This window comes from Arachis ipaensis, chromosome B4 (genome assembly GCF_059453495.1).
Source record: "Arachis ipaensis isolate K30076 ecotype BB chromosome B4, ASM5945349v1, whole genome shotgun sequence".
In the NCBI taxonomy this organism is placed as follows: domain Eukaryota; kingdom Viridiplantae; phylum Streptophyta; class Magnoliopsida; order Fabales; family Fabaceae; genus Arachis; species Arachis ipaensis.
In genome coordinates, this window is record NC_142439.1 from 143,832,402 (window position 1) to 143,904,490 (window position 72,089).

The following is a 72,089-nucleotide window of genomic DNA, read 5'->3' on the forward strand; positions in this document are numbered from 1 at the left end:
ATGTTTTTGAAACTCTTAAGAATATATAAGGTCTATTTTGTTTGTATTTTTATTTTTATTTTTATTTTTAATATTTTTCATTTTTAAAAATTTATGAAAAAAGATAAAAATAAAATTATATTTTATTATTATTTTTATTATTTTTTATAAAATCTTAAAAATACAAAAACACTAAAAATAAAAACGTAAAGGGAAGGCACGTATAGTTTGCAACAAAAAAGATTAGCTTCAATAATCTAATTTTGAAATTAATTAAGACAAACACACTAATAATCCACTATTAAATGCTTACCTTAAGTAGAATTGCATCAGCCTTAGGAATGGATTCAAACATGTCTCCACCGACAAAGCTCAAATTGTTGCATCCCTTCAGATTTTTCACAACCTGTGGAAGATCAAATACTATGTATTTGAGTTCCGGAAATTTCTCACTGAAAATTTGAGCAGTGGTTCCAGTTCCACCACCAACATCCACGATTGTTTCCACCCCCTCAAAGGCAATGTTATGATCCTTTAGTGCCAGCTTTATCATCTGAGAATCACTGGCCATAGCATCATTGAACAAACCCAAGAGTCTTGGATTCTTATCAAGAAACTCCCACCAAGGTGTCCCCGAGATGATTTCGTATAGACGGCGATTTTCGTCGGAAAACCACTTGCTCAGATAATTGAAGGAATCTGAAATAAGTGGATCCATAACGAACTCAACCAATGGAGCTATACAAGGGTTTTCAGTGCCTTTGATCAAGAGTTCTGATGCTGCTGTGAGAGCAAATGCTTCCTTTTCTTCTTCTTGATTACTGCCATCATTGTCGCCATGGATTCTAACCTTTGTCTTACAGATGTAGACATATTAATATTAATAATATAACTACATATAGGTTGATATATGGTGCACTGGTGCTTATGCTATATGGTAACTCTGTTGTTTTAAAAAATTTTAAAATTAAAGTAATATTTTATTATTATTATTTAATAACTATATTTTACTTTAAAAATTAAAAGAAAAATAATATCAAAATGTAAAAGAAGTATGACCTTAATGTTTAAGGTATTTATATAAGAGTTTAATTTTGATACATTAATAATGTAAAACGTTTTACACAGTCGTGTAATTATATCCATTTTTTTGGATAATTATACACATAGCCAATGTAAAAGGTAGTTATTTTTACTGATGTAACGTTATATAATTAAATGCATATGTAAAACTACTTTAGTCTGAAAATGTATTAAAATTAAATTCTTTGTATAAATGTATAATTACTATAGCGATCATAATCATAGACATTATAAACCTTACCGGACTATAATATGCAAATAATTAGTTTATAAGAAATAAGACTGATATTACAAATATGCATATAAATGAAAAAAAAATTGAATTGCTTGACTGTAAGAATTAACATGCCTTTACACAAGAATTTTTTTTTGTATTATTGTTTTTTTTTTAAACGTAAATTATTCATATATTTATTTTTGTTTTATAATTGATATTTTTTGTCACTAAAAAGAATGAAGGAACAAAGATAAAATTTCAAGATTTTCGGTCATACATATTTTTTTATTATGTTATGAAATTATTTATTACACTATATATATATATATATATATATATATATATATATATATATATATATATATATATTAACATTTAGACCGGAGTTTCGATTATTATTCTCTCTACAAAGACATACCAATTATGTCTAAGATATACTTTTTCATTTTTAGGAACAAATTATATATATAATAAAATCTAAAATTTTTTAAGAAAGATAAATTTTGAAGTATACAAGTTTAATACCTTGTTCCATGAACGGGATTCGGTAAAATTGAAATTTATAACTTTTAATTTATTATTAAATTTAAAATTATTGTGTTAATTATTTAAATTATGATTTCTTAAATATGAAAATAAATATATAAATGTAGATATAATTATTTGAATAATAGAAAATAAAAACATGACATATATATATATATATATATATATATATATATATATGTTAAAATATGAATGAGAGAATTACACTAATATATAATCCTAAATAATTTAAGATAAAACTTCTTTTTAATATATTAAAGAGAAGAGAGGTAAAGTGATCTAAATTATAGAATCTTACTATATCAAAGTATCCAATATACGCCATGTAGCACATGAAAACATGAATGCGTTCAACTTTAGTTGATGGAATTTTGAGAACGGAGACCAATTCTAAAAGAGTAATAGGTTTTCCATGGTCGTGGATTATGTTTGGTATGCGAGAGTCAATGATCCACTTGAGACACATAGAGTCTAGGATGCTAAACATGTGCCTATAAACAAGTGCTTGAGCTTTGAAGCTCTCACTTGCGCTGCGCCCATTGTTTGAAGTCATAACTCTTTTGTGAACACTTTTGATTCTGCTGGTCTTTTTTATCTTTGTGCTGGATGCTCATCTTGAACTCATATTGGTTTAATTTATAGTATAAGGTTTCATCTTGCATGCAAGAGGTGATTAATTTAATAATTTTTTCATGTGTACCACGTTATTGATGTTGAGGTTGATATAGTTATTTTAAAATCGCTAATTTATATATAAAGGAATATTTGAAGAACATCAAACTTATTGTTTTTAGTCATTTATCAGTTATCATATTTAAAAGTATGGAATAAAATATACTATTAAATTATTAGATTAAAAAAATTAAATTAATAATTAAATGATGACAAAAAATAATAAATTTTAATAGTTTTTTAATATTTCTATTTATATTATTTTTAATGTTTAGGTAAATATTTACAGCTCCATTATGACGCGCTTGTTGATCTAAAAGGTAATAAGTAAATTCTTTTTTTTTTCCTATAGATAAAGTATAATTCACTACAAGAAAAATGGCCTATGGCTACGCTTTTTTTGCCACGTTTTAAAAGCGTGGCCAATTGGTCAATGGCCAAGATTTTGTGAGGGTGGCGATTGAATAGAGATTTGGCCACGTTTTTTCTTGTCACGCTTAAAAAACGTGGCGAAAAGGGTCAACGGCCACGCTTTTGGAAGGGTGGCAATTTATTAGAGAAACGGCCACGTTTTTTTTGCCACGCTTGAAAAGCGTGGTCATAGAGTGAAAGAGGGATGTTTTAAAAGCGTGGCGACAGGGTTTCATTATGGCCACGCTTCCTAGTATTCTTTTGGCACGCTTTAAAAACGTGGCCAAAAGGTTTTTTCTGCCACGCTTCAAAAGCGTGGCCATAGAGAGAAACAGGGACGTTTTAAAAGCATGGCGAGAGGGTTTCATTACGGCCATGCTTACAAAACGTGGCCAAAAGGTTTTAAAAAAAAAAAAAACTAATGACCCGGCCCCCAACCCGGTCCCCAACCCATTGACGACGCTCTTTCACCCTAGCTACCCTAATCGAGCTCTCACCCTGGCTACCCCTGGAAGAGCTCCTCCCATTCCCTTCGCCCTTCGCCTTCCAAACCACTTCCATACCCTAATCGTGTCACAATCTTCTTCATCTTCTTAATCTTCATCTTCGTCTTCATACTCTTCCTCTCTTTCTCGTTCTTCGTCCGTTCTTTCTGGATCTCTCTGTTCACTTTCGAATTCCACAAATTAAATTTCGAGCTCCACCAAACATGGGCGACGGCAAGGTCAATCTCCCCGACGATCTCTTCTCCTCCAAGCCCTCTGATTCCAAAGGTCTGATCTCTTCTTCCAACGCTTCTATTTTTTTTATTTTCTCGATTTTTTCCATTGTTTTTACTTTTAAGGCTTTCCCTTTCGATTTTCATTTTCCTCTAAATAGCTTTCAAATGCTCGTTTCTCGTTTCGTTTTTGCAATAATTGTTCGCTTTCTCTCTGTCTTGATCCATTGAATCTCAATCCCTGATTCGTTCTCTCTGTCAATCGCATGCTCAACACGCATGTTCCTTCTTGGTTAATTGATAATGGATACCTAATTTTGAATGTTGTTTTGTGTGATCTTAGCTTTTGAATTTTGATATTTTAGCTGTTATATTTTTTTACAATCCCTAAACTAGTTACCTCTCTCTGTTAGCAAAATTTCTATCTTGATGGCTAACTAGATATCATGTTTTAGGAACTATCCTCTGTTAATGGCTACATGGAAGGTTGCCCCTGTTCTGGCAGCTGGTTGTGCTGCGATATTGAAGCCTTCCGAATTGGCATCTGTGTATGTTTCTCAGCAGCTCTTGCAAAATCTTTGCTTCTTTTCGAGTCTTGGTTATTTTTGCTGAACTATAGGCTATGCTTTGCTTTATTTTAGGACATGTTTGGAGTTGGCTGACATATGCAAAGAAGTGGGCCTTCCTCCGGGTGTACTAAATATTCTCTTTATGTATAATAGATTAGAAATAAATCTAGTAACTGAAGAACAATGAATATACGAGAATCTCGTACACCATACGGTATTGGCCGTTCTTAAACCTGAACTCCAGAGTTCAAAATTAAAGCTTTTTCTTCGGTCATTACCTTTTTTTTTCTTTCAAATTTTTAAATAAAGCTTGTCTTTTCTGCTCCTACTATATACACTATAATATGTTGACTTTAAAATAAAGGATTTTTGCAACATCGGTTTCCATAACATTAATATTGGAAGGCTAAAAACAAAAAAACAAGTGATATTGGGATGTGCTAATTGTTTTTCTTAATTTGTCCTTATGCTAATATCTTGGGGCCTCAAACAGTAAATCAGTAAGTGTTCCATTTTATGGTGTTTTAATTGCCGTACATTTTTACTTCCTTGCAGTCTAAGATGTAGCGCATTGGAATTGATACTGAAGCACTCAAAGAGCACTTTGGGAAGAAAATTATGGAGCTTGAGGAGGAAAAAGAAAAGTGCAGGTTTGGACATAGTTAGGTTTAAATACTTTTTAGATAGCACACAAACGAAAAGTTTTTTCTGGTTTGGTTTATTTTTTGTCTACATTTTTTGTGTAACTTGTTTTCAAAATTTTGTAAAAAGGAAGTCGTGAAAATAAGAAATGAAGACAGTAAACAGTATTTTCTTATGTTTATGTCTTTCTTTTCACAATTATGAAAACAGAAAACATAAGAATGAAAACAAGGAATCAAAATACTGTTTACAGAAATCTCAAGATGTTCATGGCCAAAAATTGAAAGCACTGGAAGCACAGCACAGGTAATATCTCGATATTATTTTCATGGTAATTGTCCTTTTCCAATGTCAAATAGTGTCTGAGTTATTTATATATTAAAATCTTGAACATCAGATTTTAGACCTCAAGAAGAAACAAGAAAACCAGGTGCAACTACTAAAGCAAAAGGAGAAGAGCGAAGAAACTGCAAAAAAACTGTATAAAGAAATTAAGGGAAATTTAGAAAATAAATATATTATGTTATTATTAGGGAAAAAAACTTAGTTGTTCTATACTAATCAGTTTTATTATCTACTTTTGCTTTACAGAGGAGGTAGAATATATTCGCAAGCTCATAAAACTTTTCGAGGTTGCCTATCGTCTTCGAGGTATTTAACCATCAACTTATATGGCACATTAGTAGTCCTGCTAGTTATAAATAAAATTGGCTTTGCGAGAGTAATATTTTTACAAGAGTCGCCTCCCTTTTGCATCTTTATTTTGTTTCATTCCTATAGCTATTTAACATTCCAGAGTATAATTATCATCATCATAACAGAGTCTTAGGGAAATAAAACACGAAAGAGAAAGATGAAGCTGATCTATATAATCAATAGAACTGTCATAATGTAAGCTTACCCAATTTCAAATATCCACTAGATAGCATAAAAAATTCTGTATCCTGCTCCGCCAAATTTAAATTTATATTGATAACATAGAACTGTATATTGTTGTTTATGATGGCTTCTAAAACTTGGGTCATTTTCTTATGAAGAACTCAAACCTGGGGAGGCTGTTTTGGATTGGCCTACGAGAAAAAAAGTGGCTCTAGGAACAGCCCGAGGCCTAGAATATCTTCATGAGCAATGCAATCCTAAGATTATTCATCGGGATGTGAAGGCAGCTAATGTATTACTGGATGTGAAGGCAGCTAATGTCACTTTTGTAGCTATATGTCACTAGTTATTGTTTGATTTATCTTGTAATAAAAATTGCATACTTTATTTATAGGTTTGGTAATAAAAAAGGATTGAAAATTTATATTTTGCAGCGATTAAGGTAAAAATCAAAAAAGGATTTTTTTTTTCCAACTTGATAAGGCTATCGCCACGCTTTTAAAGCGTGATTTTTTTTACAACTTGATAAGGCTATTGCCACGCTTTTAAAGCGTGGTCTTATCTTTTGCTATCGCCACGCTTTAAAAGCGTGGCAATATCTCGTCTATTGTTACGCTTGTAAAAGCGTGTCCATATCTGCTCTATTGCCACGCTTGTAAAGCGTGGCCCTACCTTCCACATATGATCACGCTTTAAAAGTGTGGCCATATTTCCACCTACAGCCACGCTTTTACAAGTGGCAGTTTGTAAAAAAGCGTGGCAAATAAAAAGCGTGGCAATAGGCTGAAAAAAGCGTGGCGATAGAGCAACCGCCACCCTTTCATAGGTCACCCTTTCAAAAGCGTGGCGGTAGCTCAAAAAGCATGCGAAAAGCTATCGCCACGCTTTTTTCAGCTTTTCGCCACGCTTTAAAAGCGTGGTAATAGACGTGTTTTCTTGTAGTGATTTTATTTTGTTTGATTTTATATCAATTTTTTTTTTCTAAAAATAGCATTTCTAATTTCTAATTTTTGTATTGAAATATTAGCTGTTCTATTATTTTTGCAAACTAAAAGTATATAAATGAACTACTAATAAGAGCAAGGTTCAAAAGTCAAAACTAATGCAAATTCCTATATATGATCAGCTTTCTTAGACTCAGCTCAATCTGAAACATTTTTTTTATAACTTCCAATTTGTATCTTACAATTATAGGGGAATTGCAATATGTGTTGACCATTAGAGTTGACATTGCTTTTTCTATGAATAAATTAAGCCAACTTGTTACTCCTCAATATTGGATAACAATTAAGAGAGTACTTAGATATATTTTACTACATTTCAAAGTTGAATTTTTCATAAATCATCTAAAGTAAAATTTATTGTCTTTTCAGATTCTGAAGAGATAAGTAATTTAGAAAATTGAAAATAAAAAATATATTATTATAATTACTATGAAGCCAATTTTATAGCCTAAAACACAATAAATAAATTATAGTCAATAGAAACTCTGTTGTCCTGCTGACACAACATTTTTTACTATTTTTTGTAACAATATATCAACAACAGTTTATTAGCGTATAATCCAATTCAAACATTTTGAATTTGACTTGTACTTTGTAAATGATAGAGTTACCAAAAATTTATTAGCTGTTGTGATTCATGTATCTTCCTAGTAGCCGTTAGGTTCTTGTTTTCTTTATTGAATTGGTAAATGAAGCTTAACTAATTTTGGTAGTTAGACCCATTTAGATAGGTTTTGTAAGTAACTTTTTTTATTTGTAACTTATGAAAATATATAGTATTAATGTTTAGTACAATTTTTAAAATTGAATGATAGCATTTTAAGAAGTTATTTAAATGCTTATAGAAAAATAAAAAAATAACTTCTCTCATAATAAAAAATTTTTTATTATATTTTTTTTTTAAAATAAATATTTTTAAAACTAAAAAATCAAATATAAAATATTATTTATAAATTATTTTTAATATAAATATTTATTATTTAAATTATTTTTTTTAAAAATTTAATTAAACTATTTATTCAAACTAGGCATTAATTTAGTGTTATACATAGTTAGTTCTCTTGTATTACTTGATTAACAAGTTAATGAGAAAATCTGCAGATACAATTTTCATTCTTTCATTTTAGTTTTCGTTCTCTCTCAATACTCTTACACATACGGGTTGGTCTACATGGTCAGAACCGTTTAGAATATAATATAAAATATGTCGCAACATAAGATCATAAAAAACTTAATCTCATAGGCGATAACTATGATTTTTCACCACATAAATAGAATACAAACACAGTTCAACAACGAACATAAAAGATCAACTATATATTAAACATATTACAGTTTAGAAAAAGTTAAAAATAAACACTTTATTGTCTCTAAGTCTATTATGACGGCTCCGCATATAATAATACATAATTGCAACTCCCACTAACAATATTTCAAGCATTATCCAACATCATCACTTACAAGAAATTGAATGGTCTGTTAGATCAGACTGCGTTTATTTCTGAAAAGAAAATAAGATAAGATATTAAAAATAAGGTATAAAAAATAAAAATATAAAATTTTGTATTTTTATATTTTATTTGATAATAAATTAAAATAAATTATAAAAATTTAATTATTTTTTATTTTTTATTTAAAAAATTTGAGAAAAAAATATAATACTAAAAAATATAATTATAAAAAATTAATAAGAATAATGAAAGAAAAAATAAAAAATAAGTTATATTTCTTGTTAGTGTTCTTGTGTCTTTCCTGTCAGAATGGACATAAAATCAAGGTTCTGAAAATCGGACCGGTTATCAAACCGCTCTAGTTATTGGTTTACTGGTTTATTGGTCCAACCGGTTCAACTGGTGGTTTAACCAGAAAATTGTTTTAGAATAAAATAATATATAAATTATAAATAAACATCCTAAAATATCTTTCAAATTTAAAACACTACACAAAAAATCATCAACCAAAAAAGATTTCAGATTAACCAGATTAACTTTGTGATAAAGTATCAGAAATTTAATGGATTTCATACTAATAACATTTATTTTTTTATCTTTACAGATGATATTAAATTTCGTATATATATGCTATACATGGGTTTATTTTTTATTTTTTGGACCGAGTATTAGAAGCATTAATTATCACACACTGCACTCTTTCCCGCTACTGTTTATTGAGCTTAGCCAATAGCACTTCAAGTTTCAATTCGTCTACCAATTAGCAGTGATTTTTTAATAACAAAGTCAAAAATCAATTAGTTATTTTTGGTCTTTCATCATGTATGTAAGTATGTTAATTAACAGGGACAAAGCAAAGTTCTGATAACAAAATTGTTAGCACAAAAATTAATAAAGATTAATAAAGATAAACATAAGATTGATTATAATGAACAAGTAATAGTTTCACAATTTTAACATGGCTTGAAGTGATCTTAGCGGATGATCATGAACAAACGCTACTAAAAAACAGGATGAAAAACCAAAAAGAAAGGAAAACTTGAAATGCTAGAACACTGTAATTGCTATTTAGAAAATCAATATAGTAATAATGTTATTGAGTTTGCACATATATGTTCAAGACTTATCCCAAAACTCCTTTTTAACAAAACTAATCTCAATTGATATACCATATATATATATATATATAACTAACAGAACTTAATTTTACTAAGTGATTTCACTATCTTTTGTACCCTTTGTCAAGTATAAATTAACTAATTTAGTTAATACACAGCTCCAAACACAGCAAGTAATCTGCTTCATACACTCCTCAATAACAGTGAACTATGCTTCATAAACAACTCAAATCGTCAAAATCAGATTTCAAGAAATGCATAATTTATCAAGCATGGCAAAGCTAAGTTCTCAAACAAAATTTTAATTGAACACAGAATCACAACATAACAGAGTACAAAATACAGCAGAGTATATGATGAGCGGATATTTTATATACTTTTTGGGGTTAATTTCATATAGTTTCTAGTGTGTTTTAGTTAGTTTTTAGTTTATTTTCAGTAGTTTCTAGGCAAAATTCACATTTCTGGACTTTACTATGAGTTTGTGTGTTTTTCTGTAATTTCAGGTATTTTCTGGCTGAAATTGAGGGAGCTGAGCAAAAATCTGATTCAGGGCTGAAAAAGGACTGCAGATGCTGTTGGATTCTGACCTCCCTGCACTCAGAATGGATTTTCTGGAGCTACAGAACTCCAAATGGCGCGCTTCTAATTGCGTTGGAAAGTAGACATCCAGGGCTTTCCAGCAATATATAATAGTCCATACTTTGCTCAAGGATAGATGACGTAAACTGGCATTCAACGCCAGTTCCATGTTGCAGTCTGGCGTCCAGCGCCAGAAACAAGTTACAAGTTGGAGTTCAACGCCAGAAAAGGATCCAAAGCTGGCGTTGAACGCCCAAAACAGCCCTATGCACGTGATTAGCTTAAGTCTCAGCCCCAGCACACATCAAGTGGGCCCCAGAAGTAGATTTCTGCACCATCTATCATAGTTTACTCATTTTCTGTAAACCTAGTTTACTAGTCTAGTATTTAAACAACTTTTAGAGATTTATTTTGTATCTCATGACATTTTAGATCTGAACTTTGTACCTTTTGACGGCATGAGTCTCTAAACTCCATTGTTGGGGGTGAGGAGCTCTGCTGTGTCTCGATGAATTAATGCAAGTATTTCTGTTTTCCATTCAAACATGCGTGTTCCTATCTAAGATATCCATTCGCACTTCAATATGAATGTGATGAACGTGACAATCATCATCATTCCTCCATGAACGCATGCCTGACAACCACTTACGTTCCACCGTAGAATGAATGAATATCTCTTAGATCTCTTAATCAGAATCTTCGTGGTATAAGCTAGATTGATGGTAGCATTCAAGAGAATCCGGAAAGTCTAAACCTTGTCTGTGGTATTTCGAGTAGGATTCAGGGATTGAATGACTGTGACGAGCTTCAAACTCGTGAGTGCTGGGTGTAGTGACAGACGCAAAAGGATAGTAAATCCTATTCCGGTACGATTGAGAACCTGCAGATGATTAGCCGTGCGGTGACAGCGCATCTGGACCCTTTTCACTGGAAGGATGGATGGTAGCCATTTACAACGGTGATCCACCAACACACAGCTTGCCATAGGAGGACGTGCGTGCGTGAATCAGAAAACAGAGGAAAGCAGAATTTCAGAAGACAAAGCATCTCCAAAACTCCAACATATTCTCCATCATTTTTTCGAGAATCTTCACCTATTTTTATTTATTTTATTTTAATTTATTTTATTTTCGAAATAATTAAATAAATAAAAATAAATTTTTTATTTTACATCATCTCCCTTTCTCCATCATGGATCTAAGTGGAAATGAACAGTCCAGGAGGACTCTGGGGTCATATGCTAACCCCTCTACTGCTTCATATGGGAGTAGTATCTGCATACCCTCCATTGGAGTCAGTAGCTTTGATTTGAATCCTCAGCTCATTATCATGGTGCAGCAAAGCTGCCAGTATTCCGGTCTTCCACAGGAAGAACCTACAGAGTTTCTGGCACAGTTTTTACAAATTGCTGACACAGTACATGATAAGGAAGTAGATCATGATGTCTACAGATTATTACTATTTTCATTTGCTGTAAAAGACCAAGCCAAGAGGTGGTTAAATAACCAACCTAAGGCTAGCATAAGGACATGGAAACAGCTGACAGAAAAATTTCTGAATCAATACTTTCCTCTAAAATGGATGACACAGCTAAGGCTGGACATCCAAGGCTTTAAACAAGGAGATAATGAATCTCTTTATGATGCCTGGGAGAGATACAGAGAGATGCTACGAAAATGCCCCTCTGAAATGTTTTCAGAGTGGGTTCAGTTAGACATCTTCTATTATGGGCTTACAGAAAGAGCTCATATCTCTCTAGATTACTCAGCTGGTGGATCTATCCACATGAGAAAGACAATTGAAGAAGCTCAAGAGCTCATTGATACAGTTGCTAGAAATCAGCATCTGTACCTAAGCAGTGACCCTTCCATGAGAGAAGAGGCTAAAACAGTAACTGCTGAACTCAGTCCTGCAGAGCGAGCTGCTGAATTCAATCAGTAATTGGATTTTCTAACAAAGCAGTTAGCTGAATTCAAGGATAAACTACAAGAGACAAGGATGGCTAATATAAACATGGAAGTACAATTAAAGCAAACAAAGCAGCAGTTGTCAAAACAAATAACAGAAGAATGCCAAGCAGTTCAATTAAGAAGTGGGAAAGCACTAAATACCCCACTTCAAGGCAGCAGGAAACCAAGAAATGAGCAAACCACCCAAAATCCATCTGAGGACAGTAAGAGTCCAGGAAAAAATAATTCTGGTGCTAAAACGCCAGAAGTTGGGTGGAAGGCTGGCGCTGAACGCCCAGGCCATGCTCAGGACTGGCGTTCAACGCCAGAAACAAGCAAGGATCTGGCGTTGAACGCCCAAAAGAAGCTCAGTTCTGGCGTTCAAACGCCAGGAACAGATGAGGAGCTGGCGTCTAACGTCACTCCAGCTTCTAACTCTGGCACTCAATTGCCAGTGAGGGATCAGACACACATAAGTGCTGATAACAACCCATCTAAAAAGGCCTCTTCAACCACTTCTGTAGGAAATAAACTTACAGCAACTAAGGTTGAGGAATATAAAGCCAAGATACCTTATCCTCAAAAACTCCGCCAAGAGGAGCAGGATAAGCAATTTGCTCGCTTTGCAGATTATCTCAGGACTCTTGAAATAAAGATTCCATTTGCAGAGGCACTTGACCAAATACCTTCTTATGCCAAGTTCATGAAAGAGATCTTGAGTCATAAGAAGGATTGGAGAGAAACTGAAAGAGTTCTCCTCACTGAAGAATGCAGTGTAGTCATTCTAAAAAGCTTTCCTGAAAAGCTTAAAGACCCTGGGAGTTTTCTGATACCATACACATTAGAAGGTAATTGCACCAAGACAGCTTTATGTGATCTTGGGGCAAGCATCAACCTAATACCTGCATCCACTATCAGAAAGCTTGGTTTAACTGAAGAAGTTAAACCAACCCGGATATGTCTCCAACTTGTTGATGGCTCCATTAAATACCCATCAGGCGTGATTGAAGACATGATTGTTAGAGTTGGGCCATTCGCCTTTCCCACTGACGTTGTAGTGCTGGAAATGGAGGAGCACAAGAGTACCACTCTCATTCTAGGAAGACCCTTCCTAGCAACTGGACAAACTCTCATTGATGTCCAACAGGGGGAAATAACCCTGAGAGTCAATGATGATGAGTTTAAGTTGAATGCTGTCAAAGCCATGCAGCATCCAGACACATCAAAAGACTGCATGAAAGTTGATCTTATTGACTCTTTAGTAGAAGAGATCAACATGGCAGTGAGTCTCGAATCAGAGTTGGAAGACATCTTTAAAGATGTTCAACCTGATTTGGAGGATTCAGAGGAAATAAAAGAGCCTCTGAAATTTCCTCTGGAAGAGGAAAAACCTCCTAAACCCGAGCTCAAACCATTACTACCATCCCTGAAATATGCATTTCTGGGAGAAGGTGACACTTTTCCAGTGATCATAAGCTCTGCTTTAAATCCACAGGAAGAGGAAGCACTTATTCAAGTGCTAAGGACACACAAGACAACTCTTGGGTGGTCCATAGGTGACCTTAAGGGCATAAGCCTAGCTAGATGCATGCACAAAATCTTATTGGAGGATAATGCTAAACCAGTGGTTCAACCACAGAGGCGGCTAAATCCAGCCATGAAGGAAGTGGTGCAGAAAGAGGTCACCAAATTACTGGAGGCTGGGATTATTTATCCTATTTCTGATAGCCCCTGGGTGAGCCCTGTTCAAGTTGTCCCCAAAAAGGGAGGCATGACAGTGGTTCATAATGAAAAGAATGAACTGGTTCCTACAAGAACAGTTACAGGGTGGCGCATGTGTATTGACTACAGAAGGCTCAATACAGCCACCAGAAAGGATCATTTTCCTTTACCATTCATAGACCAGATGCTAGAAAGATTGGCAGGTCATGATTATTACTGCTTTTTGGATGGCTACTCAGGCTATAACCAGATTGCAGTAGATCTCCAGGATCAAGAAAAAACAGCATTCACATGTCCATTTGGAGTGTTTGCTTATAGAAGGATGCCATTTGGGCTGTGTAATGCGCCTGCAACCTTCTAGAGATGCATGCTCTCTATTTTCTCTGATATGGTGGAAAAATTTCTGGAAGTCTTCATGGATGACTTCTCAGTATATGGAGACTCATTCAGCTCCTGTCCTGATCACCTGAAACTAGTTCTGAAAAGATGCCAAGAGATCAACCTAGTTTTAAACTGGGAAAAATGTCAATTTATGGTGACTGAAGGGATTGTCCTTGGGCATAAAATTTCAAACAAGGGAATAGAGGTGGATCAAGCAAAAATAGAGGTAATTGAAAAATTACCACCACCTGCCAATGTTAAGGCAATCAGAAGCTTTTTGGGGCATGCAGGATTCTATAGGAGGTTTATAAAGGATTTTTCAAAAATCGCAAAACCTCTGAGCAATCTGCTAGCTGCTGACACGCCATTTGTGTTTGACACAGAGTGTCTGCAGGCGTTTGAAATGCTGAAAGCCAAGCTGTTCACAGCACCAGTTATTTCTGTACAAGACTGGACATTACCATTTGAGCTAATGTGTGATGCTAGTGATCATGCCATTGGTGCAGTACTGGGGCAGAGGCATGACAAGCTTCTGCATGTCATTTATTATGCTAGCCGCGTTTTAAATGATGTCCAGAAAAATTACACAACTACAGAAAAAGAATTGCTTACAGTGGTTTATGCCATTGACAAGTTTAGATCATACTTGGTAGGATCAAAGGTGATTGTGTACACAGATCATGCTGCTCTTAAATATCTACTCACAAAGCAGGATTCAAAACCCAGACTCATAAGATGGGTGTTGCTTCTGCAAGAGTTTGATATAGAAATAAGAGACAGAAAAGGGACAGAGAACCAAGTGGCTGACCATCTGTCCCGGATAGAGCCAATAGAAGGGACGTCATTCCCCTCTCTTGAAATCTCTGAGACCTTTCCTGATGAGCATTTGTTTGCCATTCAGGAAACACCATGGTTTGCAGACATTGCAAACTACAAAGCTGCAAGGTTCATTCCCAAGGAGTACAGTAGGCAACAAAAGAAAAAATTAATTACTGATACAAAGTACTACTTGTGGGATGAACCCTATCTCTTTAAGAGATGTGCAGATGGCATAATCTGTAGGTGTGTGCCTAAAGAAGAAGCACAAAGGATCTTATGGCATTGCCATGGGTCACAATATGGAGGTCATTTCGGAGGTGAGCGAACAGCCACCAAGGTCCTCCAATGTGGCTTCTACTGGCCTACACTCTACATAGATTCTCGAGAGTTTGTACGTAACTGTGACAGTTGCCAAAGAGCTGGTAATTTGCCTCACAGTTACGCCATGCCTCAACAAGGAATCTTGGAGATTGAGTTGTTTGATGTATGGGGTATTGATTTCATGGGGCCTTTCCCACCATCATACTCAAACACTTATATTCTGGTGGCAGTTGACTATGTATCAAAATGGGTTGAGGCCATTGCCACACCCACCAATGATACTAAAACAGTGCTGAAATTCCTCCAGAAACATATATTCAACAGGTTTGGTGTCCCCAGGGTACTAATCAGTGATGGGGGCACTCACTTCTGCAACAAACAGCTTTACTCTGCCATGGTCCGGTATGGGATTTGCCACAAGGTGGCGACTCCATATCATCCACCAACAAATGGGCAAGCTGAAGTCTCTAACAGAGAACTAAAAAGAATCCTGGAACGGACTGTAAGTACCCGTAGAAAGGATTGGGCACGAAGCTTGGATGATGCTCTGTGGGCTTACAGAACAGCATTCAAGACTCCTATAGGGACCTCTCCATACTAACTGGTGTATGGTAAGGCATGCCACCTACCCGTGGAACTGGAACATAAAGCCTACTGGGCAACCAGATTCCTAAACTTTGATGCCAAATTAGCTGGAGAAAAAAGATTGCTCCAGCTAAATGAGCTAGAGGAATTCAGATTCACTGCTTTCGAAAATGCCAAGCTTTATAAAGAAAAATAAAAAAAAGTGGCATGACAGAAAGCTGTCATCTAGAATCTTTGAACCAGGACAAAAGGTTCTGTTGTTTAACTTTAGGCTCAGGCTATTCCCCGGGAAACTGAAGTCCCGGTGGAGGGGACCATATGTAATTACAAGTGTATCACCATATGGTTATGTGGAGCTTCAAGATATTGATTCTGACAAGAAGTTCATTGTTAATGGACAGAGAATCAAGCACTATCTTGAAGGCAATGTTGAGCAAGAGTGCTCAAGGCTGAAGCTAGATTAAAAGCTCAGCAAGGTCCAGCTAAAGACAATAAAGAAGCGCTTGCTGGGAGGCAACCCAGCCATGGGGCATCACTTCCTCTAAGCATTTTGCCCTATTCTTGATTTTATTTGTTTATATAAAGTTCACTGATACTAAGGTAAAGAGTTAATTGTATAAGTTCACAGGGTTAAAGAAGGATTCTGCACACAAAACAGAGAAAAAGAGCTCGCTGGCAAGAAAACGCCAGTAATAGTCTGTTTTGGGCGTTCAACGCCCAAAAGAAGCATCCACACCAGTAAGGATAGCCATCTGGGCGTTAAACGCCAGAAAGAAGCTCCTTCTGGGCGTTTAACGCCAGATTTACAGCATCCTGGGTGTTCAAAAAAACGCCCAGTGACAAAGGAGTTCCTGGCGTTCAACGCCAGAAAGAAGCAACAGCTGGGCGTTGAACGCCCAGGAGAAGCAGCAGTTGGGCGTTGAACGCCCAAAACATGCAGCGTTTGGGCGTTCAAACGCCAGGATGGTGGGGAGGAGGTAAATTCGTTTTTTCTTCATATTTTTCATTTTAATCTTAATTTTCATGTTTCAATTCATGATTTCTTGCATAAACATGTTACAAACCCTGATTTCTAAAATCTCTAATTTCTAAAAACCCTTCTTTAAAAATATTAAATGTATCTTAATCCATAAGCACAAATCCTTTTTTTCAATCCAATTCAATTCTTTTTCAAAATTTTCAAAACAAATTTATCTCTTTTCATTCAAAAATCTTTTCAACTAATTAATATCTTTTTCAAATCTCCATATTATCTTTTTCAAAAATCCAATTTTATCTTTTTCAAATATCTTCCATATCTTTTCAATTTTAAATTATATCTTTTCTTATCATACTTATTTTTTATCTTATCTTTCTCCCTATTTTCGAAAACCCCCCTCCCTTTTTAAAAACCCATTCGGCCTCCTTCCTCTCATCCACCATCCTACACTAGCTCTCCTTCTATCCCTCTCCTTTCTTTTCTTTTGCTTGAGGACAAGCAAACCTCTAAGTTTGGTGTGTTTATCCGTGATCACTAAACCATACCCACTAAGATCATGGCTCCTAAAGGAAAACAACCCACTCCAAGAGGCAAGAAAGAGAGTGTTCCAAAACCACTTTGGAATCAAGGGAAGTTCTTAACTAAAGAACATTCAGACCATTATTACAAAATAATGGGTCTAAGATCAGTGATCTCGGAAGTTAGATTCGATCTGAAAGAAGACGAATATCCGGAGATCCAGGAGCAAATTCGAATCAGGAACTGGGAGATCCTAGCTAATCCTGAAACGAAAGTGGGAAGGAATATGGTCCAGGAATTCTATGCTAATATGTGGCAAACAGACAAGCAAAGACTATCTGGATCTGCTCTATATGACTATCGGACCTTGGTCAGAGGAAAGATTATTCATACCCACCCTGACAATATCAGGGAGATCTTAAAGTGACCTCAGCTGAAAGATGATCCAGACTCCTTCAATAGGAGAATGATGAGAACAGACAAGGGCCTGGATAAGATTCTAGAGGATATATGTATCCCTGGAGCCAGGTGGACCACCAGCACGAAGGGTGTCCCAAATCAACTCAAAAGAGAAGATCTCAAACCAATCGCCAGAGGATGGCTGGACTTCATTGGGCATTCTCTGCTGCCCACTAGCAACCGTTCTGAAGTCACTATTAGAAGAGCAGTGATGATTCATTGCATAATGATGGGAAAAGAAGTGGAAGTTCATCAACTGATTTCAACTGAATTTTACAAAATTGCAAACAAAAATTCCAAAGATGCCAGGTTGGCTTATCCAAGCTTGATTTCTATGCTCTGCAAGGACGCTGGAGTAAGGATGGGAATAACTGAGTATATCTCAGTTGAGCGACCAATCACCAAAGCATCAATGGAAAAACAACAAGCACAAGATGACCCCATCAAGAAGAGAACACAGGAATTTCTCCCAGAAATCCCTCAATCTGAATACTGGGAGTATCTTGAAACATCTATTACCAAGATGCAAGAAGCTATGGAACAAATAAAGAAATAACAGAAGGAACAAAGTAGCATTCTTTGTTATTTGCTTAAAGAACAAGAGGAGCAAGGGCGTGATTTAAGGGAATTGAAGCGCCAGAAATTATCTCTTGAAGGACCAAGCACCCCGCAGATTAGAGGAACATCCACTTCCCAGAACAAAGGTTGTTAAATTCCAATCTTAGCCTTAACTCTGTGATAACTGTTTTTATTATTTTAGTTTTACCTTAGGAGTCATATAGTAGTAATTAGTATCTATATTTTTGATTTTATCCCCCAATTAAGCTATAATTTAATTTTATCATCATCATTAAACATGAATAAAATAGAAGAACTTCTTTAGAATAAGAGGCAATATTTTTTGAGTTTTTAATAAGATAAATTCTAATTATTTACATGTGGTGGCAATGCTTTCTGTCTTTTGAATGAATGCTTGAACAGTGCATATGTCTTTTGAATTTGATGTTTAAGACAGTTAAATATGTTGGCTCTTGAAAGAATGATGAACATGAGACATGTTATTGATAATCTGAAAAATCATAAAAATGATTCTTGAAGCAAGAAATAGCAGTGAATACAAAAGCTTGCAGAAAAAAAATATAGAGAAAGAAAAAGAAAAAGCAAGTAGAAAAAGCCAAAGCTCTTAAAACCAAAAGGCAAGAGCAAAAAGCCAATAGCCCTTAAAACCAAAAGGCAAGGGTAATAAAAAGGACCCCAAGGCTTTGAGCATCAGTGGATAGGAGGGCCTAAAGGAATAAAATCCTGGCCTAAGCGGCTAAACCAAGCTGTCCCTAACCATGTGCTTGTGGCGTGAAGGTGTCAAGTGAAAACTTGAGACTGAGCGGTTAAAGTCAAGGTCCAAAGCAAAAAGAAGAGTGTGCTTAAGAACCCTGGACACCTCTAATTGGGGACTTTAGCAAAGCTGAGTCACAATCTGAAAAGGTTCACCTAATTATGTGTCTGTGGCATTTATGTATCCGGTGGTAATACTGGAAAACAAAGTGTTTAGGACCACGGCCAAGACTCATAAAGTAGCTGTGTTCAAGAATCAACATACTGAACTAGGAGAATCAATATCACTATCTGAATTCTGAGTTCCTATAGATGCCAATCACTCTGAGCTTCAATGGATAAAGTGAGATGCCAAAACTGTTCAGAAGCAAAAAGCTACTAGTCCCGCTCATCTAATTAGAATCTGAGCTTCACTCAAAAACTCTGAGATATTATTGCTTCTTAAATTATTTGTATTCTATTTTATTTATCTAGTTGCTTGAGGACAAGCAACAGTTTAAGTTTGGTGTTGTGATAAGCGGATATTTTATACGCTTTTTGGGGTTAATTTCATATAGTTTCTAGTGTGTTTTAGTTAGTTTTTAGTTTATTTTCAGTAGTTTCTAGGCAAAATTCACATTTCTGGACTTTACTATGAGTTTGTGTGTTTTTCTGTAATTTCAGGTATTTTCTGGCTGAAATTGAGGGAGCTGAGCAAAAATCTGATTCAGGGCTGAAAAAGGACGGCAGATGCTGTTGGATTCTGACCTCCCTACACTCAGAATGGATTTTCTGGAGCTACAGAACTCCAAATGGCGCGCTTCTAATTGCGTTGGAAAGTAGACATCCAGGGCTTTCCAGCAATATATAATAGTCCATACTTTGCTCAAGGATAGATGACGTAAACTGGCATTCAACGCCAGTTCCATGTTGCAGTCTGGCGTCCAGCGCCAGAAACAAGTTACAAGTTAGAGTTCAACGCCAGAAAAGGATCCAAAGCTGGCGTTGAATGCCCAAAACAGCCCTATGCACGTGATTAGCTTAAGTCTCAGCCCCAGCACACACCAAGTGGGCCCCAGAAGTGGATTTCTACACCATCTATCATAGTTTACTCATTTTCTGTAAACCTAGTTTACTAGTCTAGTATTTAAACAACTTTTAGAGATTTATTTTGTATCTCATGACATTTTAGATCTGAACTTCGTACCTTTTGACGGCATGAGTCTCTAAACTTCATTGTTGGGGGTGAGGAGCTCTGCTGTGTCTCGATGAATTAATGCAAGTATTTCTGTTTTCCATTCAAACATGCGTGTTCCTATCTAAGATATCCATTCGCACTTCAATATGAATGTGATGAACGTGACAATCATCATCATTCCTCCACGAACGCGTGCCTGACAACCACTTACGTTCCACCGTAGAATGAATGAATATCTCTTAGATCTCTTAATCAGAATCTTCGTGGTATAAGCTAGATTGATGGTAGCATTCAAGAGAATCCGGAAAGTCTAAACCTTGTCTGTGGTATTTCGAGTAGGATTCAGGGATTGAATGACTGTGACGAGCTTCAAACTCGTGAGTGCTGGGTGTAGTGACAGACGCAAAAGGATAGTAAATCCTATTCCGGTACGATTGAGAACCTGCAGATGATTAGTCGTGCGGTGACAGCGCATCTGGACCCTTTTCACTGGAAGGATGGAAGGTAGCCATTGACAACGGTGATCCACCAACACACAGCTTGCCATAGGAGGACGTGCATGCGTGAATCAGAAAACAGAGGAAAGCAGAATTTCAGAAGACAAAGCATCTCCAAAACTCCAACATATTCTCCATCATTGCATACAAGTATAATTTGTGTTCTGCCCTTTTATTCCTTGAAATCAAATTTGATAAGTGAATTATTTTATTATTTTCCTGACTAAGAGTTACAAGATAACCATAGATTGCTTCAAGCCAACAATCTCCGTGGGATCGACCCTTACTCACGTAAGGTATTACTTGGACGACCCAGTGCACTTGCTGGTTAGTGGTACGAGTTGTAAAAAGTGTGATTTACAATTCGTGCACCAAGTTTTTGGCGCCGTTGCCGGGGATTGTTTGAGTTTGAACAACTGACGGTGAATCTTGTTGCTTAGATTAGGAAATTTTTGTCTTTTGGGTCAGAGTCTTTTATTTTCTTTTCAAAAATTTTTCAAAAAAATAATTTTTCTATTAAATCTCGTGCCAAATTTTAAGTTTGGTGTTTTCTTGTTGATTTTCCTTTGTTTTTCGAAAATTTTATTTTGGTTTTCTAAAAATTTTAAGTTTGGTGTTCTTTCTTCATGTTCTTATGTTCTTGTGAGTCTTCAAAGTGTTCTTGAGTTTTTCTTGTGTCTTGATCTTAAAATTTTTAAGTTTGGTGTTCCTTTGTATTTTCCCTCCAAAATTTTCGAAAACAAGGAGCATTAGATCTAAAAATTTTAAATCTTGGGCTATCTTATTGTTTCTCTCTTTCCTCTTTAAATTCAAAAATATCTTTTCTCTCTATTTTTAAAACAAAATTTTCGAAATTTATTTTTAAAATTCAGATTTTTTTTTCAAAATTTAAAATCTTTTTCAAATCATATCTTTTTCAAAACTTCCTGACCACTTTCTCTCTCCTCATTTTTTCGAGAATCTTCACCTATTTTTATTTATTTTATTTTAATTTATTTTATTTTCGAAATAATTAAATAAATAAATAAATAAATAAAAATAAATTTTTTATTTTACATCATCTCCCTTTCTCCATCATGGATCTAAGTGGAAATGAACAGTCCAGGAGGACTCTGGGGTCATATGCTAACCCCTCTACTGCTTCATATGGGAGTAGTATCTGCATACCCTCCATTGGAGTCAGTAGCTTTGAGTTGAATCCTCAGCTCATTATCATAGTGCAGCAAAGCTGCCATTATTCCAGTCTTCCACAGGAAGAACCTACAGAGTTTCTGGCACAGTTTTTACAAATTGCTGACACAATACATGATAAGGAAGTAGATCAGGATGTCTACAGATTATTACTGTTTTCATTTGCTGTAAAAGACCAAGCGAATAGGTGGTTAAATAACCAACCTAAGGCTAGCATAAGGACATGGAAACAGCTGACAGAAAAATTCCTGAATCAATACTTTCCTCCAAAACGGATGACACAGCTAAGGCTGGACATCCAAGGCTTTAAACAAGGAGATAATGAATCTCTTTATGATGCCTGGGAGAGATACAGAGAGATGCTACGAAAATGCCCCTCTGAAATATTTTCAGAGTGGGTTCAGTTAGACATCTTCTATTATGGACTTACAGAAAGAGCTCAGATCTCTCTAGATTACTCAGGTGGTGGATCTATCCACATGAGAAAGACAATTGAAGAAGCTCAAGAGCTCATTGATACAGTTGCTAGAAATCAGCATTTGTACCTAAGCAGTGACCCTTCCATGAGAGAAGAGGCTAAAACAGTAACTGCTGAACTCAGTTCTGTAGAGCGAGCTGCTGAATTCAATCAGCAATTGGATTTTCTAACAAAGCAGTTAGCTGAATTCAAGGATAAACTACAAGAGACAAGGATGGCTAATATAAACATGGAAGTACAATTAAAGCAAACAAAGCAGCAGTTGTCAAAACAAATAACAGAAGAATGCCAAGCAGTTCAATTAAGAAGTGGGAAAGCACTAAATACCCCACTTCAAGGCAGCAGGAAACCAAGAAATGAGCAAACCACCCAAAATCCATCTGAGGACAGTAAGAGTCCAGGAAAAAATAATTCTGGCGCTAAAACGCCAGAAGTTGGGTGGAAGGCTGGCGCTGAACGCCCAGGCCATGCTCAGGACTGGCGTTCAACGCCAGAAACAAACAAGGATCTGGCGTTGAACGCCCAAAAGAAGCTTAGTTCTGGCGTTCAAACGCCAGGAACAGATGAGGAGCTGGCGTCTAACGTCACTCCAGCTTCTAACTCTGGCACTCAATTGCCAGTGAGGGATTAGACACACTCCAGCTACTGCTAGGGTTTTGTTTTTTGTTTGAGATTGAGTTTGAGTGGAGGAGGAGACTGAACGTCGAATGCTTTCCCTTGTTGTTTTTATCCGAAACCCAAAGCGGCACCGTTTCAGCCAAACCGGCCGGATCCCAGTTCGGTCTGATCGGTCGGTTCTCGGCTGGTTCAACGGTTTTTAGGCAGTTTTTAAATTAGCAGTTTTAAAAGTTAAACCAAACCGTAATGAGTCCCGGTTCGCGGTTCAACTGGTCGGACCGGCCAGTCCGGTCCGATTTTCAGAATCTTGCATAAAATACACTAATTCAGTTTTCTTGGACATAATATCTCTGTTCATGTCTCATATACAGTGTTCTGAAAATCAAACCGAATCGGCCGGTTCGACCAGATTAACCGAGAACCGGTTCTCTAGCCGGTTCGGTTGATGTGAAAAACCATCTGGCAATAAACCGGTGAAAAATCCGATCGAACCGGCGGTTAACCGGTGAACCGATAAAACTGGTTGTTTTTTAACAGTTTTCAAAATTATAATTAAAAAAAAAAAGAAAATGGATCATATAAAAACCCAATTTCCCAGTTCCCCTCCATCAGAAAAAACCCTAACGGCCTAACCCATTGCGGCACTACCCTCTCCCCCCTCTCTCTCTCTCACACAGCCAGCAGCTCCTCTTCTCTCTCAGCCAGCAGCCACTGCCTCTGCCGTCGCCGAACTCTTCTTGTCAGCAAGAGGGTGCCTCGCTGCCAGCAGTGACAAACAGAGGGTTAGCTCAAAGCTCTTGGCCGTCCATTCTCTTCTCCTTCACGTCGTGGCCTTTACACTTGCAGATCGAACCTCATGGCCGTCTTCACTAAATCGTCTTCGTCTTCTTCGTCGTGGACTTGTAGATCGAAGTGCGGTCAGTTGGATTCCTCCATCGTCTTCGTCATCTTCATTGTGGACTTGCTCGATCCTCGTCTCTGTCTCGTCGTTCCTCCCTTGCCGGTAGTTGAGTTTTGTTCTTTCCTCGCCGCCTGTTTCGCTCTTCCTTCGATGTCAGATTGATTCCTTTATCGTCTGTAACTCTGCTTCATTTTTTTCTTTTGTTAATTTCCATAAATTTTAGTTTCTTTATTTTAATGATTCAAATTTATGTTTGCTTCAATTTATGGTTGCTTATTTTATTAGTTTTATTGAGGTACTGAAATCTGATTCTTGGTTGCTGTTTCTTTTACTTCTGAGTTAGTGTTGATGGTGGTATGATGGCCGAGTTTGGACTAATGGTGTAATTTTTGTCTCTGATTTTTCTATTTTTGAATTATAAAAAATTATTTTGAAATATTTTCTTGTTTTATACTTTTGTTGCTGATTGATGAGGATTGCTGATTACTTGCGAGAACTTAGGGGAGAATAGTGTTGTTGGCTTGTTGCTGCCTCTGTGTTAACTGTTAAGTGTGTTAAGTTTTTAGTTTTTATAATTTTTATAAAATTGGAATAATTGTTGATGGTTGATTTCAGAAAATCTGGCATAATTTTGTTATGGTGTTTTACTGCTCTCTTAAATTTTGATAAATTTTGATGATAGTTGTTGGTGTTATGTTAAATTTTCTAAAATAATTTTATTGATGATTGATGATATTTTTTAAATATTTGAAATTATATATTTAAATTTTAAAAATTTTATTTAATATTTAATTAAACCGGTTGAACTCCGGTCGAACCATTGAACCAGTGAACTAGTCACTCTACCTATTCATTGACCGGTCCGGTTCTCGTAACCTTACTCATATATCAAATACAATTTTTTATCTTCGTGTTCCTGTCTCAATGTCCTATCCCTATAAACAAACGCAATCTTAATGTGAATTTTTTATGAATTCTTCTGTAATTTTTTGTGACAAATTTAAATTATTTTGTTTTTGAAAAAAAAAACTCAAACAAAAAAATAAATGTTTAATTATTTTACAAATACGTATAATCTAATTATTTTATTCTATTTTTATTCTTTTTCTCTCTCTCACTTGCTAAAAAAATTATGTGAAAATATAGAAGAGATGATAAGGCAGAAGAAGAGAGTAAAAGAATAAAATATTCTGATCTTAGACTTGAATTGAATGTGAGTATTTTCCTATATCTAATACAATGCAATTCCTGTCAAATTTTGTAGAGTGCTACTGCTATTTGGGTTTGTCTTCATAAAACTTCAATAAGATCATAGCTAAAATTTTGTGGCTAATGACTAATTTTTTAGTAGTGCTGATCGAATCGATTATTTTAATATGTGGAATATGATTTATATTTTAAAAAGAGCAATATTATACGACCAACAAAATTTAAAATAAAATAATAATTAAATTTTTAAGGATTTTAACTTCGAACTAATATAATTAGCTTTTTTAAAAAATACTAATCAGGTAATTAATCTATAATAATAAACAATGAAAATATTATATTCTTAATCAATTTTTTATGTAAAATTTAATGGTGGTGCTTATGTATACTATTATTTACAGTGATATGTTTTATTACTCCACATAAATTGAATATGTGAACAATATCATTTATAATAGTTTTTATATAACTCTCATTAACTATTCTTTATGTACCACGAATCCTAACGAGACAAATAAAATTTCGTTCCAAAAATTGCTACCTCCGAAGTGATAATCTTCCGTAAACAAATATATCATTATAGTTAAAGGTATATATGAGTATCATTATTAAATTTTATTTGATGAATTAGTGAAAGAACATAATATGTTTACGGTTTATTATTATGAAAGACCTAATTGATATTTTTGTATTTTCAGAGACTAATTAGTTTAAAGTCAAAATCGTTATATAAAAACCTAACTATTAATTTACTCTAAAATTTATTATTTTTAGTTAATACTTAGTCAATATTCTAAATAATAAATACTAAATTTTAAATCTTTAATTTTAAATTTTAAATTCTAATAATATAAAAATAAGAGTGTAAGAGTAACAAAATTTTGGTTGTTATAAGGTTCTGTTAGTTGTTAAAAGTCCCTATATCAGTGGCTTGTAACCAATACAAACTATCATTCTTTCCTTCAGTAGTGATATGAGTGCTTTTGGCCATGGAAGGATAATAATTCTTTCCTTCAATTCCTATAAAATTTTTTACCCTGACAAAAAAAATCGTGATCATATACCCAAGATGCTGTAGTGTGTATAGTAGTAGTCACAAGTAGGAACAGAAAGACTGAGAGAGTGAAAAGCAGAGAAGGAATCAATGATAGTTTGTATTGAACTGTGTATCTTTGGTTACAAGGCACTGATATATAGTAAAGTCCAGGGACTATTAACAACTAATAGAGCTTTATAATCACCAAACCAGTCTTGGATAGAATCTTGATTACACTCGTATCTACTAACTAAATAATATCTTGATTACTCTTTATAAAGAGGTTTGTTAATATTAATAAAAGTGTTGGTCTTCTATTATTTTTCTTTTAAAAAATATCGAATTCTAATTCAATGGCTATAAGGTTTAGGTGGACATGTTGGAATTCTAATTCAATGTGCATGTAAATTCCATGATAAATGCTTATGTAGAGGGATATTGATTGTCTAGGAATCTCACGTTCAACAAATTTATACAATAATACTATTAATTTTTTTTTTAATTATCTAATGTTTACGTTGTTTAAAAAAAATGTTGTTTCTTATATTTTTTATTAAGTATTAACACCTTAATTTTAAAAGCGAAATATTTAATTCTTAACATACATCAACCTTAAATTCACACTATTAATACCATGTTACAAAATTTTATTCATAAAAAATACAATGTAAACAACAATAATACACAACTGTATAAAACAATAATACTAAAGAAATACTATTTAAAATTATCTTATATAACATATTATCTATAATTTTATACATATAATAATATTTGTAAATATATATTTATTACATCTAAAATTACACAATTATTTTATCGATAATTAATAAATATTAAATAAAATAAATTTAAATTGATTTTTTATTGTCTCCCAGACATAATTCTACATTAAAATAAGAAAAAAGTGCATTCTAAATGCTACATTCAAAGTAGACATTTTTTTTAGTTGTTTACATCATATTTATCACTACAACAAATCCGGCAGATAGCGGCGAAAAGTTTGCGGCGCATATCGCGGCGGTTAGAGACGAGGCTGTAATCAGGATTGTATTTAGCGGCGGTTTTTCTTGAACCGCCGCCAAATGACATATTGCGGCGCATATCGCGGCGGTTAGCGGCGATGCTTCAATCAGGATTGTATTTAGCTGCGATTTTTCAGCAAACCGCCGCTATCTGTAACGTCAAGTGACTCATCATGTTACATTTTGCGGCGGTTTTTATTCCAACCGCCGCAAAATGCGTATAACGACATATTTCATTGGTTTCCTTTAAGGGAGACACTCCGATAAATATGCTTAAAACGTCTTTTTTTAAAGATGTTTGTTATTAACTAACATTTAATACATATAATTAATTAAACTATATTATTTTTGTCAAAGATCAGACAAATTGATTTGGTCAAAAAATTGATAAACCAAACCTTGAACTGATTTAAATTAATATTTTTTATAGAAAATGACTATAATAATCTTATTATAAAAAATAAGTAAAATAATTTTATTATATATATTTTTTTAATTTTAAAAATCTTAAATTCTAACCCTATAACGATACAAAAAAAATTATTAGAATTTAGGATTCTTAAAATATATTTATATATAAAAGAATATTTTAGTCAATTTTTATAATAGAATATTGTAATTATTTTTTATAAAAAATATTAATTTAGACCGGTTTAAAGTATAATTTATTGATTTTTTGGCCAAATCAATTTATCTGATCTAATTTTGATAAAAATAACATAGTTTAATCAATTATATGTATTGAATTTTAATTACTTAAAAACATCTTTAAAAAAAGACGTTTTAAGCGTCTTTATCTAAGTGGCTCCCTTCCTTTAATAACAACCATCTGGATATAATCTAGTTAATTTAAGACTACTATTTTAGCCTACATATGGTTTAATCATTGTTACTTAATTTCATAACACTTTTTTTAGATCCGTTTTACGTAAAAAATTTCACAAATTAAATAAGCTATATATGTTAACTCATGTGAACAAATTTACCAATAAGATTTTCTCGTTTACCTTATTGTCATTTAAATTTGCATTCAAACATAAATGTAAAATAAGAAAATATAGTCATAGGCTGATTTTATAAAGTTAAAATAAAGTTGTAACGAGCATATATTAAAGTTACTCTTCTTTGAAGTTATGCCGTACTAAACATAAATCAGGAAACTCTAAGAGTAGATAAACATGTAAACCTGCGACACAAATAATTAAATTAAGTGAATCAACGTAACTTATAATAAAAAATCAAAATTTCTCTCCAACATCGTATTGACCTGGCAAAAAATTAATAATTAAAAATATTTTCCACAAGTCATTAAAAATTCAAAACTTTATAATTTTACCAAAATTATAATTTTAAATTTTAAATTTTTTATTTTAATGATTTGTTGAGCATTTATTAAAATAAAAAAATTAAAATTTATTTAATAACAATCTTAACTTGTATTCTTAGATATAAGAATTCATAATAACTAAATTCAAAATTAATTAATGTTTTATCAAAATTAAATACTAAATAGAATAAAAATATTTTTATATGAAAACTAATCAATCATCTATATAATTATTAGCGCTATATACATCGAAGAGTCATTTGGCTTGGTGGTAACATGACATTGTTAAAGCTTTTCCTTCTTCCAGGTTCCAAGTTCGAGCCCTGCCTTCTTCAGTTGTGGAAGGTTTACATAGAGTTGATATTCTACAGTGATCTACACGTTGTGGATCTATTGGTGGGCGCGGATTTAATGATTGAGTCGGTTGGACCATTGGACCACCAGTCGGTTTGACTCTAATAACTATGAACGGAAATACTGAAGCTATTTAGCGGCAGTTTGCAACTCGCCGCAAAATTGATAGACGTTTAGCGACGGTTATTCCAGCGGTTGAATAAAACCGCCGCTATCCGTTTAGCCGCACCACATCTTCCGGCATTTCATTAAACTGCCGCGAAATGTTTTGCGGCGGTTCAAAATCGCCGCTAAACGGCTCCAGGAACCGCCGCTAAATGGCGATTTTGTTGAAGTGATTTTTATTCATAGAGTTGTAAAAACCGTTATAAAGTCATCTTTAAAGATAGACCTCTATAAATAATAAATATCCAGTAAATAGAGATATCTTGTAATTATATATAGAGGTCAGCTTTATAAAAGATACTTTTCCATTCTTCTTTGGTTCTCTCTTTTTCATGGAGAATAATATGCATGCTTATATTCATAAGAAATTTGAGTCGAGTAATTTCAGGTTTATCTTATTCTTTATTTATCACAGTCTCTAAAATTATTATTTTACCTTTATTTTTATCCTTACTTAAAGCATTGACAGCATTTTTGCAGTTTCTCAATATTTTTATGCAATTGTTATCACTTCAATCATGTAAGACTAGCTGCAAAGGAAGAAAAGAAATATAAAATTATATATATATATATATTATTTCATTCTTTATTTATTAAATGTATATATATAAAAGTAATATATAAAATTAGAATTAGTTAACATGATAAGTGACTTATAATTAAAGTTCTAAAAATTAAATCGGTGATTCAAGTAGCACTGAATCGAATATAATAAAATAATATATTTATGTATAAAATATATATATATATATATATATATATATATATATATATATATATATATATATACCAAAGATATGAGATTCGAATCCGCAACTTCTGAAAGGCGGATGGCTTGGATTAGTTGGGACACTATGACTCGCCCACGAAAAGAAGGAGGCCTTGGATTTAAAGATCTCAGAATCCAAAATCTGGCGCTTTTAGGCAAACAGTTTTGGCGACTTGTAACACAGCCTACTTCCTTATTATCCAAAATCTTAAGAGGTAAATACTTTAGCAATGGTAATGCTATAACGGCAGAAATTGGAGTCTTACCTTCTTGGGGATGGAGGAGCATACTGGAAGGTCGAAAGATTGTTGAAAAAGGTCTTAATTGGGCTGTGGGTACTGGTGAGAATATCTAAACCTTTGAGGATCCTTGGTTGCCTCCTCCGTATCCTTTGATGATTTCTGACATGTCAAATAGACAGGCTATTTCTGAGTTGGTTCCAAGAGTTAAAGATCTAATTACTGAAGATAGAAATTGGAATCAGAATCTCATTCAAGAATTATTTCCCCAAGACATTGCAAACAGGATTTTGTCAGTTAAAATTCAGCAGAGTAGGGACAAATTACAATGGGATTTGAACAAATCCAAGCAATATGATACAGCTTCAGGTTACAGAATTGGCTACTTATTTTACCATCCGCCTCTGGAGCTTTGCCCTATTTATATGCAGCAGAAAAAGCTGTGGATTGATCTATCGAAGTTGAACTTGCCTCACAAAATTAAGCTATTTATCTGGAAAGCTCTCCATGGCCGACTTCCGGTGCTTGCTCAGATTCATCACCGCATCCCATCTATATCACCAATATGCCTTTGCTGTCATGAAGCAACGGAAACAGTCACTCATTGTTTGATCGATTGCTCTAGAATTAAAGACGTGTGGTCTCAGAATTATCTTCGTGACTGTCTTCCCCCTCAGAGTTCTAACAACTTTTGGACATGGTGGATTGCATCAACAGAGATACTTAACCCGTTGAAGAATGCTGACCGTAATCCTCAATTGCTTGCCATCATTTGCTGGAACTGCTGGAAAGCTCGCAACCAGTTGATTTTTGAAGGTTCTACTTCTATGCCGTCTGCCATTCTAGCAAGCTCTGTCAAGTTGCTCCGTGAAATCCAAAGAACTCCCAGTTTAGGTCGTCATCTCCATGAGACAAGCTCTTAGTTGCATTCAATTTGATTTATCATTATTTCTTCTTTAAGATTTTTCTTCGTTTTTCGACCACGCACCGTTGGATGAATACCTTCAGTGTAGTGTTTTTGGGAATTCTCCACCTTTTATTATGCTGTTCTGCTTTTGGACATCTTTGTATTTCATTTTTTAATAATTAACGAAATATAACCTATTATCTTTGAAAAAAAATATATATTTTTTTTAGAAAAATATTTTTTGTCTTTTATTATTTTAAACCGATTAATTGTTAAAAAATTGTACTGCTTAATTCAATTAACTGATTTTTCAATTTTTCAATAACCAGTTTATTGCTGATTGATTTTTTACCTGAATTCTCGATAAATTTAGTTAATTCAACTAGTTCGATCTAATTTTTAAATCCAGGGTTCGATCTAATTTTAAGCCATAAAATTAGCTAAAAAATATTTAAATTAATTAGGGCAAACACACTACTAATCCACTACTAATTAAATGCTTACCTTAAGTAGAATTGCATCATCCTTAGGAATGGAATCAAACATGTCTCCACCAACAAAGCTCAAATTGTTGCATCCCTTCAAAATTTTCACAACCTGTGGAAGATCAAATACTATGTATTTGAGTTCTGGAAATTTCTCACTGAAAATTTGTGCCGTGGTTCCAGTTCCACCACCAACATCCACAATTGTTTCCAACCCCTCAAAGGCCATGTGATGATCCTTTAGTGCCAACTTTATCATCTGAGAATCACTGGCCATAGCATCATTGAACAAGCTCAAGTTCGTAGGGTTCTTGTCAAGAAACTCCCACAAAGGTTTTCCCAAGGTGATTTCGTATAGAGGGCGATTTTCGTCATAAAACCACTTGTTTAGATGATGGATGGAACTTGAAAGAGTTGGATCATCGAGAAACATCTCTACCACCGGAGATATAGAAGGGTTTTCAGTGCCTTTGATCAACAGCTCTGATGCTGCTGTGAGAGCAAATGCTTCCTTTTCTTTTTCTTGGTTGCTATCATCGTCACCATGAATTGTCACCTTCGTTATACAGATGTAAATACAATATTAACTCCATATGCATGGTATATGATATAGTAGCAATTATAACATTTTGTTAAGAAAACTAAGATTGTGCCTTGTATATTAAAGATAAAATCAACAAAAATATTTTCAAATTGCTGATAGAAGTGCCTTTCGAATTTTCTAACTATGAAAATATCTTTAGAGGAAAATATTTTTTTTAGATATGTTTAACTTATACCTTTAGGATACATAATAGTAATTCTTGACAGTTTTATATCACTTAACCTCAACTCAAGTTGTATAGTCCTTTATATTTTATGATGCTACCTAAAAAGTGTTGAGCATTTTTTACCATCTCCATATTTTTCACCTTGTATTGCATCTTAAGAATAAATTATTTGCATTTTCATTTTCTTTCTCAGAATAGACAGAAGAATTGAATTGTATTGTATTAAGCTGTATGATAGAACTAGAACTGTGAATCAATTCAGCCCGCTTAAGTCTATAGGTTATACAGGTTATTAGCCCGTTTATTTTTTGTTCGTTTATGAGTTTCAATTTTAAAGTTCAGACATTTTAAAATTACGAACTAACAAATTCTTTCTAATTTGTTATAACTAGCACCCATCATTAACAACTTAAGTGCAGGTTAACTGATTACCCTTTATACATTTAGTTAATAAATTAGATTAATTCATTTCAAGAATTTTAATGTGATTTAAGAGAGATATGAGATGGACCGTTATCAGTGTTACATATAATAAGTATGTATTAAGTAGATAATAAAGAGAAAAATGTAACACTCTTATTATCAGAATGTCACGCTTCTGGGTGCGTCATTCTGATAGCAACAGTATTACGACGACTCTCATATATTTAATAAGAAAAAGTATGGAGAGCCAATCTAATTAGTGTACAATGTATACAATAGGGATATTTTTGTAATTAAAATCAAATGATAATTAAATTAATTATTATTATTTATTTCTAATTTGAAATACAACCCAAATAAGGATTCGAAATAGTGAACAACGCAAAACTGTGACCCTCTCCCCCATTTGAACGGAATTGCTTATTGCCTAGTCTCATCTTCTCTCAACGCTGCCGTGTCGCCACCCACAACAGCTGCCGTCGCGCACAGTTTCGGGAGACGCTGTAACATCCTAATTATCCTAAGCCTTACCTCGCGTCGTAAAGTAAAGGTTAATAAAAAGTTACGATAACTTTAAAGCTTATACATAGTTATATAGAAGGAAATAATATATTCTAGAAGCCCAATTAAGGATTAAGCTCAAAAACAGAGTTTGAAAATCGCAAAACGTTCACACGAAGCTACAACGTAAGGCACAAGATATACCTACAGATATCAAGACATATATATAGATATATCAAAGTATAATAGTCATAAGAGTCTAGCCGCGGCTCGCGAAGGTTAAGCCGGCTAGTTATATACAGACATACAGAGTTTAAAAAATAAAACAGCTTATACAAACTTTCTCTCAAAGTAAGCCTCTAAGGCATATATAAATACAAAGGTGAGAGAAGTTAAACAAAATAATCAAAAGACTTCAAAACATAGTGAAGATCCTCTGCTCTGTCACCATCAAAGTAACTCATCGAGATGGGTTACGACCTGCATCTGAAAAATAACAACAGAGTATGGAATGAGAACTGGAGGTTCTCAGTATGATAACAGTGCCCAGTGATGTAAGATATAAGACCCCAGGATGCCAGAAGCAATCTTAGAACTTCATATCCATCACAAGATTCAAGCTTAATCCATAAGTAAACTTAAATTCATATTTTAAAACCATAAAGAAAAGAGGGTAATCTAACTTAGTGGATTTCTAATCTAACAATTTTCCGCTGTCCCACAGCCTTTGCCAGCCTAACCGCCATGCAATCCCATCGCCACCGCCTTCCGAACCTCCTCAATCCTAGTAGAATACACAAACAAATAACAATGCAAGTAAAGCACAAGTATAGCATGTATATCAAGAAATTCAAGTAGCAATTAATCATGTTATACAATTAGGTAATCAATTTCAAGTCGGCAAAGCAAACAAACAGATAGAAGATGCACAAGATGAATGTCTGTCTTATTGGCTGTGATATCACATTGTTGATTCAACTGCCAATCCGACACACCTCCATGGAGATGTCGCCCTTCGGTCTCATAATGGGAACCCCCGAGATATCGTGCCCGGATCACGGTCCAGGATGTCAGTGCCTGCACACTATAGTGATTTCGAATGGATGCGAGCGGGATACTCTTGCCACGGACCTCACATCTCAATGTATGCGGGACTAACCACCGCCCTTATGATGCCACCGTGATCTCGACAGGCGGGATTAACCGCCGACCCTGCCAGGTGCATATCATCTCAATAATCTCAGTTTAAAAATATTACATCAGTGGTTTTCAAAATCATTTCATTCAATGCTCAGTAATTCACCACTTCCACAATTTTCTGTCAGTAATCATCAATACAATACCTCGCCTTCTCACTCAACCAAAACCATCCTCAGTATACCAGAAACCTAAACCTCCGTTCTCTAAACCTTTTTGCAAGAAAAGTATCCAATTAAACTTACCAAAAGCATCTCCCATGTTTTGACACCTAAAAGCAAGCTAAAGAGACATAAATAAGTGTTACAGAAGTTTGCAAGCTTTCCGGGAAGGAAAAATAGTTAAAAACAATGTTTATTGAAAAATAGGGCAGTGTGTATACGCATAGGATTGTGCGTATACATGCCTAAAAAGATTTTCAAGAAGTGTGCGTATGCACAGGGAGTAAAAATTTCCATTCTGCGTACACGTATAGATACGTGCGAACGCCCTCAACAGAATGTAACTTCCAGCATGTGCGTGTACACGAGGCTGTGCGTACACACAGCTTGAAAATTTTGCAGGGTGTGTGTGCGCACCAGAGTGTGCTAGCGCTCCCAACAGTAGGCACCTCCTTGTGTGTGTGTGCGCACAAGAGTGTGCATACGCACGTTTTCAGAAATACACAGAGTGTACGTGCGCACCAGGCTGTGCGACGCACAAGTCAAAATTAGCCACTGATGAGAGCACGCGCACAGCAGTGTGTGTACGCACACAAACCAGAAATCATAAAATTCTGTTATATCACAGAATTCAGATTTTGACACCAAACTTTAAACGGTCATAACTTCCTCTACAAAAATCCATTCTCTACAAACTTTATATCAATTTAAAGCTCTCAAAGCCATCTTTAATTTAAAATAAGTTTCATTCAATTGTAAGCTTTGAGGCTCAAGTTATGATCCGTCAAAGTTCACCAAAAATCTATTTTTACCAAAGTTCACTAATTTCTCAAATCTTTGAAATCCATAACCAAAACCAAATCCAAACCACACCAAACTACAAATTACTTCATAACTTACCCTTTGTGTCACAATTCACCATTCATATCAAATTTTCACTCACATTACAATATCATCAACCTCAAATATCAAATACATGACACTATAATCCTTTCTCCACCAACACACTCATCAATCATCATTCTATCACTACCAATCATAATAATCAACCTCAACCATTCACAATATCAATATTCAACACTATTTGTTAAACTCAACAACATTACTCACCCAAATCATCAAAGTCATCAATACATCATACATCATCATGCAATAATTCAACAAGCCATTTCAATTCAACCTATCATATGGGTCACCAGCCTAAGTGTCTAGAAATATTATATATTACATAGAGAAAACCGAAACCATACCTTGGCCAATTTTCAGTATGCACAAAAACCCAAGATTGAGTACAAATTAAGCTTCCAAACACAATCAAGTCACCAATCCAACTCCAAATGCTCCTAAGTATCCAAGGTAATTCCAACAAGCTCCAATATTCAAACTAACATAATATATTTCATAAAAATCAAAACATAACATTCATAATGTATCAATTTACAAGGGTTATTAAGAAATCTTACCTTATCCACTGAAATTTGGGATAGAACCCAACAATCCCTCAATAATGATTAGTACCTAAACAACCAAAACACAAATTTCACTCAAAACCAAAACCCACCAGATTCGAAATTCCTAGGGCTGTAGGAAGGAAGGGAAAATTTGAAATCTTACCTATGGATGAAAGTAACAGGCTTGGCAAGAGCTTCACGTTGCCGCTAACAGCACGCGAATCGGAGCACCGTAGCTCGAGATATGATGGATTGAAGTTGTATGTGAATAGTAACTTTTCTCTCTTCCTCTCCCCTTCACTTCAGCCACTCACCCTTGTGTGTGTTTTTATGGCTCATGAGTTCATTAATGGAGTGTGATATATGTTGGGCTTGGGCCCAACTTGGGCCCGGTCCAACCCGTTAGAGTTTTTGGCCCGTTTGGCCCAATTACAGGCCAAACCTTTAAAATTAGTGTCCATTTTTCAATTCTATATGTTTTCCTAGGTTTTTCTACTATTTTTAATTATTCTCGCACAGTACCAGATCGATTTAAGCCGGTACTACCAGTTCATTTACCGGTTCGATTTATTATGTGGTTTTTCGTAGAAATATACATTTTCTAACTCAGAAAAATCTACTGAGTCTAAAAAGTATATTTAAATTTTCTAATTCACTTTATAAGTTTTTGAACCTAATTTGGGCCATTTAATTTAATTAATTAAGCAGTTAATTAATCGCAGTTCATGCAGACGCCGCCATGCGCACCGCGAACGACTGAGCAACACTGCTGCAAAGGTTGTGTCATTCGTGTAGCCGTGAATGTGCCAGTCGGAAAAGTCCTTCCCCTGCGTCGGCGATTTCTCCCTCCCAACGTCTCTCTCACACTCATTCTTGCTTTGCAATCCGTGCCGTCTAAGTCTCCACCTCCTGCGACGAGATGACCTGCCTTCGCGCCCAATCTGGCTCCCAAATGCGCCGCACTCTCCGCTGGTACGACCACATCGCCCTCGGCATCGGCGACATGGTTGGCGCCGATGTCTTTGTCACCACTGGACGCGCTGCTCACCTCTACACTGGTCCTGCCGTTGCCCTCTCCTACGCAATTGCAGGCCTCTGCACTCTTCTCTCCCCCATCCTCCGCTTGACAACGGGAATCAAGTACAAAAGTGAAAGCCTTTTTTATGCAGATGTTCATTACACTAGGTCGGTGGATGGTTATTTTTATATCTAATGCAGATGGTTATTTACATAGTTATAAATAAAATAATCTGAATATTCAATGTAGTAAATATGCAGATGATTGTTTTAATGAGCATTTGGATAATCAGTTTTATATGTAACCGGATTGTTATTTTAATTGGAGGAATCACGATGCTGTTGGGGCTGCTGGGGGTGGGTGACAGCGTTGCTAGGGTTGCTAGAGGGGTGGTCATAGCACTGTTGGGGCTGCTGAGGGGGTCAGGCGCTGCTAGGGTTTAGTAGTGGGTAGGAGATGGTTTAAATTTGAAATTGGGGGTAAAAGTTTTGTTACTAGAATTTAGAAGGTATTTCTTATTTTTTTTATCCACTGTGGGCTATAAACTAGCCCATTGTATACATTGTCAAGATTCCTCATTGTCTCCCTAACGGAGTTTATTTAATAATAAGGTCTGAGCCTTTACGCGTAAATCTATCGATGGTTTCACTAAAAACTTAAAACTTTTCCAACAAGAACAGATAACACATATTCACTTATTTAATATTAATAATACATTATAATATTACATACAAAAAGCAATGACAAAACTTACCCCTCTGAATAAAACTCTAACTAACAAGGCGAGGGAAAAATAAATTCTAACAACTCAGCTTGTAAACATGACTTTCCATGCTCCTGTAGCTCTGCACTACACCTTTGCACTTGCAGCTGAAAGGGGTGGAAATAGGGGATAAGAACTAGGGAGTTTTTAATAGGGTCGGGATGTATAGTTATGTTCATTTTATTAACATAGCCAACAGCAACACGCAATAGAATACATTTAGACTTAACAAATAAAGAACACAAAATTCAAACAATCATATAGCACACCCACAATCACAAAACACACTCACAAACAAATATGTGCAAACAAGTATGATCACTACAAGAAAATAAAACATTTGTAACAAAAATTTTGTATCAAATTTAAAATGGTTACAAAAAATTTTTTTGTAATAATAATTGGTAATTGTTACAAAAGAATAATATTTTGTAACAACATTACAAGTTGTTACAAAACATGATAATATTTTGTAACAACCTGATTTTTTTGTTACAAATTACATTAGTTTTTATAACGAGATGGTGTTTTGTTACAAAATATTATAATATTTTGTAACAAAAAAAAGTAGTTACAAAAATTTGAAATATTTTGTAATAAAATATTTTTTGTTTCAAAAACTCCAATTGTTTTGTAACAAAATATCTTTTTGTTTCAAAAACTCTAATTGTTTTGAAACAAAAAATTAATTTGTCACAAAATTCAATATTGTTTATAACAAGTTAATTATTTGTCACAAAATATAAGTATATTTTATAACAATTCTTTTTTTTTTCAAAATGTTAAACAGTTTAAGAATAAAAAGAAATTGTGTATAGAGGGAGAGCTTGCGAACGGGATTGTTGCCCAAAGCTGTCGTCACCATTAGAGCTGCACGAAGCCATCTCCATCGTCGTCGCCTAGGGCTGTCGCCGTCGTGCTTCATTGCTGCCGTCGCTAGGGCTTGTCACCATCGTCGTAGCCATCGCCGTCGCACGCAGAGGGGAGAGAGAAGGGAAGATCCGCAACTGGCCAAGAGAGAATGGGAGTCGAAGGACGCATTGGTGGGTGTTCTCCTTGCCGCCGCCATAGGAGCTCGCCACCACTGTGAAGATGAACCGAGGAAAGCTTTCTTGCTCTTGGTTTCCGTTCTGTTTTGCTTTTGGTTTTTGTTCTGTTCTTGCTTCTAGTTTTTGTTCTGATTATTAGGGTTTGCGATTCCGTCCCCTTTGAAGCTACTACCGTCGTCGATTGCCACTAGAGAATGTGCCGCCGACCTTCTACTGTCGAGAGCCAATGCTGGAGCTGCAGTGATGAGTCTGAGACTGCTACTTTGATTCTGGGCTGTGATTGCTCTTAATTTTTATCCAATTTGAATCCTCTGTTTTGCTACAATCCCGGTCACTGCTGTGAAGACCATGCCTCTGCCGTTCCGGTTGCGTGGGAGTCGCCGCTGCTGCTGCCATGAAACTGAAAGGGAAGGGAGTTGTTATGTTAAATTATGCGATTGCGACATCGAGGTAGGGGATTTAACTTAAATAATTTTAATTTTAGAATGCCCATAAAGTTTATTGAATAACTGTAAATTGGTTTAATTATCATGAGTAATTAATTGATTATATGAATGTTGAATTATGGCTGTGAAATGTGATTGGAATTGTTGATTCAGTGTTATTGATTGATTATGTGGATTGTGAATTGTTTGACAATTAATTGTTGTGAATGCTAGATTTGATGGATTGTATTAGTTGATTACTGTTGAGTTGGTTATAAATATATTGTAATGATGGTGGAATTTTTTGGTGATTTCTTTGAGATTTAATTTTGAGAGGTACTGAAAGTTGAATCTTGAAATGCTAAACTTTTTGTTGAAAATCTGGTTTTTGAGATAAACGCCAATTTTGAAAAGCAGACCAGCAATTCGATAGTGATTGAAGTAATATGAGATTAAAAGTTAAGTGAATTACAATGAGTATGGTTGCTAAGATTCATATTTAAAAGGTTTCGTATTAACTAGAGAATTAGTTATGATTTTTCAAAGTTAAATTATGAAATCTGATTTTCTGCATTTCTTTTAAACGAAGTCAGAAACTTTGAAAAGTTATAACTAATTCTGTGATGATTGGAATTGTGTGGGACTAAGTCTGAATTAAACTTGAGAATATAGGAAACTGGACTAAAAATTTTGAGGCATTTTTGTTAAATGTACAATTTATGGCGAATTTTTAAAATTAGGTCGATAAATCTATCCTGGAGCAGAAAAGTTCAAACAGGGCAGCAACTTGTTTGTCTTTTTGTGACTCCTCTGATCTGAGTTTTGGAGTGAAACTAATTTTATTTTAAACTTTAATTAACTTGGTTTATTGTTCTAAAATTTCATAATTTTAGGAGTTAAAGATTGGGAGTTGTGAATTTTTTAAAATTACTGATCAAAGCTGGAAAGAATCAGTTTTCAACAAAGTTTGCATGAACTTTCAATGCTTGCAACTCTTGGAATTAAATAGCGATTGAGTTGCAACCAAGACACAATTGTTACTAAATAAGTTAGGAGTCTCCAAACTAAAATTTATTTTAATTAAAGTTTTGTAATAGAAGTTATGTAAATTGAAAGATACTAAGTTTAGTGATTTCTAAAACAGATGTTGATGTGCTTTTTTTTTGTGTAATTGTGTATTAAATTATGTAAATATTTTATTATTTCATTTCTTTAATGTTATCTCTGTGAGTTTTATTGTAGATTGCGTAACATAATGGCCTCACGAAGGTTGAAAAGGGCTACCGCATCTAGTTCTACAATACTAGCAACCCCTGCTCTAGTCCCAACTGCCCCTGCTCTAGCCCCGGCAACCCCTGCCCCAGCCCCAGCATCCCCTAGTTCGAGTGAAAGCTCAATTGGAAGCTCAAGAAGCCGTTGTGAACTCTTTCATAACGTGCTTTGACAACGAAAGAAACTAGACAATTAAAGGTACTCCTAAAATTGCTTAAGATTTTAATACATATTCCTACATGATTTATATATTATTAGTATAGTTTAATTTGTATATGGATCTGTTTATCACATTTTACTTGTGTCATGGTTGAGAAATGACAAATGTCTTATTATTTGGTTTGATAAATTTGGTTGTATATTGGCGGAGAAATAAGTAGTGAATTGGTTGTTTTTGTTGGAACTGTAGACGGTGGAAATATCCAAGTTTTAGGGGAGGTTCTGCCAAAATTTTTCTAAACATTTTGGATAAAAGTTAATGAAAAAAATTATAATTAGTGTTATATCTTGTTTCTAATTTTTTGTTTCGGTCTTTCTTATTTACAGGAGTGCTAAAATGGTGACAACATGCTACCTTGAGGGCTCAAGAATATTTTGATTCATAGAGACACTAATCTACCTTAGACTTTTAACTTTTGGTTGAACTTGTGCAATAAATATAACTTGTAGAACTAATCAATGTACTCACTAATGTTATTTTGTTTTAAAACAATTTTAGTTAAATGAAACATGTTTGAATTATGTATGTTTTTATATATTATATAAATGTTGACTTGCTTAGTAAAATAGTTAATATATCAGTTAATTAAAAAAAATAATTTGGTAAATTATGCATACAATTTGTATTAGAAAAAATTATTACAAAATAATTATTTTGCTTTTGTAACTAAAGAAAAAAATGTTACAAAATCAAGTTGTATTTTGTAACAAAATTTTATGATAGGAAAAAATATATTGTCAGCAAAAATATTTTGAACATCAAAATTTGTTATCACTTTTGTAACGACTTTTGGTTATTTGTATGACATACTGCAACGGCCCTTTTTTGTTACAAAATTCTTTTGTTTCAAAATTCTGATTTTTTGTAATAATTTTTTTTATTACAAATATTGCTTTTCCTTGTAGTGGATGCATGTCTGTCCTATGACTAATAAGCTCATTTGTCGGTTATATAGCCAAACCCGACATGTCCGATAGCTAATTCAGACACTGTCTCTCTGTTGCGCATTAATACCATTAGAGGGAATAAGTGCCCTGTTACCATTAGAGGGATTATGTGCCCTATCACCATTAGAGAGAATAGGTGCCCTGTCACAGATATACTTGTCATCAATCATCCTCAACCATGTCTCATTTATCATATTCATTCAATTTCTTAATCAAACTTAGTTTTCTTCATTCTTTTTCCTCATCTCTTTCCCTGTGCAAGCGGACAACGCCACTACCTCTTATTCGGGGTCACATATCTCATTCATTTATAAATCATCATTTCCATAATCATGTCTCATTTATTCTCATATTCTTCGAGCTAACTTCAAAACCGTTTTCGAATTTAAACTCTTTTCAAAAGACGAAAGAAAACCATTTATTAGTTAAACCCCTCGAGAAGACCTCTAGACTTTAGGAGAGCGACAACCAATCTTATTTCAAAACAAAATCATTTAAACTCGAATATAATTCATTCTTTTCTTAAATAAATCAAAATCAAATGATATAATTCTTTCAATCCAAATTAACTAAAATAAAACTTCTCATAATTATTCTAAAAATTTCGACCGCACCTCTCCTAAAACTCGGACTTTGCCACCCTTCTCGGGTCGCATCCAAACAATTTCTCAAACTCTTTTCTTGATAAATCAAATTCAAACACAATACTTTTATAGATAAAACTCAAAACATAATCATTTCTTTAATAATTAAAAATTAGATAATATAATTCTTAAATCTTTTGAAAATTTATTTTGACCCCAAATTTTTTAGAAATTATACTTTAATCACTAAAATTCTAAAAATTCTATTTTAACTTACACACTTTCTTTATTTAACATTCAGCCCAAAAACTCTTTCTTAATTATATTTTGGCCACAAAATAGTCAAAACATGACGGTTTTGTGTTTTTCAAAGAACCAAATCAAACTCATCAAAAGTTCATCAAAATTACTGATTTTTAACTAGTTTTTCAACGGTTTCGGTAACCAAAATTTCACAACTTTTACTTTAATCTCATAGCCATCAAAACTCATCAAAATTATCTCAAAATACCATATCACAATAGTCCCAAAATAATCAAAATACCCCAGCTGGCTGTTCATGCATATCCAAACCAAAATCTCAAGCAAACAACAATAATTCAACATAAACTTAATCAAACTCAAACAATAATCAATCAAACCAACATTCACTTATCAAATTCACATTTAATTATTCTAAAATTAACAAATTCTACCATTGTACAGAAATCCCTCCCTCCGTACAGAAATCACAACAACCGAAGCTTCAGGAAAGGTTTCTGAACGAGAAATCGAAGAAGAAAATGTCAAAATTGCTACTCCACCTCCGGGGCTCCCTCGACCAAACTTTGCATGGAGGGACAGCAGCTCCGCTATCAATTTTTTCCGAACAAAAGTGACACCAACGTAATGAGGAGGATGATACAAACACTTTAATCGAATTAGATTTTTTATTGGGGTTACAGAGCTTAAGAAATCGAAGTTGGAAGCTCAACGATACCATGAAACTCTCTCTGTCTCTCATCCACGGTCATTTCTCTCTCTTTTTCCTCAATGAAACCACTGATGATGATGAATAAGGGTGATAATAATTAGATTAGTTTGGTGACACATGGGAAGGCTGGGTGTCACGGTTTGGAGCCACTGAGACAACGATTCAAGTTATAAATATATTAAAAGGATAAATATAAAAAGTGGATATATTAAAACATAAGTAATAATATATTTGAGTTTTTAATATAAATGACATTAGTAACATTATGATAAAAGATATACGATGAAATATTAGAAAAGTTAAGTTCATTGAAGAGTACCGATATTTACTCATATCAGCAGATATCGAGCTCGATAATAATATTATTAGCTAAACTCTATTTTTAAATTAAAAATGTCAATTACTCAAATTAAAATATATATATATATATAAATAATTTTTATTACTTATAAATTACTAAATTATAGTTTCAATTATGTAAAATATTTCATCATAACAAAAATATATATAAAAATTTGAATTGAATTAAACTTAAATAGTTATAAAATTAATTTAATTATTTTTAATAAAATGATATCTAGAAATAATGAGTTCTATTTATTAAATAAATCATAACTTAAAATAAATTGATAATAATTAAAGTTTAAAAAATATGGAGTGTTATAATAATGTACTCACCTTAAAAAAATTTTCGCCCTGAAAAATTGATAATGAAAAAGATTTATACTAACTTCCTTTTTCAAACATGAGGATAATGAAAGTCATACTGATACCAAACTATGATAAAGATGGATGTTCCAAAAGGTTCAAGTGGACAGTTAAAAACATGGTCAAGCAAAGATATATGCGAATGGTGAATTATGATCGGAAGGGAATAACATCATGGTTCAGGAAAGGTATCCGAAACAAAGAACTCCAATGAAAATGGTAAAACAAGAAATTATGTGGCAATTCTCTTGCGATAAGAATCGTAAGTCGAAACTAAACGGATCTTTGAAAAGTAACTCCTAACATTTCCAAACCTCGTGATTCGCATCACCTATTAATTCTATTTCATCTATGACAATTCATTAGTATTTTTGTATATACAAATCATTAGTAATAAGTTGGCCAGACCTAATACTATGAGGAATGCAACGGTCGGCTAACAGTATTAATCAATAGACAATCATGTACGTAAAACTCAAACTCTTGTCATTAGGACAAGTCCTACTGCATGACAGACACTCAGAGTATGCAGTAAAGCATAGTCAGTCCATTCCTCAAGCTCTATACGAAAAATTGCTCTAATACCACAATGTAATACATTTACTCTGATAGCGGGGGTATTACGATGACTCTCATATATTTAATAAGGTATGAGCCTTTACGCGTAAATGTATCAATGGTTTCACTAAAACTTAAAAATTTTTCAACAAGAACAGATAACACATATTCACATACTTAATATTAATAATACATTATACTATTACATACAAAAGCAATTACAAAACCTATCCCTCTTAATAAAATTCTAACTAATAAGGCGAGAGGAAAATAAACTCTAACAACTCAACTTGTAAACATAACCTTCTATGCTCCTGTAGCTCCGCACTAAACCTTCGCACCTGTAGTTGAAAGGGGTGGAAATAGGGGGTAAGAACCAGGGAGTTCTTAGTAGAGTCGGGGTGTATAATTATGTTCATTTTATTACCATAGCCAACAGCAACGAGCAATAGAATACGTTTAGACTTAACAAATAAAGAACACATAAATCAAATAATCATATAATACACCCACAATTACAGAAAATATACTCAAAAACAAATATGCGCAAACAAGTATGATGCATGTCGGTCCTATGGCTAATGATCTCATTTGTTGGTTATATAGCCAAACCCGACATGTCCGGTAGCTAATTCGGACACATGTCTCTCTGTTGCGCATTAATACCATTAGAGGGAATACGTGCTCTGTCATCATTAGAGGAATTATGTGCCCTGTCACTATTAGAGGGATTATATCCCCTGTCACCATTAGAGGAAATAGATGCCCTGCCACTCTTATAACCAGAAAGAAAACACAGATATACTTGTCATCAGTCATCTTTAATCATGTCTCATTTATCATATTCATTCAATTTTTTAATCAAATTCAGTTTTTTTCATTCTTCTTCGTCATCTTTTTCTCGGAACAAGTGGACAACGCCATTGCCTCTTATCCGGAGTCACATGTCTCATTCATTCTCATATTCTTCGAGCTAACTTTAAAACCATTTTCGAAGGTTCATCAAAATTACTGATTTTTAACTAGTTTTTCAATGGTTTCGGTAACCGATTTTTCACAGCTTTTAATTTAATCTTGCAGTCATCAAAAATCATCAAAATTATCTCAAAATACCATATCACAACAGCCCTAAAATAATCAAAACACCCCAACTGGCTGTTCATGCATAGCTGAACCAAAATCTCAAGCAAACGACAATAATTCAACATAAACTTAATCAAACTCAAACAATAATCAATCAAACTAACATTCACTTATCCAATTCACATTTAATTATTATAAAATTACCAAACCCTACCTCCGTACAAAAATCACAACAACCGAAATTTTCAGGAAGGTTTCTGAACGAGAAATCGAAGAAGAAAATGTCAAAACCGGCTACTCCACTTCCGGGGCTCCTTCGGCCAAACTTTGCATGAAGGAACAGCATTTCCGCATCGATTTCTCCCAAACAAAAGTGACACCAACGTAATGAGAATGAGAATATGAACACTTTAATTGGATTAATTTTTTATTGGAATTACGGAACTCAAGAAATCGAAGCCGAAAGCTCAATGATGCCATGAAAATATCTCTCTCTCTCACCCACGATCATTTATCTCTCTTTTCCCTCAATGAAACTGCTAATGATGATGACTAAGGGTGATAATAATAATTAGATTAGTTTGGTGACACATGGTGGCTGGGTGTCACGATTTGGAACTGTTGAGTCAGCGATTCAAGTTATAAATATCTTAAATGAATAAATATAAAAACTGGTGAATATATTAAAACACAAATAATAATAATATATATGAGTTACTAATATAAATGATATTAGTAACATAATGATAAAAGATATACGATGAAGCATTAGCAAAGCTAAATTCATCGAAAAATACCGATATTTTCTCATATCGGCAGATATCGAATTCGATAATAATATTATTAACTAAACTCTATTTTTTAATTAAAAATGTCAATTATTCAAATTAATATATATATATAATTTTCATTACTTATAAATTACTAAAATTATAGTTTTAATTATGTAAAATATTTTATCATAACAAAAATATATATAAGAATCTGAATTGAATTAAACTTAAATAGTTATAAATTAATTTAATTACTTTTAATAAAATAATATTTAAAAATAATAAATTCAATTTAATAAATAAATCATAATTTAAAATAAATTAATAATTTAAAGTTTAAAAAATATGAGGTGTTACAGAAAACAAGAGAAAAAAAGGAAATAATAAAACTTCACAAACAAACACACTGTTGCCACTGCTTCATAATCACTACGTTATCACTTATCACAGATATCACCATATATGTGAATGTTTATAAACTATGAATTTCAGAGACTAAAAACACATAGAAAGTGAATTTTTTTGGTGTTCACAGAGAAAGTGAGACTATATATATATAGATGGTGTTTATATTATTAATAAAATTAATTTTAAAAAATATAAATAATAAATAAGTCTTTAAACATTTTAAATTTTAAAATAGTTAAAAATATAATTATTTATGTATTTTTTATTAGTTTAAATTTTTAAAGATATCCACATTTAAGAGCTAAATCTTTTAAATTTAAAAATTTTCTTATTTTAAGAATATCTTGTTAACTCTAATATTTTTATAAGTATACAAAATTTTGATTATAAAATTAAAAATAGTATAAAAATCTAATTAAAAAATTTTAAATTTAATGACTTAATTATAAATTTGATAAAATTATAAAAATTGACAAAATAGTTTAACCTATTGATAATCAACTAACTTTATTGTTTTTTTTTTTATCTCTCATTTTTTTCTTTTTTCTGCTCTCTTTCTTCTTCTTCTTATTCACAGTTTACTGTTGAATAAAGCTGGAAGGTGAAGTTGTAGACTCGTAATCGTAGGTTAGAAAATTTTTTTCGCCATTCTTTGATACGAAGAACTTCATGTACTTCCACCATTTTGTGAAGTTACTCCCACAACATAGGGATTTGAGACTTCATTTTCTAGAGAAGTGAAACCATGATCTTCATTCTCTGTTAAAGTTTCATAAATTTCTACCATTTTTGAAGATAATGGAATAGAGTTTAGGTTTAATTTCACTTAATAATTTAATTTTAAAAAGATTTTATTTTATATAGTAACAAATTGTCATGTCACTCATAATAATAGTGTCATTCTGTACTCAAAACATTATAAGTGTTGTGTGTAGTATTATTAACGGAGGCACACGCTCATTGTCAAAAGGGTGAATATGTCTATTAGAACAAAACAATGTGTGTATGTGCGTAACTCACTAAATAATTTGGACGTAATTGTGACCAGCTTGTGAATTTTTAAGTGTATTTTTGTTTATTTTTTTTATTGTATACAAAAAGATTTGTTGTTAAATATTTTTGTTATAATTTATATTTTTATTGCATTCTATAGCATACAATCAAATTAACAATAAAATTAAATTTTACCAATTCAAATAATAATTAAAAACACAATTTCAGCATTTGACAATTTTTCGTGCACATAATTTTTATTATTTCGAACAGTTAATGTACTTGCTATTTAATGTTATATTTCCATCATGTCAAAATTTATACAATATATATTTATTAAAGCATCGAAACACAACTATTAACTTACCTCAGTGGCAAGTAGGTGAAATTTATATTTTTATGTTCATTTAACTTTTTTTAGAAAAAAAAAAAAAACAAGTTAGACCGGTTGACCAGCCATTAAACGGGATAAATTAGATATTTTAGTCCATTTAAGTTTGACAGAGCAAGCCAGTCCGTCCTATTTTGAGGTGGATCTGGACAGGATGAACTTATTTTGCCATTCTTACTATTCGTTTGAGTATATTGTCCATTTTTGACATTTTAAGGTTTGTTTTTTTTTAAAGGATAGAAATTAAACCACCCAACCTACCAAGACATGTCTACAAAAAAGAACTATCTAAACTCTTATAAGGTATATTTTATTCGACTCTACAATTGATGTCTTGTTGACACATTAATTTAAACACTAATTTTACGAAAATATTATTTATATATTAAAATTAATTATTCAAATCAGTAATTAATATATTGTATATAAATATATATATAATTTAATTTATTTTTAATATATATATTTATATTCTAACATATATTTTATACTGATATTTGATTTTAATAAATAATTTTAATGTAAAAAAAACATAATTACTAATTTTTATACCATCTATAACAACTCAACACACCCGCTTAAAATATTCTTATCTTTGACATTTGGAATTTTAAGGTTTTGTTCGTGATTAAAAGACGAAAACCACTTAGCGTGTCGACAAGAAAAGGTATTCACACCTTTTCTGGATACTTCTTCTCACATGCATGCATGTGCCCTGTGCATGTAAATCTGATACTAAATTCTTATGAGAGGGAGATATTGATTATCTAGGAAACTCTCACTCAAGGGATTATTTATAAAACAATACTATTAACACCTTAATTAATTTAAAAAACGAAACATTTATTAATTCATAACATACATCATCAACACTAAATTCACAGTTTTATTACAATGATATTACAACATTTTATTCATAAAAAATACTATCTAAACAATAATACACACGATTACATAATAAAATGTGTATTTTATTCTTACATAATATTTATTTTTATTCATAGAATTATAAATGATTATGAGATTATTTTAAGGATAGACTTCTATAAGTGATAAATATCCAATAAATAAAAATATCTTGTAATTATAGAGGCCAGCTTCATAAAAGATATTTTTCCATTCTTCTTTGGTCTTGCATATTTAATGTCATAAGAAATTTGAGTCGAGTAATTTCAGGTTCATCTTGTTCTTCATTTATCACGGTCTCTAAAATTATTATTTTACCCTTTTTTATCTTTACTTGAAACCTTAACAGCATCTTTGCAGTTTCTCAATATTTTTATACAATTGTCGTCACTCCAATTATGTAAGACTAGCTGCATAAAAAGACAAAAGATTATATCATAATCATTTTATAATGTAATATGGTCATCAATCCCGCTAATTAAATGGTTACCTTAAGTAGAATTGCATCAGCCTTAGGAATGGATTCAAACATGTCTCCACCAACAAAGCTCAAATTGTTGGATCCCTTCAAACTTTCCACAACCATTGGAAGATCAAATACTATACATTTGAGTGCTGGAAATTTCTCACTGATAATTAGAGCTGTGGTTCCATTTCCACCACCAACATCCACAATTGTTTCCAACCCCTCAAAGGCCATGTTGTGATCCTTTAGTGCCAACTTTATCATCTGAGAATCACCGGCCATAGCATCATTAAACAAACCCAAGAGTCTAGGATTCTTGTCAATAATTCACAAAATTACACACACATATTCATAATAGTTCATCAACTTCCAACAGCATTTTCAAGCATACCCTAATCATCATCAAATCACAAACCAACAGAAATCATCATCCTCAAACACAGCCACAAATCAATCTCAGCACAATTTCATCACATTCAACCATGCATATCCACAATCACCAACAATCTCAATTTCATCAATTAATCAAACAAGACATTTATAAATTATTTGCAATTACTCACTAAACTTCAATGGCATTCATAAATTAAAATAGTTAATTTTAAAATAAATTTCCTACCTCAACTCGTCAAAACTCAAAACCCAAACGCGTTAAAATCCCTTTTCCTTGCGTCTTGTAACTACCACAGCGTCGAACCATTTCTGAGGCAATAATAGTGACTTCAAACACGACATGCAACTGATGCAAGCATCGATACTTAGTCCTATGACAAATAATGCCGCAAAACCTCAGCCACATAAACAGAAACCGATATATCAAGGATTCCGAAAAGAAATTACCTACTGGACTTATTAGAGAAACAAAAACGGTAGCGGCAGCTTAAGGGAACAACCACACAGCCCATGATAGCGGCAGTAGAGGATGGCGGCTCCAAAAAGATTCTGCAATGCACCACAGCTCGACAGCAGTGCAGATATGGCGAGGGCGAGCTCCACCTCCTCCCCGCGTGCAACAGAGGACGCGGCGGTGGTGACGGCGACATGCAGACAGCGGCAGCAGTCCTCCAGCTCCAACAACGATGGCTCCTTCCTCCGCGTCTCCTCTCTCACGCGGCTCTGCTCGATGGTGGCTTCAAGGCGGACCAACGGCGAGGGTTTCACGACGGCAGCTAACAGACACGGCGCCTCCTCCCCTTCGGCCATGGCTCGCGTCTTCTCCTTCCTCCCTTATTCGCGATTCCAACGGTGGCGACAAGGACGGATTCGGCGGCAAAGATCCGATGAAGCTGGCAGCGATGACGCGATGGTGATGGCGAGGCATGGTGCAATGGTGGTGTGGCTTCTCTGCAACGATGATGACCACTCCCCCTCTCTCTCAGGGCCGCGCTCTATCTCCCTCTCCTCTGGTCTCTTGACTGCGCGGCGGCGAGGCCCACCGTCCGCGATGCGTCTCCCTCCTCTCCGTTCCTCTTCCTCTCTTCTGTTCTTTTCTTTCCTTTTCTTTATTATTTATTTTTTATTTATGTTGCTACTGCTATGTAATAGTATTTTGGAAGAAAATGGAAGCGTGTGGAGGTGAAGGGATTGAGAAAAATTAGAGTTTTATCTTGGGGATAATTATTAATGTAACTAGGGTATAAAGTAGTATTAAAAATTAGTTTTAATCCAATAAAATTATCTTTAAAGAAATTAAATTATTATTAATTAAATAAAAATTAAAAATAATTAAATTAGTTTTTTTTTATTTATGAAACAAAGTTCAACATCTAAATATTTAAAATATAGTATATAAAATTTTTATTATTTCTCAATTATTAGAACTTCAAATTATAATTTAGAAATTACTCGATTTATATGTAAAAATTTTCGAAAATTTAATCTTAATTAAATAGAATAAATCGTAAAATAAATTATTATTTAATTTTTGAAAATTCGGATTTTACACCACCTAAGTTAAAGTCATTTTCAGAAATTCATTGATCTCTCTAATTTGATGAATCGTTAGATGATGTTTAGCTAGATAAATTCTGTGGCAGCAACAGATTGAAGAGAATTTGACTCGAAATAAGATTACGTTAAAATCTTAAAAAGTGTGACTTAAAACCAAAAATCTTGTACTGTTTTGTCAACACAGTATAAAAAGGACTAAATGTTCATAATATATATAGTTAAAAATAATATAACAATTTTAAAAAAATTATTAATAACTAATAATAATTGTTAGAATATATGAGAATTAATTAGTATTCATTAAAATTATTTAACATATTTGAATATTTATTATAGAATATTACGTCGTCTTTATTATTTCGATTCTCTTAACACTTATAAATATTTTTTTATATTTTATTATTTTATACGACTTGAATAGACATAAATTCTTTTTTTATTGCTCTTTTTTGTCGTTTTAACGGTATTAATAATTTAATCACAATAATTAAATTCGGTTTGACTTTGTCCTAAGCTCAGTCTTCAGATAAACTTTGGGATGAATTGGCTGGAATGGGAAAATTAGTTACATTGGTTTTTTGTAAAATATTTGTAAAAGTGTAACTAATAAAGTAATAAGGAGATTCTAACATGTTGCCCACCTAAACCTTATAGCTATTGAATTAGAATTCCTATTGCGATATTTTTTAAAAGAAAAATAATAGGAGACCAATACTTTTTTCTCTATATAAGAAGAAGAATGTTAGGGGCCAGCAACATTTGTGATTTGTAGCCATTAAATAGCCATCAATGATGGTTTTAATGGTGTTAGATTAGTGTGAGATTTTATCCAATGGCTCACTTTTCTTTACTGGTTACATGTTAGCCAGAATTTAACAAAGTTGCTGATTCCCTAGACTTTTCCATATAAGAATAATCAAGATATTATTGAGTTAGTTAGTAGATAAGAGTGTAATCAAAATTCTATCCAAAATTGATTTGGTGATTATAAAGCTCTATTAGTTGTTAAGAGTTTTTTAATTTTACTATATATATCAATGTCTTGTAACCAAAGATACACAATTCAAAACAAACTATCATTGATTCTTTCTCTATTTTGCACTCTCTGTTCCTACTTGTGACTACTACTACTACAAAAATATTATATGGTATTAAGAATTATTATCGATCCATGGCCAAAAGCACTCATTATTGAAGGAAAGAATGATAGTTTGTATTCAATTGTGTCTCTTTAATTTGGTTACAAGCCACTGATGATATAGGGACTTTTAACAACTAACACAATCTTATAACCACCAAGTCAATCTTTGACAGAATCTTAATTACACTCGTATCTATTAATTAAATAATATTTTATTAAATAATATTTTATTACTCTTATGCTCTTATTATTTTTTTGATAGGATATTTAGAGTTGAAAATTAAGAATTTAAAATTTAGTACTTATTATTTAGAGTATTGGGTAAGTATTGACTAAAAATAATAATTTTGGAATAAATAATAATGAGGTCATTAAAGATTTCGACTTTGGATTAATTAGTCCTTAAAAAAACAAAAATACTAATTAAGTTTTCTACAATAGCAAACGATAGACATGTTATGTCTTTTCGTCAATTCATCAAGTAAAATTTAACAGTCGTGCTCATATGTACCGTTAACTATAGTAATATGTTTGTTTACGGAAGATTATCGTTTCGGAGATAGTAACTTTTAGAGTAACGGAAATGTTTGGTAACCAAAGAAAATCAGCCAAAAACAGCCATAACTTGCCTTATTTAGCATTCATTAATTGTCGCGACAATTAATGAATGTTAAATAAGTCAACTTCATTTGCTTTGTCAGAATTTGAGGTAAATAAAGAATAGTTGACGAAAGTTATATATATAGAAATTATTATAAACGATATTGTCTACATATTCATGTGGCAATAATGAAATAGGTCACTGTATATAATGATATACATAAGTACCACCATTAAATTTTATATGATGAATTGACCAAGAATATAACGTATTCACCGTTTGTTATCACAGATTGATTACTTGATTAGTACTTTTTTTTTCAAAGGCTAATTAGTTTAAAGTTAAAATTCTTAATAACCTAATTGTTACTTTATTCTAAATTTTGTTAGTCGTATAACATTGTTCTTTTTAAAATATAAATCATATTCCACGTATTAAAATAAATTTAAGTTTTAAGCACTCCTTTTTCTCTTCTAAGTGCTCCGTCTCTATCTCTTTTTCTCCCAGAGGAAGAACTCAACTATCGAAGAGTATCATGACCACGGCTATAGAGTGGAAGATATACTCCCCGAATTCTCTCTTAGAGAGCCACGGGTATTGAAGTAACAATGTCTGGAAGGTGGGTGCTGCTGAAACTTCTTAAGGATATGCTGTTTCCACCCGACCAATCGGTTCTGGCCCAGATGCTAATTCAAAAGTGTTCACACGCCAACTGGGTGGTAAGCTGCAGGATCTGGATCAACTGGCACGATATATTATGCTTTTATATATGCATTTTACACAAATTTAAAATGATTGATTCGATTGGGACTACTAAAATAACTAATCATTAAAGTCTCATGGTTTTATCTTTGACAATAGGGATGATAGCCGAAATCTCCCACACTCACTCGTCAAAATGCGTCATGCTAGGGAGAGGTATCCACACCTTTATAAGATATGCTTCGTTCCCCTCCTCAACCAATGTGGGACCTTACAGACTCTACAATTAATATCTTGTTGACACATTAATTTAAACACTAATTTTACGAAAATATTATTTGTACATTAAAATTAGTCACTAAAATCAGCTACTAATATATTACGTATAAATATATATGTAATTTAATTTATTTTTAATATATATATTTATATTCTAACATATATTTTATACTGATATGTGATTTTAATAAATAATTTTAATATACCGATAACATAATTACTAATTTTAATACCATCTATAGTAACTTTGCACACCCGCTTAAAATATTCTTATCTTTGACATTTGGAATTTTAAGGTTTTGTTCGTGATTAAAAGACGAAAACCACTTAGCGTGTCGACAAGAAAAGGTATTCACACCTTTTCTGGATACTTCTTCTCACATGCATGCATGTGCCCTGTGCATGTAAATCTGATACTAAATTCTTATGAGAGGGAGATATTGATTATCTAGGAAACTCTCACTCAAGGGATTATTTATAAAACAATACTATTAACACCTTAATTAATTTAAAAAACGAAACATTTATTAATTCATAACATACATCATCAACACTAAATTCACAGTTTTATTACAATGATATTACAATATTTTATTCATAAAAAGTACTATCTAAACAATAATACACACTATTACATAATAAAATGTGTATTTTATTCTTACATAATATTTATTTTTATTCGTAGAATTATAAATTATTACGAGATTATTTTAAGGATAGACTTCTATAAGTGATAAATATCCAGTAAATGGAAATATCTTGTAATTATAGAGGCCAGCTTCATAAAAGATATTTTTCCATTCTTCTTTGGTTCTCTCTCTTCCGTGAATAATTTGCATATTTAATGTCATAAGATATTTGAGTCGAGTAATTTCAGGTTCATCTTGTTCTTCATTTATCACTGTCTCTAAAATTATTATTTTACCTTTTTTACTCTTGCTTGAAACCTTAACAGCATCTTTACAATTTTTCAATATTTTTATGCAATTGTCGTCACTCCAATTATGTAAGACTAGCTGCATAAAAAGACAAAAGATATATATCATAATCATTTTATAATGTAATATCGTCATCAATCCCGCTAATTAAATGGTTACCTTAAGTAGAATTGCATCAGCCTTAGGAATGGAATCAAACATGTCTCCACCAACAAAGCTCAAATTGTTGAATCCCTTCAAACTTTCCACAACCATTGGAAGATCAAATACTATACATTTGAGTGCTGGAAATTTCTCACTGATAATTAGAGCTGTGGTTCCATTTCCACCACCAACATCCACAATTGTTTCCAACCCCTCAAAGACCATGTTGTGATCCTTTAGTGCCAACTTTATCATCTGAGAATCACCGGCCATAGCGTCATTAAACAAACCCAAGAGTCTAGGATTCTTGTCAAGATACTCCCACAAAGGTTTCCCCAAGGTGATCTCGTATAGACGGCGATCTTCGTCGGAAAACCACTTGCTCAGATAATTAAAGGAATCTGAAATAAGTGGATCCATAACGAACTCAACCAATGGAGCTATACAAGGGTTTTCAGTGCCTTTGATCAAGAGTTCTGATGCTGCTGTGAGAGCAAATGCTTCCTTTTCTTCTTCTTCATTGCCATCATGGATTCTAACCTTTGTCTTATAGATACAGATATAAATATTAATCTTTTCATATAATTAAAATGCAAATATTGAAAATTTCAAAATCAAAGTAACCTAAGTAAATACAAAATTAGAGAGATGGGAAAACATAAAGATATACAACATATATAGAAACACCTATATATGATTACAAGATATAGCAAAGTATATTTTTTGTAAGTATTCAATTTTCTAAAATATTAATCATAATTATGAATTTAGTGCAATAGTTTTGAATTTGTTCATACTAATTTAGTTAATATCCAAAATAATGAGAATTGAAATCTTAGGTTAATTAATAATACAAACAAATGAACTAAATAAGTAAATACATAATAAAAAATAAGAAAATATTAATTATTTCAAATTCTATTTTGGAGAGCAAAAAAAAAAAAAGATGAATGAGAGAATTATACCTAATCTTAAATAATTTAAGATAAATTTTTTTTAATATAGATTTAATTACTCTGTCAATTCCTATAGTTTCATTAAATTTTAACTAGATCTCTATACGTTTTTTTCTTTTCAATTAGATCCTTATACCATATCAGATTTTGTAATTAATTAAGTTCCTGCCGTGACAAAAACGTTGATATTAACAAAATATTCTATTAAACTATATATAGAATATTCAGTTAAGTGTTAAGCATATTCATTTTGCTTAACGAAATATTCCGTTAATTCTAATATTTTTATCACGGTAGGGATTTAATTACAAATCTGATATGGTATAGGACTCAATTGAAAAGAAAAAAGTATAAGGACCTAATTGAAAATTAAGTGAAATCACCTTTAATATATTAAAGAGAAAAGAGGTAGTAGAGTGATTTGAATTATAGATTCTTACGATATCAAAGTATCCAATATACGCCATGTAGCGCATGAAAACATGAATGCGATCAACTTTAGTTGACGGAATTTTGAGAACGGAGACCAATTCTGAAAGAGTAATGGGTTTTCCATGGTCGTGGATTATATTTGGTATGCGAGAATCAATAATCCACTTGAGACACATGGGGTCTAGAATGCTAAACATGTGCCTATAAACAAGTGCTTGAGCTTTGAAGCTCTCGCTTGCGCTGCGGCCATTGATTGAAGTCATAACTCTTTTGTGAACAGTTTTGATTCTGCTGGTCTTTTTTATCTTTGTGGTTGATGCTCATGTTGAACTCTCATTGGTTTAATTTATAGTGTAAGGTTTCATCTTGCATGCAAGAGGTGATTAATTTAATAAATTTTCCATGTGTACCACGTTATGGATTGTTAAGGTTGATATAGTTATTTTAAAATCCCTAATTTATTGGACAGCATCTATCTGATGTTAGACTAAAATATTGGAGGCTACTCCGATAAAACGTATCTTTTTAAAAATAGTTTTTAATAATTAAAATTTAACACATATAATTGATTAAATCGTATTATTTTTGTCAAAATTAGGGCAAACAAATTAATTTAACCAAAAAATGGTGAATCAAATTTTAAATTGGTCTAAATTATTTTTTTTTATAAAAAATGACTACAATACTTCTAGTATAGAAAATGACTAAAATACTCTTATTATATATATTAATTTTGAGAATCTTAAATTTTAACTCTTTTCTTCTTTGTCGTCATAGGTTAGGATTTAGAATTTTCAATATATATATATATATATATATATATATATAAAATAAGGATATTTTAGTTTTTTTTTAATAGAAATATTGTAGTTATTTTTTATAAAAAATATTAATTTAGATTGGTTCAAAATTTAATTTATTAATTTTTTGTTTAAATTAATTTGTCCAATTTAATTTTAATAAAAATAATACAGTTTAATTATTTATATGTGTTAAATTTTAATTTTTAAAAAATATTTAAAAAAAAAGATATTTTTAACATATTTATCTAAATAACTCCTTTAAATATTTACAGCACCATTATAAGTTTATGACGCGCTTGTTGATCTAGAAGATAAGTGATTTTTTGTTTCCTTCTATATATGATCAGCTTTTGTATCGTACAATTATGGGGGAATTAATTACAATATATATGTTGACCATTAGACTACTTGACATTGCTTTTTCTATGAATAAATTAAGCCAATTTGTGACTACTCATCAATATTGGTTATTGGACTAACAATTAAGAGAGTAGTTAAATATATGTCAATAAAAAAAAATTCAGGTGCATTCAATTATGATAAAAATTTAATCAAATCAATCAAATTATTTAATTATTTTTAATTATCAATTTTATATAAAATTAATTATATTTGAATTTAAAAAAAAAAAACACTTAATAATTGTCCCTAAGTCTATTATAACGACTCCGCATATAATAATACATAATTACAATTCTGGCTAACACTATTTCAAGCATCCAACAACCCTTGCATGAAATTGAATGGTCTGTTTATATCTTAATTATTTTTTGGGTATGCGCGAGTTTCTATGTTAATGTGAATTGTATAAGTTTTTTATTAAATTTTTATAGTTTAAACTTTTCTAATCAAGCTTTTATAAAATATATACACGTGAGGTGATACTTTCCAAACAAATTTTTATACTACATATATACATGATAATTGATAAATCATTCAACGTTCTACATTTAAATTAAATGACTACTCTAATAAAAATTATATAAAAATATTTTATCTTAATTATTGAATAATAAAATATAAGACTTGATTTTTATATATTATAAAAATATTATTTTTATTTAATGTGTGATTAAATAAATAAGTTATATTTTTTAAATAAAAATTGTTATAAAAAGATATTTTTAATATATTCAAATAGGACTTTTTCACAATATAAAATACTGCAACGAATTGAAAATAAAAAAGAGAATAAAAAAATAAAAAAATCTTTAAATTTCAATTAAAAATTCATTAGATTTCGTATGAATAGCACTTTAAATTTTAAATTTTTATTCAATTTACTTTTTTATAACTTATAATCAGATCTCGATGAACCTTCAAATTATTAATTGTTATACTTGTCTAGTGCACAACTTACATGATTTGCTTTGACCGCAACAATTAATATATTTTTAATCAAGTAATCAACTAATTTTTATTCTCTTTCTCTCTGTGGCTTAAAAAAGTTGTATTATCCATATGGAAGTATACATTAAGGAAAAAAAAAATTCTAAATCATTAAGGAAAAATGATTAAGGAAAAATGATTAAGGAAAAAATTCTAATTTTTATTCTCTTTCTCTTTCTCTCTACAATTTATTTTATTTTGGACAAATCATTAAGGAAAAAAAAATTCTAAATCGACAATAATGTATCCAAGTTGTATACATTTATGTTAATTGTTAATATATGATTTAATTATTCTATTGGTTTTTATAATTTTATCAAATTTGTAATTAAGTATTTATATATTTTTTTTCAATTAGATCTTTACGTTACTTTCCTAAAGATTTTATAATTATTATCATGTGAAAATACTTCATCTTGATTATTGGATGATAAATTGTACGGCTTGGTTTTTATATATTATAAAAATATTATCTTTATTTAAAGTGTGGCTAAACAAATAAGTTATACTTTTTAAACAAAGATCATCATAAAAATATATTTTTGACATCTTCAAATAGGACTTTTTAGCAATGTAAAATATTAGAGTAAAGTATCGTTTTTGTCCCCAAAATTTGGGGTAACTATCAAAGTTGTCCTTAACGTTTAAATCGTCCTATTTAAATCCCTAACGTTTCAAAATTGACTCAATGTTGTCCTACCATTAGTGATCTGTTAATAGAATTGACGACGGGACAAAATTGAGACGATTTTAAAACGTTAGGAATTTAAATAAAACGAAAATATTGGAAACAAAAATGATACATAGAAATAAATTATTATATATATACATACTCTTTGCTTTTCTTTCTCGAAAGTTTATATACTAATCATTCTATAAGTATGAGTAAAAATTTATAAATTATATCTTTTTGTTTCTAATATATAGAACTTCTTTAATGTTTAATTAAATTAAATTTTATTTTTAACTTTTTAATAAATTTTAATATTTTTTTCAATAATTTTAATTTTTTACGACAAATAATTATTTAATTTATTTTTTAATTTTGCTCTTAATAAAAAAAGTCACTTAGAAAAAAATAATGTGATTAAGAATAAAATTAAAAAATAATTGAATAACTATCTACCGTAAAAACTTGATATTATTGAAGAATAAAAATAAAAATAAAGTTGAACTAAACTAAACATTAAATAATTTTGATACATTAGAGACAAAAGGTACAATTTATACTTTATTGTATATGTATTATTTTTTTTCTTTTTTGCAAGTTTATATACTAGTCATTCTACAAATATTTCATGATGTGTAAAATTCTTTAAAAATAAAATTATAAAAAATAAATTTATTTATAATGAAAGTAATGTGATTAAGTGTAATTTACTTATATGTGATTAAAAAATAATTGAATAACTATGTATCGTAAAAAATTGATATTATTGAAGGATAAAATTAAAATTTATTTCTATGTATCGTTTTTGTCCTTTACGTTTTCATCTTATTTAAGTTCCTAACATTTCAAAATCGTCTTAATTTTGTTCTGCCGTCAATCTGTTAACAGATCCTGTAACACCCTAATACTTTTAAACTGAGTTAAGCTTTATTTGGATTATATTTAGTAGTTGATATTCAAAACCTTGCGAAATTTTTCTTTTAAAATAAATGTGAAATATTTATATAAAATAATTTATAGATAAAAATATTGAATAATTAGTTTTTATTAGAATAGTTACTAGTTGAAAAATATAAGTGGATTTAAAAATACTAACATGAAAAATTGGTGTGCTAAACTATGAAGGCACAACAATGACAAGCTTTACTCATACCAAATAAAAAAGAAAACATCATATATAGTTACAATTGCAATCAGTCAATAAGGATAAAACAAGACACATAGGAAATCCTAATTCTCTTAATTTGTTTAAATATGACTGAAACATTCGTCTCTATTCTTCCTTCTTAAGATAAACGCTTAATGTTTCATATTTACGTTCTTGATAGCTCGCTCCTAATAGCGCACTTATCTTTTCACCTCAACTTAGCAGTGTATTGCTTTGTACCACATCCTTCCTGAAGATGGTACGGAGAGAGGGGTGAGAAACAAAAGTTTCTCAATAGTTTATCTATATGGTGTCATTGTATCCATCTCCAGCCACTCCGAGTTTTAAAATAAAAACGGTGATAATGCAATGTTGTTCAATTATTATTTTCAAAAGTCCTTATTAGTCGGAATGGTGTGACTTTTAGATGCTTCTCATTTACTTATGTTATGACATGTGTGACGCATACAAAATACCTATAGCGTTAAAACATATAAAGGTAAACTCATAAATCTTGGTATGATGTTCTCATAGGCCATAAAGCAAGACAAAATAAATAATAAATAAGAGAAGAATAGTAACATTGTCATAGATAAGTCAAACAGAATAGATCTGAATAAAATAAAGATTTTAAACAATATCATACATCATACAAAAAAAAATTTTGGAAAAAAGAAGGATCCTTGAATGCAATAATAAACATAATCATAAATAAAAAAAAAAGATAAAATAAAAACAATCATGATCACACTTTTCATTGCACTTTTCATTACTTTTTCTCGTGGTTTTTATGGAAGCTATTGAGTTCAAATCGGTATAAAATGTGGGAGTCCCCTTCCCTTACCGAAGGTTCTTATCCCAAACATTTTGGCGATCACCTTCCCTTACCGAAGGATCATCTCGATCGATCACCTTCCCTTACCGAAGGATCATATCGATATCTTGTCTTTGGGGGTCACCTTCCCTTACCGAAGGATCATTCCCTCAGTTCAATTTATAATCAAGGTTATTTAGACATACACGAGAAAAGAGTTATATTAATAAAGATATCTTATTATATAAAATTGATGGGAGTCTCCTTCCCTTACCGAAGGTTCCCAAAAGTTTGCCGATCACCTTCCCTTACCGAAGGATTCATCTCGATTATCTTGTCTTTGGGGGTCACCTTCCCTTACCGAAGGATCATTCCCTCAGTTCTTTATGCACATAAAATTTTTATTGTAATGCATAATACGTATGAAGGGAAGAGACATTATATCATGACATGTAATGCTAACATCTATATATGACATAAAAATTTGCATAAAACTCCTACCTCGAGTGAAGTTCCGCTAGGTATTCCGATGCAAATAGATGCGGTTTGTTAGTGAAGAAAGACTTGTTTCATGGCTAGACTTTGTGTATACTAGAATATTTTGTATATAAAAAGGGAATAGATTGAGAAATGAAGGATCAAATAGCTCTTAGGTATGTGCAGATTATTTTACGAGGCATTTAGGTGAAATCTTCAATCTGAATTGTCACTTTGCGAGTCCTATAACGTTTTCTAAGTTTGGAATTTGGAAATAACTATTAGAGACAAATTTATAGATAATTGAATTAACTTTAAAATGAATCTTAAACAAAGTCAATCGGATAACCACAGCTTGAGATTTTCTCGAAATATTGTTAGTATATCAGGCTGGCTGATAAGAGCGCGATTTTTTACTATGAACTTGTAACAGATTTATCTACCTAATTTAATTTGAATTTAATTTTATACTGAACTTAAGGAATAGAGCTAGTATTCTTATTTTTTCATATAACTAAATATCATTCAAATCTAATAAATGTAGAATTAATTATGACTATATTTTAAAAGGTTGTTTATTGTCGATTAAAGATTTACTACCACTAGTGTTTTCATATGTTTAATTTTAAATTCAAATCTTAAATCATTATCATTTTAATTAATTAATTAGTTATAAAAAATGACTTGATTCAAAAAGTTGGGATGTTATAGATCCCTTACAGCAGGAAAATATTGAGCCAATTGTAAAATATTAGGAACTTAAATAGGACGACTTAAATGTTAGAGACAACTTTAAAACTTAACTCAAACGTTAAAAACAAAAATAATACTTTACTCAAAATATTACAACGAGTTGAAAATAAATAAAAAATTAAAAAAATCTTCAAATTCCAATTAAAAATTTATTAGATCCCATAAGAATTAATTGCAGTTGAAGTTTCAAATTTTTATTCAATGTACCTTTTAATAATTCATAATCAAATCTCGATGAACCTTCAAATTATTAATTGTTACACTTGTTTAGTGCACAACATACACATGATTTGCTTTGACCGCAACAATTAATATATTGATAATCAAGTAATCAATTAACTTTTATTCTCTTTCTCTCTCAGTTTCTCTGAGTCTCTGGCTAGAAAAAGTTGTATTTATTTAGATGAAAGTATAGAAGAGATGATAAGCTAAGGTAGAAGAAGAGAGTAAAAGAATGAGAAATTTTGATCTTAGACCTGAACTGAATGTGTGTATTTTCCTACATCTAATACAATTAGAGAGTCAGCTATTTATACAATTAGTATGCATGTAAATATCAATATTCATCAAGTGATTTCCTGGACTGGTAAACCAACTTCTTTCAATTCTGTAACAGAATTGGGTGAGTTTGGTGTTGCTGCACTACTACTCCTCTCTACAATTTATTTTATTTTGGACAAATCGTTAAGGAAAAACAAATTAATTTTCTAAATCGACAATAATGAATTCAAGTTGTATAAACTTACGTTAATTATTAATATACGGTTCAATTATTCTGTTAGTTGTTATAGTTTTATCAATTTTGTAATTAAGTATATTTATTTTTTTTTTAATTGGATCCTGATAGTGTACATTTCCGTCGACTAGAAATTTGATCTCAAAATAAGATTGGCGTTGTAAATATAGTTCCTAGCCAACAAGTAATGCTCAAATCAAATATTCCAATTCAAAACAAAATATAACCGAGAGTAATCAAACCTCGGATCGTTCTCCCTAGAATGCAATTGGAAGTGTTTCTCTTTCGGTTGTTAAGGGGACAAAAGGGAATTTTGGATTAAAGAACTAAAGATTGAAAGAACTAAGTAATAAAAGAACTAAGGAATGATCAAAATTGTAATTAATGCAAGTAAAAAGGAAATAAGATCAGAACTAGTGAAAATGTTAGAAATGCAATAAAAGGGGCCTTAACTTGGGAATGAGGATCCAAGGAATCCTATTATCGCCATAACCACAACTATGGTAATTATAATAGGTCAATCTCGCCTAGTCAACCCCAACCATCGAGGAGTAAGTCAAGCAAGCATAATTGACCTTAATCCATAAGTCCTAACCAACTTACCAAACTAGTTGATAAAAGGCTAGCGTCAATGGAAACAAGAGTCAACTATCTACCCAAGAATTACCACTAAATGTCGGACATTATGATTGTAGTATCCTAGGAACTCAAACCACAAGGTGGAAAAATCTACTCAAAATCTAGAGTTGACATTTTCACAAACACCTTGTGTGCATAAAAGTAAAACATAGAAAATTGTAAGGAAAAATAACAAACTATAACCAACTATCAACAAAACCAAACATAAACAAGCAATCAAACATAAAGGAAGCATGAAACATAAAATTCATTGATAAAAACTTTAAGAAACACAAAATTGCAAATATGAACAAAGTAACTTGAACCAAAAGAAATTGAAGATAAAGACAATGTAATTAAAGAGGAATTAAAGAGTACTTACAATTAAAGATCATCAAAATCCAAAATTAAGCTTGCTAGCTATAAACTACTACATGAAACCTACATAAATCCTAGGAGAGCTTTCTACTCTACACTACTCCTACTCCTAATTAACTATGCTAAGCAAAAATGTAAAATGTGGCCTTTTACTCTCATGCCTTCATATGGCTTCAATCCCCCTTGATATAGCACTTTCCTTTCAGCATTGGAGCTTCCAAAACAGGGCCAAAGGCCCCCAAAATCGCGCAGCACGCGTTTCTTTAATGAAATCACGTGCAGGGACCTGTGCGGACGCACAGAGGTGTGCGTCCGCACACTCGGTTGAAAGTTGACCTGTGCGTGTACGCACGCACACATGGAAATTCTCGCTTGTGCGTACGCACGTAGGGCTGTGCGCACGCACACTTCGCTGTGTGTGCTTTTTCTTGTTTTCTTCATGTTTTCTCCCTTGTACATGCTTTCTTCCACTTTTGGCCATCCATTATTGCCTCTAAGGCCTGAAATCACTCACAAACCATATCACGGCATCGAATGACATAAAAGTGGAATTAAAATCACTAATCTAAGTATTAAAACGCATGTTTTTACATTTAGAATCAAATACAAAAGTATGCTATTTTGGTGTTTAAATATGAGTTCATATGCTAGAATCCATTCAAATCAAGACAAAATATATCGGAAAATATGGACTCATCATATCCTTATGTTATTTTTAATTTTATAATTAGATCCTTTCTAATATAAAAATATTAGAATTAACTGAATATTTTTTCGTAAACTAAAAATATTTATAATTAAAAATTTAATTAGACATTTGACTCCATGTATTATGAAAAAAATCTTTTATTAATTTTAATATTTAAATATAAAAATAATTTAATAATTATAAAATTAGAAACAGTATAAAAATCTAATTAAAAAAATAAAAATTTAATTAAAAATTTAATAAAATTATAAAAACCAACCAAATAATTAAAACTTAATATAATTACTAAAATTGAACCAGTAATTGACAAATATTTTTTGGCCACTAGTTCAACCTGTGGATCAGCATGGGAATTGGGAAACTTTGTCACAGTAGTTGTAAGACTCAGAATTTTCGAAAAATCTTATTGTGAACTAATTTCAATTTATTTATTCATTAAAGATTTTAATTTCAAAAATTATTTTATTAAATCTAACTAAATCAAGTTTTGATAATTAAATTAAAAATTTTATCTAATTTTATAATTATTGAGTAATTCTCACATTTAAATTATAAAGTTTCAGAGTCGTAAAATAATAAAAATTTACATTATTTGATTTAAATAATTGTGATTTTAGAAATTAATACTTTAATTTTTATGAATAAAGAAAATTAATTATATTATCTATAGTTATCAAATTAGAATTATTTATTTAAGAATAATTTATAAAATGATAATTAAATAGTATTTTTAATAAATATTAGTGTTGGATTAAAACAGGTTTTTAATTATCCTATTACACTTAATTTTATAAAATTGTTATATTACTCATATGAATTTTATCCTAACTCAAAATTTTCAAATAAAACCCTAATTTTAATTAAATTAAACTATAATCCCCTCCTAATCTAACCTAACTACCACCACTTCCTAACTCAAACTCCGCTCCATCCCTTCAGAAAAGAAAGAAAGAAAGAAAGAAAGAGGAAAATAGGGAAGGAAAAAATCACAGAGGGAGGAAGAGAGTGCCGGAGAGGAGCCGCCGCCGCACTACTGCCCCGCTGCTCAAGACTGTGTCCCGCTCGCTGTCGCGCCGTGCTCAGTGTCGTCCTCGTCGTCGCAGTCGTGTCGTCTTCACGCACAAGAGGAGGAGAAGGGGAGCGATGGGGAGAAGAGGAAGGGATGACGCAGTGACTAGACTCTCGCCGTCGTTGCGTCGCAGGAGCTTCCAGTTTTGTTGCCGCCATTCGCGCTGTCACCTCCAGCCTGCACCGTCGCCGTATGCGAAGGGAGAGAGAGAGAGAGAGAGAGAGAGAGAGAGAGAGAGAGAGAGAGAGAGAGAGAGAGAGAGAGAGAGAGAGAGAGAGACCTCGGGAGCATAGGAGAGATAGGAGAGATCCGTACTCAGCCACCGCAGTGCCTCTGCTGTCGAGAAACTCCGCTGCCGCCACAGAGATTCACCATCGGTAAGGGTTTTTGAGTTTGGTTTACCTTCGTTTGAGATTCCGAAAACCTTATTATCTCTGCGTGTTGGTTTCAGTCACCGTCGAAGAAGCTTCAGCCGCTGCCATCGATTGTCACTGGGGAACAGCCGCCGTGCCTCTGGTTGTCGGAATCACGGACTGGAGAGAAGGGGGTTGCCTCTCCTATTGCTGCTATTCGTTCTTTTATCGTAAGCGGTCTCTGTTTCCAGTCCCATTGAATTCATTTCTGTTTTTGATTCCATTGAGTTTGAATTCTCTATTTTGCTGTAACCATGGCCACTGTTGTTGAAATTACTGATGCCACTCTCGGTGCTGATTGGATTAACCATCATAGCTATTCTGCATCACCTTCACTTTCCATTATTTTTGTTAGGTTCCGTTCTTGCCGGTGATGGCCGTTGGGTTTGCAATAGCTCCAACTTTTATTTCTCTCTTGATTCGGTGAGTTTTTCTTGTTTCGGAACTCTCGCTGTTAGCAATTCGTTATAATTTATTGAGGATTTTGCGACGTTAACATTTTAGGGTTGAGTTACTATTGTGTACGGTGCTTCTATGGCTGTCACTACTACGGAAAATGGTCGGATTCGATGTCGTTGTATTTGGGCCAAGAGAAAAGGATTTTTAGTCGATTTTGGCTTTGTGGGTTTCGACTAATTGAGGTAGGGGTTTTTCTTAAAATCTATTTTACATTATAGAGTTGTGATAAATAGATATTGATGCAAAAAAAATATACTTTTGTGATTATATTTGTCTTATGGATGTGATGGTTTGTTAGACTGGATTATTGGGTGCTTGATTGCGTGAGTGGTATATGGTTGTTGATAAAAAACCGGTTTGAAATGTTATTTACTTGATTATTATGAAAAGTGGATTTTCTTAGTTTTGGAGTTTACTTGGTAATATAAATGAATTGATTTTGGAAATAATTTGAGATATGAAAATAAATTGATTCTGGAAGCGGTTTGATTTTGAGTTAGTCTGATTTTGTAAATGATTTAATATTTGAGCTGGTTTGATTTTAAAAAGAGTTTTATTATTGGAATTGGTTCGATTTGAAAATAATTTGATTTTGGAACTAGTTGAATTTTGGAAAATGATTGAGATTTGGAGAGGTTGAGAAAAGGTTTGAGAAATGTTTGGATGGGACCCGAAAAGGGTGGCAGTGTCCGAGTTTTAGAGATGCTGCCAAAATTTTATAAAATTGGAAGTTTTGCTTAAAGTATTATCTGAAAAGATTTGGTTTTAAACATTACATGTTTTAATATTGATTTATTTATCAAAGAATGAATTGTGTTTTGAATTGGGGTTAAAGGATGATGAGGATTGACTTTGAAATATGATTTTCGAATGAATTTGGAAATGAGATATGGATTGACGAATGATGATGATATTGAGAATGACTTAGATGTCGATGAATGTTGAATGAATTATCCATATGGCTTATAAATTTGAATTATCTGAGACACAAGTTTCCTGGGTAAAGTACCGTGGCTTGCCACCATGTGTACCAGGTTGAAACTCGATACTCTGTTGACCCTATGATGTAAGGGTAACCGGACACTATAAATTCTCAGGAATAGTACCTCATTGAACGATTTGATATATATATATATATATATATATATATATATATATATATATATGAGAAAAAAATATGCATAGACTCATGGGGATGCACGTCGGGGGACAGTCTAAGGTTTTCGGACTTGTCGGGTTGGCTGGATAATCGACAGATAAGCTCATTAGCCATAGGACAGGCATGTATCATATGCATTTGTATGCTTTGCTTGGGTTTGAACTTGTTTTGGTTTGCCTAATTGTTAAACTGTTCTGAACTGCTACCTGAATTATTGCTGTAACTGCTACCTAAACCTGTGCTTTCCTTGTCTGTCTTGCCTGTTTTTGTCCTAGTGTGCTACATCTGAGAATGAACTTTGGAACTGAATTGATGATTGTGTTGATTGATTGCGTGGTTGATTTCTAATTAAGATTTGATTTTTTTATAAGAAAAGAAAGGTTTTGAATTTCTGAAAGATTATACATTGGTTTCTTTGAAAAGGTTTTGAGCGAATAGCTATTGGTTTTTAAAAGGATTCATAAGGCAATGATAATCACTGAACTTGAAAACAGTTTTCTTATTAAATACCTTCTTATGACAATTCTGAAACTCCGTGGTGAGACCGTGTGGTTAGGTTCTCACTCCCCCTACAGTTTTACCTTTTCAGGAATCGGATGAAAGAGCATTATGAAGAGTTATACTGCGTTTTGGTTTATATGATGTTGTATTAATTAGATTATTTTTCTTCCCTCGTCTTTGTTATTACAACTTTTGTAAGAGGGATAGGAGTTGTGTGTTTTGTATGTTTATTAAATTATTAGCTATTATGTAAGAAGTCTTGTATATAAATTTATGCCTATTTGTTTTTTTTAGTTAAAGTATTTATTTCCGGTTTTAAAAGAAATCGGCAATGCGGTGTCGAGTCAAAGGCTCCTATTTTAATATTAAGTATATAAACTCATCGTAATACTTTTTCCTATCAGAGTAGCGCAGTTAGAAGCGTGACATTCTGATAGTGAGAGTGTTACAGTAGTCTCAAGAGACAGATACAAAAGTTGAGAATAATAAACGTGACTAATTGTGCCACGGTTGTAAGGTCCCCCATCGGTTGGGGAGGGGAACGAAACATGTCTTATAAGGGTGTGAAACCTCTCCCTAGCATGACACGTTTTGACGAGTGAGTGTGGAGAATTTCGGTTATCATCCCTATTATCAAAGGCAAAATTGTGAGTTCTTATGTGTCAAAACGAATAATATCGTGCTAGTGAGTGATTTGGACTGTTACACTGTATATTACAAATAAAAAGATATAATTTATAGATTTTTATTCATTCTTGTAGAATGATTAGTATATAAACATTCAAGAAAAAAAAGCAAAGAGAATAGTTGATTACTTGATTATCAATATATTAATTGTTGCGGTCAAAGCAAATCATGTAAGTTGTGCACTAGACAAGTATAACAATTAATAATTTGAAGGTTCATCGAGATCTGATTATAAGTTATTAAAAAGAAAATTGAATAAAAATTTAAAATTTAAAGCGTTATTCTTACGAAATTTAATGAATTTTTAATTAATATTTAAAGATTTTTTTTATTTTCAATTCGTTGTAGTATTTTATATTGTGAAAAGATTCTATTTAAATATGTTAAAAATATTTTTTTATAATAATTTTTGTTTAAAAAATATAATTTATTTATTTAATCACATATTAAATAAAAATAATATTTTTATAATATATAAAAATTAAATTTTATACTTTATTATTCAATAATTAAAATAAAATATTTTTACATTATGACGATCATAAAATTTTTATTAGAACACCTAATTTAAATGTAGAACGTTGAATGATTTATCAATTATCATGTATATATGTAGTATAAAAATTTGATGGCAAAGTATCACGTGTTTATATTTTATAAAAGCTTGATTAGAAAAGTTTAACCTATAAAAATTTAATAAAAAACTTACACAATTCACATTAACATAGAAACTCGCGCATACCCAAACAATAATTAAGATATAAACAGACCGTTCAATTTCATGCAAGGGTTGTTGGATGCACCAATGAATTATAACTTAAATGACATAGTTTTTCATACTCAATTAAGATGTTGCGGGTTTGAATTTCATATTTTTATTTAAAAAAAAAAAAGAGTTGTTGGATGCTTGAAATAATGTTAGCCAGAATTGTAATTATGTATTATTATATGCGGAGCCGTTATAATAGACTTAGAGACAATTATTAAGTTTTTTTTTTAAATTTAAATGTAATCAATTTTATATGAAGTTAATAATTAAAAATAATTAAATAATTTGATTGATTTGATTAAATTTTTATTAAAATTGATTATATTTGAATTTTTTTTTTACTTTTTTAAAATTATATATAAATTTAATTGATAATATTATATATACACTAAAATTAATCACTAAAATTAATTACTAATATAAAATATATATTAAAATATAAATATACATCAAAAAATAAATTAAATCTTACATATATTTATATATAATACATTAATATTGACCTATAACTACTCTCTTAATTGTTAGTGCAATAATCCAATATTGAGTAGTCACAAATTGGCTTAATTTATTCATAGAAAAAGTAATGTCAAGTAGTCTAATGGTCAACATATATATTGTAATTAATTCCCCCATAATTGTACGATACAAAAGCTGATCATATATAGAAGGAAACAAAAAATCACTTATCTTCTAGATCAACAAGAGCGTCATAAACTTATAATGGTGCTGTAAATATTTAAAGGAGTTACTTAGATAAAGATGTTAAAAATATCTTTTTTTTTTAAATATTTTTTAAAAATTAAAATTTAACACATATAAATAATTAAACTGTATTATTTTTATTAAAATTAAATTGGACAAATTAATTTAAACAAAAAATTAATAAATTAAATTTTGAACCAATCTAAATTAATATTTTTTATAAAAAATAACTACAATATTTCTATTAAAAAAAAACTAAAATATCCTTATTTTATATATATATATATATATATATATATATATATATTGAAAATTCTAAATCCTAACCTATGACGACAAAGAAGAAAAGAGTTAAAATTTAAGATTCTCAAAATTAATATATATAATAAGAGTATTTTAGTCATTTTCTATACTAGAAGTATTGTAGTCATTTTTTATAAAAAAAAATAATTTAGACCAATTTAAAATTTGATTCACCATTTTTTGGTTAAATTAATTTGTTTGCCCTAATTTTGACAAAAATAATACGATTTAATCAATTATATGTGTTAAATTTTAATTATTAAAAACTATTTTTAAAAAGATACGTTTTATCGGAGTAGCCTCCAATATTTTAGTCTAACATCAGATAGATGCTGTCCAATAAATTAGGGATTTTAAAATAACTATATCAACCTTAACAATCCATAACGTGGTACACATGGAAAATTTATTAAATTAATCACCTCTTGCATGCAAGATGAAACCTTACACTATAAATTAAACCAATGAGAGTTCAACATGAGCATCAACCACAAAGATAAAAAAGACCAGCAGAATCAAAACTGTTCACAAAAGAGTTATGACTTCAATCAATGGCCGCAGCGCAAGCGAGAGCTTCAAAGCTCAAGCACTTGTTTATAGGCACATGTTTAGCATTCTAGACCCCATGTGTCTCAAGTGGATTATTGATTCTCGCATACCAAATATAATCCACGACCATGGAAAACCCATTACTCTTTCAGAATTGGTCTCCGTTCTCAAAATTCCGTCAACTAAAGTTGATCGCATTCATGTTTTCATGCGCTACATGGCGTATATTGGATACTTTGATATCGTAAGAATCTATAATTCAAATCACTCTACTACCTCTTTTCTCTTTAATATATTAAAGGTGATTTCACTTAATTTTCAATTAGGTCCTTATACTTTTTTCTTTTCAATTGAGTCCTATACCATATCAGATTTGTAATTAAATCCCTACCGTGATAAAAATATTAGAATTAACGGAATATTTCGTTAAGCAAAATGAATATGCTTAACACTTAACTGAATATTCTATATATAGTTTAATAG

General features: G+C 32.1%; 4 protein-coding genes and 2 pseudogenes across 5 annotated transcripts in view; 2 read left to right on the top strand and 4 right to left on the bottom strand.

Moving 5' to 3' along the window:
• LOC107635414 (isoflavone 7-O-methyltransferase) overlaps positions 1 to 2,378 on the bottom strand; it is a 3,447-nt gene extending 1,069 nt beyond the window's left edge. Inside the window, exons 1-2 of the mRNA XM_021122062.2 lie at positions 2,124 to 2,378; positions 293 to 835 (exon numbers count right to left, since the gene is read on the bottom strand). Coding sequence (XP_020977721.1) covers positions 293 to 835; positions 2,124 to 2,378 — 798 coding nt within the window. The remainder of the gene's footprint in view (positions 1 to 292; positions 836 to 2,123) is intronic.
• A 1,719-nt stretch (positions 2,379 to 4,097) lies between these two features.
• Positions 4,098 to 5,962, top strand: LOC107638148 (uncharacterized). Its single transcript, XM_016341317.3, has 6 exons — positions 4,098 to 4,174; positions 4,751 to 4,845; positions 5,091 to 5,143; positions 5,235 to 5,317; positions 5,429 to 5,488; positions 5,875 to 5,962. Exons 1-6 carry the CDS (start codon positions 4,098 to 4,100, stop codon positions 5,960 to 5,962), a joined length of 456 nt encoding a protein of 151 aa, XP_016196803.1.
• A 25,360-nt stretch (positions 5,963 to 31,322) lies between these two features.
• Positions 31,323 to 34,467, bottom strand: LOC148569510 (isoflavone 7-O-methyltransferase pseudogene; annotated as a pseudogene).
• Positions 34,468 to 49,012: 14,545 nt separating this feature from the next.
• Positions 49,013 to 50,911, bottom strand: LOC148569511 (isoflavone 7-O-methyltransferase-like; annotated as a pseudogene). The gene is made up of 4 exons (XR_015881269.1): positions 50,196 to 50,911; positions 49,975 to 50,119; positions 49,380 to 49,619; positions 49,013 to 49,299 (listed from the first exon to the last, which is right to left on the bottom strand). The product of XR_015881269.1 is annotated as an isoflavone 7-O-methyltransferase-like (transcript).
• A 3,687-nt stretch (positions 50,912 to 54,598) lies between these two features.
• On the bottom strand, positions 54,599 to 56,810 carry LOC107635416 (isoflavone 7-O-methyltransferase). The gene is made up of 3 exons (XM_088485362.1): positions 56,507 to 56,810; positions 55,126 to 55,656; positions 54,599 to 55,044 (listed from the first exon to the last, which is right to left on the bottom strand). The coding sequence occupies exons 1-3, from the start codon at positions 56,759 to 56,761 to the stop codon at positions 54,739 to 54,741; spliced, it is 1,092 nt and encodes a 363-aa protein (XP_088341488.1). The 5' UTR covers positions 56,762 to 56,810; the 3' UTR covers positions 54,599 to 54,738.
• Positions 56,811 to 71,546: 14,736 nt separating this feature from the next.
• LOC148569512 (isoflavone 7-O-methyltransferase-like) overlaps positions 71,547 to 72,089 on the top strand; it is a 2,237-nt gene continuing 1,694 nt past the window's right edge. Inside the window, exon 1 of the mRNA XM_088485347.1 lies at positions 71,547 to 71,850. Coding sequence (XP_088341473.1) covers positions 71,596 to 71,850 — 255 coding nt within the window. The 5' untranslated portion in view covers positions 71,547 to 71,595. The remainder of the gene's footprint in view (positions 71,851 to 72,089) is intronic.

What these genes read in the sequence shown, in the direction of transcription:
- LOC107635416 (XM_088485362.1), bottom strand. Translation starts at nt 56,761, where the DNA reads ATGACTTCAATCAATGGCCGCAGCGCAAGCGAGAGCTTCAAAGCTCAA. An exon ending in ATATTGGATACTTTGATATC is followed by an intron (nt 55,657 to 56,506) that starts GTAAGAATCTAT and finishes TGTATCTATAAG; the next exon opens with ACAAAGGTTAGAATCCATGA. An exon ending in CTGATGCAATTCTACTTAAG is followed by an intron (nt 55,045 to 55,125) that starts GTAACCATTTAA and finishes CTTTTTATGCAG; the next exon opens with CTAGTCTTACATAATTGGAG.
- LOC107638148 (XM_016341317.3), top strand. Translation starts at nt 4,098, where the DNA reads ATGGCTACATGGAAGGTTGCCCCTGTTCTGGCAGCTGGTTGTGCTGCG. An exon ending in GAGGAAAAAGAAAAGTGCAG is followed by an intron (nt 4,846 to 5,090) that starts GTTTGGACATAG and finishes TACTGTTTACAG; the next exon opens with AAATCTCAAGATGTTCATGG. An exon ending in GAAGAAACTGCAAAAAAACT is followed by an intron (nt 5,318 to 5,428) that starts GTATAAAGAAAT and finishes TTTGCTTTACAG; the next exon opens with AGGAGGTAGAATATATTCGC.